Source organism: Phytophthora cinnamomi (assembly GCF_018691715.1).
Source record: "Phytophthora cinnamomi strain GKB4 chromosome Unknown Contig0, whole genome shotgun sequence".
NCBI classification, from domain to species: Eukaryota; Oomycota; class Peronosporomycetes; order Peronosporales; family Peronosporaceae; genus Phytophthora; species Phytophthora cinnamomi.
Window position 1 is genome coordinate 2,155,120 of NW_027150933.1, and position 71,670 is coordinate 2,226,789.

Consider the following 71,670-nt stretch of genomic DNA (forward strand, 5'->3'; position numbering starts at 1 on the left):
CCATCCCTGCGGTCGAGGCTCGACCCCCAAGTGGGCACCGCAGTTAAATAGTGGGCTCATAGTAGATATCTCCAGGCTTTCTGGTCTACGTGAGCCACCAACCGATCCCCGTGGGCCAGTGGTCAAACCCTGACGCGGAGACCGGGAGGTACCGGGATCGATCCCCGCCGAGTGCGGGACTTTCCACGGAGGCCGGGGATAGGCAATATCTTGGACGAGCAGCCACTCCGTGGAGTGGTCCGCCCTGCCAACCCGCACCCCGGTGTAGGATAGTTGGGTGGGCTGGAGGCCCCAAGTGCCGAAAATGCCCCAATAGTGTAATGAGGGGTATCAGAACCCGGTCCCGAAATGAGTCGGATAGCCACAGGCATCCCCACCAGAGCAAGCCTCAAGCCTGGTGTGTGGGTTCTGGTGGCTTAAATCTCTACGTGAGCCACCGCCGCTAAGAGCGCGAGATTTTCACGAACATTTCAAACGTGTTTCTAAATTATTGTTCACATTTGTACAAAACTCTCGCGAGCTTCGGCGGTGTCTTGGCGCTTGGGCAGAGCCACCTCCAGGAACCGCCTCTGGGCGCCCCAGACCTCTTTGGTCACCGCGCGTCTGTGGCGGCGCGCACCACACGGCCAGGAAGCCCAGAATGGAAGCTAGACAAAGCTAGATTCAGATATCAACCTAGATCAGAATTTAGGATACGGAGGGATTTGGAATTGATGATGGCGCTCAAACCTACCAGCTGGGATACTGTATGGGGATGATATCGTAGTACTCGGGATACAGCCGCTGCAAACTGTCCCATCAGGTCCTTCCTTGTTCGTTCTGCACTTGAAGAAGTCTGAGACTCCGATGAGTCTTACAAGCGGTACATAATAGTGACAACTGCAGCCACCTCACCCACTTCGAAGAATGGTGATCCTGCTGCGAGGGGCATTCGATACGAAGGACAGGACTGGGCGAGGACAGTACACTATTGACCCCTCGCGACTATTTTGTGAGGTAGTAAGATAAGGACTCTTCTTAGGTATTCTGGAAAACACATCTGCAAGTTATATTCGTCCCCAGAATCCGTGTTCATGCTCCCTATCTTCTATTTATCATCATCATGTCCGGCTTTTTGGTTAATCTCGAAGGCCGACAAACGCACGAACTCATCATTTCCCAATTTCAGCTCAACCCGCCGCGCGGTGCGGCGGTGCTCCTCCTTTGAACGTATTGGGACTCCAGCTATGCAACTATATCGGCTCTTCCTGGTCGCTTCAACTTCGGTCCTCCTTAGTGGCGAAGCAATTGTTTCTGCTGCGGACTCGACCCAAGAGATCGTATCTGGAATAGTCACGTACGTGGAGCCTGTTGCGGCGCTGAACGGCGGTAAGCGGTCCTTGAGGGCTCGTGAGACCACAGCGGACAAGGATGATGAAGAAAGAGCAACTGCTACGAATGCTTACAGAACCTTTAGTAGTATGTTTGAACGTGTGGGGTGGACAACGGCTGCGGACAATATGCTGACCAGGGCGTGGAAGTTTGAGGGTAAATCCACAGCGGCAGCGGCGAAGGAGCTGAATCTCTTAACATCTCCTGGCAAGATGGACAAGCGCGCAATGACTCTCTACAATAAGTACGTCAGCATGACGAGCGGTCCGTAGGAGTAAATATAAGAATCTTCGGCTGATCTGCAAAACTATAGGGCTATACTATTGTGGTCATCTTTACCCTTTTGAGACGCCTGTGCTGTTGAGTGCAATCGGACAGCTGGCCTCACGTGCACCTCATTCACTTTCAGCACTACAGACTCGCATCCGTGATACACGCATTAAAATCATATTGCTGCGGGTAAGTCAGATTAAATCAAGCTGCACTAGAACAGTTCTAATGTTACTTCGGATAGCTGGCTAAATCCTCAAAATAATTGAACAAGAAAAATTAGCAACTCTTAGCAAGCTCGCTACATTTGTTCCACTGTCCGCATAAGAACCGCTGGCCACGAACAATTGTCGTTTTTAGCCAAAATCTAATCAAACGCAGGGTTCTATTTTGTTTTAACTTCAGTGCTATCAACTTAATATTTCTTCCTTAAGTCGCTCTGCCGTCTGACACAAGATTAATTAATTGTCACATGAAGTCGCGTTGCATATATTCATAAAATACCGAATCGTCATGAAAATAAACGAAATGTATCATTATCTGGTCGGTCTCTATCGATGAGGAAGCATCGATCGCATCCACTTTCCAGTCGAACAGCTCTCCTTGGCGACGAGTCGACACAGATAATATGTTCGGAAGGTCAATATCAAAGGCAGTAAAGTTGTTGGTGCGTGCGTCATTGCCATTAATCCTCTTAGCTAGTTTGCTTACCTAATGAAACATTATTCAGATATCAAGGAACTCATAGCGCGGGCGACGCTTCTAGGTCGCATGCGAAAGGTCTATAAAAATATGTGTGCTGGGATAGCAGATAATTCTAGCGGATGCGGGTGCCTTCGTGGGAACAATGGACATCTACTTGTACAAACTAAGCCTTTGTTAGCTAAACTTAAATGCGGTCTTGCAACACGAGTTACAAATATCCCAACCAGGGATTGGTAGTAATATCGATTTCGCCCCTAAAGTAATATAAATAATTCGGAAGACGATTTTGATTTACTTGGTATATTAATATTACTAATTTGGTGCGTTGAAAATATAATATTAATAAATACGGTTACTAATACTAAAATCAAACTACTAAAACGCCCTTACCACCGATTTCGCTCGCATTTCCTCATCTGCCCAATTTCTACGTCGTTGTGATGAAGCATTAGCTGGCGCTGGGCTTGTGCATTGCCCGTGCGTGTGCGGAGAGGGCTCATTACAAGCGAACCTGTCGAGAAGACTATTGAAAACCTGTCGAGGAGCAACGGGCGTCCCGAGCTCGGGAGGGTTTGTAATGGTCGATGTCAACCGGAATCCCAACACCAGATTTACGACTCGCTGTGGCTTGAGTACGGTTGTCAGATTCCATGAGAGCAGCTTCATCCACCTCCGTAGCTTGACTCGAATCAGATATCCCTTGCTTGCTTGCTGGGGAGCGCTCACGTCCGGTTGATCTATTCCTGAAGGTTAGAACGCACCCTGGACTGCAAAAGCTACGCATAGAGGTGAACGCGTTAGATTCCAACAAACTATGGACCAAAGTAGTGATAGTCGTACTGTTTGGAAAGCTCTGCCTCGCCCCAGACTTCATTGCTGTAGATATGATGAACAGGACGACCGCAGATGCAACACGGCGCCGTTTCCGTCACATCAGGCAAACAGTTTTCGGCCTTGGAGCACCGCATTGGACCCGGCTGCGATCTTCAAGGAGGAAAACGCAAAATGAGCGGGAGAATATGACAGAGCAGCTCGGCAACCACCCGTTTGCCACCCTTTGCGCGCGTGGCCTTGAACTTCAACCTGGACTTTAGTAGGATATTTAGTAGTTTTTTAGTACTAATATCGTGATTTTTGTTCCTATTTAATATATATTAGTACTAACTGCAATACTTGGTATTGTGATATTACTATTATGAATAGTATATCACGATTTTCAATGTTTTACTATTATCCATGTTTAGTACTAACCGTGATTTTACTACCAAATCCCTGATCCCAACCCCCCTAGTGATGTGTGTATTACACATTATAATCCCTTTGTTTATCCAATCCTCATGTATATTCAATGTCCCTCAACGGAACTTCTATCGTTTTAGCCTAACAATTGTGTTAAATTCTGCAGTAAGGCCCGTTGCAGGCAGCAACTAGATGACCACTTTAATGGTCCCTCGTTCCGGCCGCCCTCGCATGTGTGACGAAGATATACCTCGCGAAGCACAGGGCGGGAAGCAAACGCGAAGATCTGAGACACTATGTGGTGATCCAGTTTGCGGATCTCCGAGTGGCGTTGACGTGCCAAACGTTTCTGCACTTTGGCCGACTTTGGCGTGAATGAGAGCACGCTCAGAAATGCAACCTCACTCTCTATTGGGAGTTTCAGCGACCGATTGATTGGCTCCAGGTGATACCTCCTGAATTCACTCAAGTACCTGATATCGTGGTGGCCCACGGTATTCCAGGCTTCGGTTGGCTTTCAACATCTCGAGGAGCGCACTGAAATCGCCATCAACAATTGGAGGATAGTAGTTAGCAAGATGCACAGCCCACCCAGACCACGCGTCAACACGACGAACTCGAACCCGACGCACGCATTTAGAAAACGGATGGGCTTCGTCGCCAATGGCTGACGCAAGATCTCCAATGGAATACCAATAACGGTGTAATGGGGGTACAGCCTGACTGAATCCACGCAAATCGACAACGTTGAGTCGTATATCGACTAAAAGGGTGCACAATGACAACTCCACCAAGTTAGGACAATGTTGGAGAATCAAGTTCGCGTCCAGGTTCTCGATTGGACCGTCGATCGTAAGAAACAGCAGTGAATGACCAACCACTTTCAGAAAAGCAGTCAGACCATCCGAGTTTGATGAGTCTAGCCTGTCCAACCCAATCTTTAGTGGTGTCACACCCCTTGAACCACCGCCACGCGCTGCCCTTGCATCGCTGAATACCAGATCATCACGCGTCACCTAGCATCGACCGTAACCACCAATCAACACGTCCACCCACTCGCTCTCGCCACCACCACTAAAAGTTCGTACGAAAGCGATCTCGGAGTCAAATTGCAGAGCACGGAAACCCCTGCGTGGCCGACCTTGCTTGTTGAATCGCCACTAAACTAACGCTCCACGCTTCAACACTGCATCTCGCTCGTCAACAACACCACGTGGAGACCCAGAAAGGAGCTCTTCAGGGTGATCAGAAGCTAGAACTGCCGAAAACGCCTCCACGTCCGCAGCACTCATGCTGCCAATCGAGACCAGTGCAAGGACTCTAGAGCCGAATAAGGTCGGGCTCGACTCGAAAAGCACGCATACGCCAGCCATTCCCACCAGTGTGAGCTAGTGGTCGGGTCGTCCGCTTTGATTTCCAGGCTAATGGAGACCTTTCTAGCAGTTTGATTGAGTACCATTGCCGACCACATCGCCTCAAATTCCAACAGCAGGATCGAATTTTCGCATTACAAATGAGTGGTGCCTGGTTGAAGAGGCCTATCCCCTTGAAAAGCATTGCCCGGGTAGTGTCTGGTGTTGGCCAGCCTATCGGATCGACGGGTACTATCAAAAACTCGAGACGTGGGATCCCCTCATATCATCTTGGCAGTACGCTCGTCAATCATACGTTCCCGCTCCACAAACATCGACAGTGGCAAGTGCGAAAACCAGACATTATCCCGCAGAAGCTTCTCCACTAGCTCTGCCAGTTCGGTATGTGATGATAAAGCCGCCGAGGTCTGCCACCATCGGTTCCAGCACGAACGTGCATCTCACCCCTGCATGGACAAGCCGTCCATGAGTGGGTCATGACACTTCCAGCTTTCCCCAATCATTTTTCCAGCTTTTGCAATCGCCTCAGGTGGCTCCACCGCTCCCTCCATCAGCAGTGCCTCCGTGTCAAATTCCAGAAACCACACTCGCACCGGGATTTCACTGTCCATGCATCATCCACTATTGGGAGCAGCTAGCTTTGCGATCATCTTCAGTGCTTTATGAAACCCCGGACCAGAGTAATTGCGTTGATCGATCCCGCAAAACAGCAGTAAATCCTCAGCAAACTCCTCCGCGTGCTCCTTGCGATACTTTACGTCTCGAACTGCCACGAAAAACCGAAGTGGAATTTCCTCTTCAAAAATTTCTTCCCCCTCTTTGCCGAGCTTCACGTGACACTGTTTCTCCAACAAATACCTCAACGCCTTTTGGTCCACGTGGCCCACCGCGGCCAACAGCGCGAGCTCCTCGCGGATTTTCCGGAAATGCATTTTGAAATTTTGAATATCGAGATGTAGAGGTTCTTTTGCATCGGACTCTCTGTGTGGGCCAGTCGGCGGTGGGGCGAGGCCCAGACCTCCTCATCGCGGACGGACCAGCTGTAGGCGAGGCGGCCCTTCACGCAGGCGCATCACGGGACGAGGAACCCCCACCGAATCTCCAGGCACGTCATTGTCCTAAAAACAATGAGATGATCATATATTAATACTTTACGGAAAATGTAATCAGCACTTGTTTTTAGGCATTAACAAAACTAAACCAATGTTCTTATAATAATTGGTCTTTGATTAACGTTAATTTAAAAACATAAAAAAGTAAAGTTTCCCAAGAAAATAAAAAGCGCGATCAAGTTTCACGAAAAATGAAGAATTTTCCCGTTTGGGCGAGAGAAACGCCCAGTTTTTTTTTTTTTTGGGGGGGGGGGGGGGGGCAGGGATCAATTTTGATTTTTCCTCTGAAAGCGAGGAAGCAATGTCGGACCAAACGGAAGAAGATCCTTTCGTTACGGCGACGAAGCAGTGCTAACGGTTCCTAGCTAAGGTAGACGGTGCTAAAGCCCTGCATTGAATACACTGACCCGGAGACTGAGAGCGCATACCCGAAATTGCTCTCAAAGTTGTCATGCCAACCCGTCGAGACTCGGGCAACGATGAAACAGCTTTTCGGAAAGAATTCCGAGAAGTGCAAGAGCTGGTGACTGCAGTCGAACATGCAGACTACCACGCGTACGATTGCATTCTAACGGATTGCTGTGGAATTCGACGAGGAAGGCTGGCGGAGGAGCTCAACGCAGTTCCGTTTTTGCATTGAGGTTCTTGCTGGATTTGGACGTGAAGCTGCAATTGTCGAGGCACATGAAGGGAATGACAGAGTGTAATTATCCGAAGGTACTCGCAGGTATCGTGAAGGCCGAGAAGGAAAACGAGGAGCAGCGGTCGGGATACCCTCGGAATGCAGAAGAAGACAAACTAAGGCCTGGAACACTTCGATGTCGTTTTGTTCTTGAGCCGATGGCGGCAAATTGTTCCGGATTACATTCGGGAACGCGGTTCAGCAGCGCGATGTCGCTACGAGTTGTTAAAGCGGTTGGGCGTCTAGCAGTGTGGTTTTCATTTCTAGACATTACTTTACCTATCAAGCCTGCGGAAGAGCTCGAGGCTCGGAAAACATTCGGACATCTTCTCAGACGCTTACTGCTAACTAAGTGTCGGAAGCAGAATGGCCACATTACTTACCACTTGGAGCGTCCTGGGCCAAGCAAACTTCACGGTTTTTCCCACTGCAATTTCTGAAGTTTAACCGTGAAGCGACGATGCCAGCTCACGCCTTTGAAGCCATGTGCTCGGCACTGGTGGTAACCCGAACGACGAAGAAGCTCGCACTCAAGTTGGAGATTGCCGAACGAGACCCCATAAACCGAGAGCATTGGTGGAAATGGCTTGCGTATGTAATGTTCTTGAAACGAGCTCGAGCGTGCTCCCCACTCCGAACTCTCATTATTCTTGACCTGGGCCGATTGACTGATTTTGATGTGCGTGCCTTTGGGTCGGTTTTAATATCGGAGCACCCAGAGTAGAAGTTATTCGGTTTTCGTCATGGGTCGATTGAGGAGAGAGATGCAGAGTTAGCACGAGGTTCTCCGATCCGGTGGGATTTTGACGACGAAGGCCAGCCCATTTTGGACTCTCGTCTCCTCACACTGGATGCTCCTATCAGATTTGTGCGAACGTTCAGTGGCGACGGAGCAAGCGACTGGGGTGAACGTTCTTATTCCCGAATTCGGTCGGTGCCAAGTCCAGCGCTGCGACTTGCATTTCAGTGTTGGATCGCCTGCAAAAAGTAGTCGACCTGGTATCTCCTCGCTCACAATTCGTTTCCAAGCAGACAATGCAACGTATTTGGCGATACTCCCGTTGATCAAGTCGATCGGATCTTCGTTGCGAGCGTTGACACTGGATATTCCGAGTAGAGCTCCTTCAGGAGATATCGACGAGAACGAGATTATTGAAAGTTGTCCCAATTTGCTGGAGCTAACACTTGTTAGAGAGCTTATTGAGGTGCAACTTGACTTCCGTGAATATCGAGCGGCGAAGAAATCCATCCCGAAGCTCAGCTTTCCTTGATCCAGCGTGCCGAAATTCGCTGGCTACTTACGTGATCCGCAGAATCCTCTGACGCAGTGTGTTCGACGCCTGAGGGTGTCTCTCCTGAAGTGTATTGTTGATTCTCGCGTGTATTCTCGCCGATTTTATCTCTGGTAATGCGCCAAGCTTTCCATATTATGTGAATGCCGTTCTCAGTATGCTCAAGAGGAATGAACGCCTGGAGTACCTTTCAGTGGATAGTCCCTATATCAAATTCTCCAACAATTTCCAGGCCTTTAGCCACAAGCCGATTGATCGGCAACTTCGACCGCTGCCAAGGAAGTACATGTTCGCGTTCTTGAGTGTGCTCGAGTCGAGAATGTCAGCAGAACCAAAGGCGAAGAGGAGTGTCAGATCTGAGGCTATTGCTCGGAAAATCGACCACCATGTGGTGGCGAACATTTTCTCGTTGGCGGCCTTGCCCGTTATCCGTCAAGTGCACTTGGCGTCTCCACAGGAGGTTCTGTTTGTTAACGAGCAAGGACAACGAATGAAACAAGGACGACGCGGACAAATGTTCCCATTCCAGGAAGTTCAGTAAGCTCAATGACAGCAACGTGGTCCACGGGGGCAAAGAAACTAACTGCACAGTGCTGTCTGCACTCAGATGAGGTGCAATCCCAGATATCACCGGGAATCGAGTGCTGAGCGTTCATATCTTTTGCATATCGGAATGTTGGACATATTGGCGCTGCTTCGGTGTTTTCCTATTTACGGAGGGGTGAAGTATTGATGAACTTGCGCAAGCCTGCCACGAATCGGGAAAAAAAGACAATTGCAGCAATTGCAAGATTCGACCCCGTGACAAAACGAAAGTTGGATTGATAACACGACGTCATTGATCTCACCAATCCATCCTAGTGACTCGAATCGTCGGTCTTCATATCCATTTAACCAACACCTCTACGACAGCAGTCAACGATGTATCATATTGACGCGGTTAGCTACTTACAGACAACTACTGCTGCTGCAACAAACACGCGGCAGTCCGGACTTGCAGCGATGTCCTTACTTCTCGCGACGCGAGTCGTACTCGGCGAGGATCTCCTCGGCGGACTTGCCCGTCGTCTCCGGCACGAGCTTAAGTCCCAGCAGGAAGAAGATGGCGAGCAGCACCACGAACGGCACGTAGGCGTAGTCGTTCAGCGCGTCCGAGATGTACGGGTAGGCGACGCCCACGATGAGGTTGCAGAGCCAGTTGATGCCGATGCAGAGTGACGAGGCGCTCGCGCGGATGGAGTCCGGGAAGATGTCGGCCGTCATGACCCACACGAGCGGGCCGAGTGTCACGCCGAACGCGATCACGTACAGAGCGGTGAAGACGATGGAGAGCGCCGATACGTCCACGACAAACGCCACCGTCATGAGCACCGACATGACGAACATGCCGGCCAGACCCCAGAGGATCATGTTGCGCGCGCCGAAGCGGTTGGCCAGCACGCCCGTGAAGAAGGCCGGCCAGATGTTGATGAAGTCGATGATAAGCGTGCCGATGCGCGAGTCCGAGATGCCGGCCGACTTGAAGATGGAGCCCGAGTAGTAGAACACGGTGTTGATACCCGAGAGCTGCTGCGCGCACGAGAGCAGGATGCCGCACGCCATCTGCATGCGGTATCGTGGCGCGAACATGGACTCCTTCTTGGGGGCGGCATTGCCCTCCTCGATATTGTCGGTGTTCTTGGTGACCTATGAGGATTAGATTGAGCATTGTTCGTCGTGTAGTCAGATTCGAGGCCAGCAAGGATGTAGTTAGCAGAAGCCGAGGAAGAGCGAATGTTTCAGATGCCTGACGGTGCGCGTTAAGCGAGGAAAAAACAAGGTCATCGATGAAGTTAAAGGCCAAGACGGGGGTAGCGGCAAACACTGTTTTTATTGGCGGCCGTGTCCGTTTTCCGGAAAGTTGACTCGAGTCGCCACAATACTTCGGCGAGATTTAGCGACACTGATTCCTGCATGTTCAGCTAACATAAACATATCTTCAGGCACAAAACGGCTAAGCAGACTAAAGGGCGATTGATTCAAGTGCAGAAAGCTATTTGACCAATTTGAGACATTGCCAGTGTTCAACTAATTCACTCGATGATTGTTAATTGCCACTGTCGAGCCATCAGCTCGCAGTTGTGCCACCACGACCTTGAAAGTGTACCTCATCAGGTACTGTATAGCACACATCGTGGCGCCAAACAAATCCACTGTAGCAATACCTACATAGTCGACATTTCTGCGGAAGGTGGCGTTGAAGGCTTTAAAGTTGAAGAATTGTAAGGAGGCGTGGTGGAGCTCTTTCCTCCTCCACGATGGAGGAGGAAAGGGCTTCCGTCACTTGATTTCTACGTTGAGCAGCGATCTGCCAGTCCGGCGAACTGAGTCCGCGCAGTCTGCTTTGCAGTGCCTGCCGATGGAGGTCGATCCGGCAAGTCATTAGACCGACCAAGCCTTGGGCCAAGGTGCGAGGCCGTATCCCCAGACAGCTGCCGTCTGCAACTATGAAGCTGCGACAGCTATCACACTTCAAGCTAGAAGAGGCGTTTCGTCAATGAACCAGTCGTGGGAGCACATCGTGAATGCACTCCGATCCAAGCGCGAAAGGTATGCGGCCTGTTTCTAGACCAACCGAATTGATCATCCATCAGCCCGTGACACGACGCACAATAGAGCAGCAGCGGCTCTGCTGAAGCGAGTTGAGACTACAATCATTATCTGACCTCTTACAGATTGCAGTGGTGTTGCCGCGCCGCGCTGAACTTACTGGCTTGTAGCGCTCGTGGGGCTTGCCGGTGCTGTGGTGCTTGGTGCTTGGAGCGCTGAAATGGCTCTTGTGGACAGAGACGGGTGAACTTCAGAAAACTCATCACAAGTCAACAGCTAGGTGTACGTTGAAGTGGGCAGGGATCAGGCTGGGAATTGAGCGGTCTCACGCAAATCGGCCGAGCTGCAGGCCGCGCGTGTGCCGCGAATTACCACGAGTTGATCGCTGCTTGTCGTGGCAATCGGGTAGCGCATGCAGAGGCCCCAATTTACTCTTCATGCTGCATGGAAACAGGTTGCTCGAATGCGCGGCATAGATTTAGTTACTTCAGTCTACGTGTATTATTATCTGCTTGGTCAGTTTACAGAATCTCGGTGTTTTTGTTGAAGTGTACAGCGAATAGAGTCGTCGTTAGGTCCCGGGCGACGCAACGAGCGACTGTCGCAATGCGGCCCAACTCCGCGCTTCAGTCACAAGTCCAATGTACAGTCGCGGCCAGGTCTCGTAACGAAGCAGAAGATCATTTCTTTCCTGGATTCCTGTGCCTTTCCAGCAGCACGAACATGTACACGTATCGTGGACCAGCGTACATGCACTTCACTTTACCGGCCTCTCGCGTCAATGCTTTCGAGTCCTCGGCGCTCACTTTCCAATTCGCTGACATCGAGTCAAGCGCGTTTCAAGCAAGTGAAGTAAAGCAGACATGGCTGACAGCTACAAGGAGGCCACGACGCCCAAGGCGACGACGGCGTTCGACGAGGCCAACAAGGCTGCTGCGCGTCTGATCAAGCCCAAGGCGATCCTGTACACGACCGCGTTCCTGTCGTGGCTGCAGCCGTTCCAGAGCGGTTGGTCGACGTCGCAGACCAACCTCTCGCAGTACAACGACGAAGACCAGTGCAATGCTCGCCCCGTGGCTGAAGACACGTGCCTCATGTTCCCGGGACACAAGAAGGTCGAGTGGACGTTCGCCGTGAACGCGTGGATCTTCGGTGCCATGATCGGTTCGCTTTGCTGCGGCCACTTCAGTGACAAGTACGGCCGCAAGAAAGCTCTCATGGGCAACTGCGTCTTCATGTTCGTGGGCGGCGTGATCCAGGCGTCAGTGTCCAACATTTGGGCGTTCGCGGCCGGCCGTCTCATTGCCGGCCTGGCCTCGGGCACCGCCACCGGTACCATTGGCGCCTACGTGAACGAGTTGTCCCCGCCGCACCTGCGTAACACGCTGGGCCTGGGTCTGCAGATCTTCACGACGATCGGCATCTTGTTCCCGGCCATTTGCTTCTTCTTCGCCAACACGAGCTCCGGCTGGCGCTACCTGGCCGCGTTCCCGAGTATTTTGGCGCTGATCTACCTGCTCCTCGCCCCCAAGTACTGCATTGAAAGTCCGGCGTGGCTCCTGACCAAGGGCCGAACGGAGGAGGCCAAGCAGGTGATCGCTCGCCTGTACGGCGAGGAGCACGTGCAGACGGCTCTGTCGTGGCTCGAAGTCAACAAGAACCCGGACAATGTCGAGGAGGGCAGTGCCGCCCCCAAGAAGGAGTCCATGTTCGCGCCACGATACCGCATGCAGATGGCGTGCGGCATCCTGCTCTCGTGCGCGCAGCAGCTCTCGGGTATCAACGCCGTGTTCTACTACTCGGGCTCCATCTTCAAGTCGGCCGGCATCTCGGACTCGCGCATCGGCACGCTTATCATCGACTTCATCAACATCTGGCCGGCCTTCTTCACGGGCGTGCTGGCCAACCGCTTCGGCGCGCGCAACATGATCCTCTGGGGTCTGGCCGGCATGTTCGTCATGTCGGTGCTCATGACGGTGGCGTTTGTCGTGGACGTATCGGCGCTCTCCATCGTCTTCACCGCTCTGTACGTGATCGCGTTCGGCGTGACACTCGGCCCGCTCGTGTGGGTCATGACGGCCGACATCTTCCCGGACTCCATCCGCGCGAGCGCCTCGTCACTCTGCATCGGCATCAACTGGCTCTGCAACCTCATCGTGGGCGTCGCCTACCCGTACATCTCGGACGCGCTGAACGACTACGCCTACGTGCCGTTCGTGGTGCTGCTCGCCATCTTCTTCCTGCTGGGACTTAAGCTCGTGCCGGAGACGACGGGCAAGTCCGCCGAGGAGATCCTCGCCGAGTACGACTCGCGTCGCGAGAAGTAAGGACATCGCTGCAAGTCCGGACTGCCGCGTGTTTGTTGCAGCAGCAGTAGTTGTCTGTAAGTAGCTAACCGCGTCAATATGATACATCGTTGACTGCTGTCGTAGAGGTGTTGGTTAAATGGATATGAAGACCGACGATTCGAGTCACTAGGATGGATTGGTGAGATCAATGACGTCGTGTTATCAATCCAACTTTCGTTTTGTCACGGGGTCGAATCTTGCAATTGCTGCAATTGTCTTTTTTTCCCGATTCGTGGCAGGCTTGCGCAAGTTCATCAATACTTCACCCCTCCGTAAATAGGAAAACACCGAAGCAGCTCTCCACTATGCCCACCATTCCGATATGCAAAAGATTTGAACGCTCAGCACTCGATTCCCGGTGATATCTGGGATTGCACCTCATCTGAGTGCAGACGGCACTGTGCAGTTAGTTTCTTTGCCCCCGTGGACCAGGGATGGCAAAAAAAATATGGAAGGATTTTTTCAAAATAAAAATATCGAAAAAATATTTTTATTTCCATTTTTATGATATTTTTACCATTTTTATACATCAAACCCCGCTGAAACGGATCGCCTGGAGCACCGTATAACACAGTAACTACCTGAATACTGGCCTCAACGCATACTGACGAGTGGGCTGCCACCGCAGGGCTACTTCAGCTTCATAGGTGGCGGAGCCGACCATGCCGATCGAGGTCAAGACACCTGAGGACTTCAGCGGCGCCATCGGCGAGAAGCAGCCGGCCACCGTGCAGTTCTCGGCGCCGCGGTGCGGTGGCTGCAAGATGGTGACCCCCCAAGGTGACGCAACTGACGGAGAACGAGTTCCTGGCCGTCAAGTTCCTAAAGGTGAACACCGAGGAGCTGGAGAGCGTCTGCAAGGAGATTGGCGTGGACTGCTTCCCCACCTTCCGCGTGTGCAAGGACGGCGAGATGACCGCGTCGCACGTCAGCAAATATAGGGCCCCACCTAATAGAGCGCGGTTGTCAGATTGTGTCCGATACAAAACCGAAGTGTTTTATTTTCGTACTTACACGAATAAAAATGAAAAAATATTTTTATTATATTTTTATCGCGGATAAAAATATTTAAATATTTTTTTTGCCATCCCTGCGTGGACCACGTTGCTGTCATTGAGCTTACTGAACTTCGTGGAATGGGAACATTTGTCCGCGTCGTCCTTGTTTCATTCGTTGTCCTTGCTCGTTAACAAACAGAACCTCCTGTGGAGACGCCAAGTGCACTTGACGGATAACGGGCAAGGCCGCCAACGAGAAAATGTTCGCCACCACATGGTGGTCGATTTTCCGAGCAATAGCCTCAGATCTGACACTCCTCTTCGCCTTTGGTTCTGCTGACATTCTCGACTCGAGCACACTCAAGAACGCGAACATGTACTTCCTTGGCAGCGGTCGAAGTTGCCGATCAATCGGCTTGTGGCTAAAGGCCTGGAAATTGTTGGAGAATTTGATATAGGGACTATCCACTGAAAGGTACTCCAGGCGTTCATTCCTCTTGAGCATACTGAGAACGGCATTCACATAATATGGAAAGCTTGGCGCATTACCAGAGATAAAATCGGCGAGAATACACGCGAGAATCAACAATACACTTCAGGAGAGACACCCTCAGGCGTCGAACACACTGCGTCAGAGGATTCTGCGGATCACGTAAGTAGCCAGCGAATTTCGGCACGCTGGATCAAGGAAAGCTGAGCTTCGGGATGGATTTCTTCGCCGCTCGATATTCACGGAAGTCAAGTTGCACCTCAATAAGCTCTCTAACAAGTGTTAGCTCCAGCAAATTGGGACAACTTTCAATAATCTCGTTCTCGTCGATATCTCCTGAAGGAGCTCTACTCGGAATATCCAGTGTCAACGCTCGCAACGAAGATCCGATCGACTTGATCAACGGGAGTATCGCCAAATACGTTGCATTGTCTGCTTGGAAACGAATTGTGAGCGAGGAGATACCAGGTCGACTACTTTTTGCAGGCGATCCAACACTGAAATGCAAGTCGCAGCGCTGGACTTGGCACCGACCGAATTCGGGAATAAGAACGTTCACCCCAGTCGCTTGCTCCGTCGCCACTGAACGTTCGCACAAATCTGATAGGAGCATCCAGTGTGAGGAGACGAGAGTCCAAAATGGGCTGGCCTTCGTCGTCAAAATCCCACCGGATCGGAGAACCTCGTGCTAACTCTGCATCTCTCTCCTCAATCGACCCATGACGAAAACCGAATAACTTCTACTCTGGGTGCTCCGATATTAAAACCGACCCAAAGGCACGCACATCAAAAATCAGTCAATCGGCCCAGGTCAAGAGTAATGAGAGTTCGGAGTGGGGAGCACGCTCGAGCTCGTTTCAAGAACATTACATACGCAAGCCATTTCCACCAATGCTCTCGGTTTATGGGGTCTCGTTCGGCAATCTCCAACTTGAGTGCGAGCTTCTTCGTCGTTCGGGTTACCACCAGTGCCGAGCACATGGCTTCAAAGGCGTGAGCTGGCATCGTCGCTTCACGGTTAAACTTCAGAAATTGCAGTGGGAAAAACCGTGAAGTTTGCTTGGCCCAGGACGCTCCAAGTGGTAAGTAATGTGGCCATTCTGCTTCCGACACTTAGTTAGCAGTAAGCGTCTGAGAAGATGTCCGAATGTTTTCCGAGCCTCGAGCTCTTCCGCAGGCTTGATAGGTAAAGTAATGTCTAGAAATGAAAACCACACTGCTAGACGCCCAACCGCTTTAACAACTCGTAGCGACATCGCGCTGCTGAACCGCGTTCCCGAATGTAATCCGGAACAATTTGCCGCCATCGGCTCAAGAACAAAACGACATCGAAGTGTTCCAGGCCTTAGTTTGTCTTCTTCTGCATTCCGAGGGTATCCCGACCGCTGCTCCTCGTTTTCCTTCTCGGCCTTCACGATACCTGCGAGTACCTTCGGATAATTACACTCTGTCATTCCCTTCATGTGCCTCGACAATTGCAGCTTCACGTCCAAATTCAGCAAAAAATCTCATGGCAAACGGAACTGCGTTGAGCTCCTCCGCCAGCCCCCCTCGTCAAATTCCATAGCAATCCGTTAGAATGCAATCGTACGCGTGGTAGTCTGCATGTTCGACTGCAGTCACCAGCTCTTGCACTTCTCGGAATTCTTTCCGAAAAGCTGTTTCATCGTTGCCCGAGTCTCGACGGGTTGGCATGACAACTTTGAGAGCAATTTCGGGTATGCGCTCTCAGTCTCCGGGTCAGTGTATTCAATGCAGGGCTTTAGCACCGTCTACCTTAGCTAGGAACCGTTAGCACTGCTTCGTCGCCGTAACGAAAGGATCTTCTTCCGTTTGGTCCGACATTGCTTCCTCGCTTTCAGAGGAAAAATCAAAATTGATCCCTGCCCCCCCCCCCCCCCCCCCCAAAAAAAAAAAAAAAACTGGGCGTTTCTCTCGCCCAAACGGGAAAATTCTTCATTTTTCGTGAAACTTGATCGCGCTTTTTATTTTCTTGGGAAACTTTACTTTTTTATGTTTTTAAATTAACGTTAATCAAAGACCAATTATTATAAGAACATTGGTTTAGTTTTGTTAATGCCTAAAAACAAGTGCTGATTACATTTTCCGTAAAGTATTAATATATGATCATCTCATTGTTTTTAGGACAATGACGTGCCTGGAGATTCGGTGGGGGTTCCTCGTCCCGTGATGCGCCTGCGTGAAGGGCCGCCTCGCCTACAGCTGGTCCGTCCGCGATGAGGAGGTCTGGGCCTCGCCCCACCGCCGACTGGCCCACACAGAGAGTCCGATGCAAAAGAACCTCTACATCTCGATATTCAAAATTTCAAAATGCATTTCCGGAAAATCCGCGAGGAGCTCGCGCTGTTGGCCGCGGTGGGCCACGTGGACCAAAAGGCGTTGAGGTATTTGTTGGAGAAACAGTGTCACGTGAAGCTCGGCAAAGAGGGGGAAGAAATTTTTGAAGAGGAAATTCCACTTCGGTTTTTCGTGGCAGTTCGAGACGTAAAGTATCGCAAGGAGCACGCGGAGGAGTTTGCTGAGGATTTACTGCTGTTTTGCGGGATCGATCAACGCAATTACTCTGGTCCGGGGTTTCATAAAGCACTGAAGATGATCGCAAAGCTAGCTGCTCCCAATAGTGGATGATGCATGGACAGTGAAATCCCGGTGCGAGTGTGGTTTCTGGAATTTGACACGGAGGCACTGCTGATGGAGGGAGCGGTGGAGCCACCTGAGGCGATTGCAAAAGCTGGAAAAATGATTGGGGAAAGCTGGAAGTGTCATGACCCACTCATGGACGGCTTGTCCATGCAGGGGTGAGATGCACGTTCGTGCTGGAACCGATGGTGGCAGACCTCGGCGGCTTTATCATCACATACCGAACTGGCAGAGCTAGTGGAGAAGCTTCTGCGGGATAATGTCTGGTTTTCGCACTTGCCACTGTCGATGTTTGTGGAGCGGGAACGTATGATTGACGAGCGTACTGCCAAGATGATATGAGGGGATCCCACGTCTCGAGTTTTTGATAGTACCCGTCGATCCGATAGGCTGGTCAACACCAGACACTACCCGGGCAATGCTTTTCAAGGGGATAGGCCTCTTCAACCAGGCACCACTCATTTGTAATGCGAAAATTCGATCCTGCTGTTGGAATTTGAGGCGATGTGGTCGGCAATGGTACTCAATCAAACTGCTAGAAAGGTCTCCATTAGCCTGGAAATCAAAGCGGACGACCCGACCACTAGCTCACACTGGTGGGAATGGCTGGCGTATGCGTGCTTTTCGAGTCGAGCCCGACCTTATTCGGCTCTAGAGTCCTTGCACTGGTCTCGATTGGCAGCATGAGTGCTGCGGACGTGGAGGCGTTTTCGGCAGTTCTAGCTTCTGATCACCCTGAAGAGCTCCTTTCTGGGTCTCCACGTGGTGTTGTTGACGAGCGAGATGCAGTGTTGAAGCGTGGAGCGTTAGTTTAGTGGCGATTCAACAAGCAAGGTCGGCCACGCAGGGGTTTCGGTGCTCTGCAATTTGACTCCGAGATCGCTTTCGTACGAACTTTTAGTGGTGGTGGCGAGAGCGAGTGGGTGGACGTGTTGATTGGTGGTTACGGTCGATGCTAGGTGACGCGTGATGATCTGGTATTCAGCGATGCAAGGGCAGCGCGTGGCGGTGGTTCAAGGGGTGTGACACCACTAAAGATTGGGTTGGACAGGCTAGACTCATCAAACTCGGATGGTCTGACTGCTTTTCTGAAAGTGGTTGGTCATTCACTGCTGTTTCTTACGATCGACGGTCCAATCGAGAACCTGGACGCGAACTTGATTCTCCAACATTGTCCTAACTTGGTGGAGTTGTCATTGTGCACCCTTTTAGTCGATATACGACTCAACGTTGTCGATTTGCGTGGATTCAGTCAGGCTGTACCCCCATTACACCGTTATTGGTATTCCATTGGAGATCTTGCGTCAGCCATTGGCGACGAAGCCCATCCGTTTTCTAAATGCGTGCGTCGGGTTCGAGTTCGTCGTGTTGACGCGTGGTCTGGGTGGGCTGTGCATCTTGCTAACTACTATCCTCCAATTGTTGATGGCGATTTCAGTGCGCTCCTCGAGATGTTGAAAGCCAACCGAAGCCTGGAATACCGTGGGCCACCACGATATCAGGTACTTGAGTGAATTCAGGAGGTATCACCTGGAGCCAATCAATCGGTCGCTGAAACTCCCAATAGAGAGTGAGGTTGCATTTCTGAGCGTGCTCTCATTCACGCCAAAGTCGGCCAAAGTGCAGAAACGTTTGGCACGTCAACGCCACTCGGAGATCCGCAAACTGGATCACCACATAGTGTCTCAGATCTTCGCGTTTGCTTCCCGCCCTGTGCTTCGCGAGGTATATCTTCGTCACACATGCGAGGGCGGCCGGAACGAGGGACCATTAAAGTGGTCATCTAGTTGCTGCCTGCAACGGGCCTTACTGCAGAATTTAACACAATTGTTAGGCTAAAACGATAGAAGTTCCGTTGAGGGACATTGAATATACATGAGGATTGGATAAACAAAGGGATTATAATGTGTAATACACACATCACTAGGGGGGTTGGGATCAGGGATTTGGTAGTAAAATCACGGTTAGTACTAAACATGGATAATAGTAAAACATTGAAAATCGTGATATACTATTCATAATAGTAATATCACAATACCAAGTATTGCAGTTAGTACTAATATATATTAAATAGGAACAAAAATCACGATATTAGTACTAAAAAACTACTAAATATCCTACTAAAGTCCAGGTTGAAGTTCAAGGCCACGCGCGCAAAGGGTGGCAAACGGGTGGTTGCCGAGCTGCTCTGTCATATTCTCCCGCTCATTTTGCGTTTTCCTCCTTGAAGATCGCAGCCGGGTCCAATGCGGTGCTCCAAGGCCGAAACCTGTTTGCCTGATGTGACGGAAACGGCGCTGTGTTGCATCTGCGGTCGTCCTGTTCATCATATCTACAGCAATGAAGTCTGGGGCGAGGCAGAGCTTTCCAAACAGTACGACTATCACTACTTTGGTCCATAGTTTGTTGGAATCTAAAGCGTTCACCTCTATGCGTAGCTTTTGCAGTCCAGGGTGCGTTCTAACCTTCAGGAATAGATCAACCGGACGTGAGCGCTCCCCAGCAAGCAATCAAGGGATATCTGATTCGAGTCAAGCTACGGAGGTGGATGAAGCTGCTCTCATGGAATCTGACAACCGTACTCAAGCCACAGCGAGTCGTAAATCTGGTGTTGGGATTCCGGTTGACATCGACCATTACAAACCCTCCCGAGCTCGGGACGCCCGTTGCTCCTCGACAGGTTTTCAATAGTCTTCTCGACAGGTTCGCTTGTAATGAGCCCTCTCCGCACACGCACGGGCAATGCACAAGCCCAGCGCCAGCTAATGCTTCATCACAACGACGTAGAAATTGGGCAGATGAGGAAATGCGAGCGAAATCGGTGGTAAGGGCGTTTTAGTAGTTTGATTTTAGTATTAGTAACCGTATTTATTAATATTATATTTTCAACGCACCAAATTAGTAATATTAATATACCAAGTAAATCAAAATCGTCTTCCGAATTATTTATATTACTTTAGGGGCGAAATCGATATTACTACCAATCCCTGGTTGGGATATTTGTAACTCGTGTTGCAAGACCGCATTTAAGTTTAGCTAACAAAGGCTTAGTTTGTACAAGTAGATGTCCATTGTTCCCACGAAGGCACCCGCATCCGCTAGAATTATCTGCTATCCCAGCACACATATTTTTATAGACCTTTCGCATGCGACCTAGAAGCGTCGCCCGCGCTATGAGTTCCTTGATATCTGAATAATGTTTCATTAGGTAAGCAAACTAGCTAAGAGGATTAATGGCAATGACGCACGCACCAACAACTTTACTGCCTTTGATATTGACCTTCCGAACATATTATCTGTGTCGACTCGTCGCCAAGGAGAGCTGTTCGACTGGAAAGTGGATGCGATCGATGCTTCCTCATCGATAGAGACCGACCAGATAATGATACATTTCGTTTATTTTCATGACGATTCGGTATTTTATGAATATATGCAACGCGACTTCATGTGACAATTAATTAATCTTGTGTCAGACGGCAGAGCGACTTAAGGAAGAAATATTAAGTTGATAGCACTGAAGTTAAAACAAAATAGAACCCTGCGTTTGATTAGATTTTGGCTAAAAACGACAATTGTTCGTGGCCAGCGGTTCTTATGCGGACAGTGGAACAAATGTAGCGAGCTTGCAAAGAGTTGCTAATTTTTCTTGTTCAATTATTTTGAGGATTTAGCCAGCTATCCGAAGTAACATTAGAACTGTTCTAGTGCAGCTTGATTTAATCTGACTTACCCGCAGCAATATGATTTTAATGCGTGTATCACGGATGCGAGTCTGTAGTGCTGAAAGTGAATGAGGTGCACGTGAGGCCAGCTGTCCGATTGCACTCAACAGCACAGGCGTCTCAAAAGGGTAAAGATGACCACAATAGTATAGCCCTATAGTTTTGCAGATCAGCCGAAGATTCTTATATTTACTCCTACGGACCGCTCGTCATGCTGACGTACTTATTGTAGAGAGTCATTGCGCGCTTGTCCATCTTGCCAGGAGATGTTAAGAGATTCAGCTCCTTCGCCGCTGCCGCTGTGGATTTACCCTCAAACTTCCACGCCCTGGTCAGCATATTGTCCGCAGCCGTTGTCCACCCCACACGTTCAAACATACTACTAAAGGTTCTGTAAGCATTCGTAGCAGTTGCTCTTTCTTCATCATCCTTGTCCGCTGTGGTCTCACGAGCCCTCAAGGACCGCTTACCGCCGTTCAGCGCCGCAACAGGCTCCACGTACGTGACTATTCCAGATACGATCTCTTGGGTCGAGTCCGCAGCAGAAACAATTGCTTCGCCACTAAGGAGGACCGAAGTTGAAGCGACCAGGAAGAGCCGATATAGTTGCATAGCTGGAGTCCCAATACGTTCAAAGGAGGAGCACCGCCGCACCGCGCGGCGGGTTGAGCTGAAATTGGGAAATGATGAGTTCGTGCGTTTGTCGGCCTTCGAGATTAACCAAAAAGCCGGACATGATGATGATAAATAGAAGATAGGGAGCATGAACACGGATTCTGGGGACGAATATAACTTGCAGATGTGTTTTCCAGAATACCTAAGAAGAGTCCTTATCTTACTACCTCACAAAATAGTCGCGAGGGGTCAATAGTGTACTGTCCTCGCCCAGTCCTGTCCTTCGTATCGAATGCCCCTCGCAGCAGGATCACCATTCTTCGAAGTGGGTGAGGTGGCTGCAGTTGTCACTATTATGTACCGCTTGTAAGACTCATCGGAGTCTCAGACTTCTTCAAGTGCAGAACGAACAAGGAAGGACCTGATGGGACAGTTTGCAGCGGCTGTATCCCGAGTACTACGATATCATCCCCATACAGTATCCCAGTGAGTGCCATCATCAATTCCAAATCCCTCCCTATCCTAAATTCTGATCTAGGTTGATATCTGAATCTAGCTTTGTCTAGCTTCCATTCTGGGCTTCCTGGCCGTGTGGTGCGCGCCGCCACAGACGCGCGGTGACCATCGCGTAAAGAAGAGGTCTGGGGCGCCCAGAGGCGGTTCCTGGAGGTGGCGCTGCCCACGCGCCAAGACACCGCCGAAGCTCGCAAGAGTTTTGTACAAATCAGAACAATAATTTAGAAACACGTTTGAAATGTTCGTGAAAATCTCGCGCTCTTAGCGGCGGTGGCTCACGTGGACCAGACAGCCTGGAGATATCTACTATGAGCCCACTATTTAACTGCGGTGCCCACTTGGGGGTCGAGGGGGTGGAAAGCCTGGAAGAAGAAATCCCAAATTCTCAGTTGAAGAATGGAACGACCGGAAGGCCCACAATTTTCAGTGCGTCGAGACGCTGGAGAGGGATTTCACCTAGTTCTGTGGAGTGAACCAGCGTCTTCAGCCGAGTGCGGAATATCTGCGAGATTTGGAGAAAATCGCAGCTTTGGATGCAAATTTACGGGAAAGTAAGCCTGGAGTGGAGGCGTTGGGGTTATTGTGTCCTAATGCGCCTGCTGGTAAACCGATGAAGGCAATCGAAGGCTATTAATACTGCAATGCTGGCAAGAAAATACGAGACGAATGGGGGGACTGAGGAGATGACTGAGGAGAAAAAGAGGTGGCGAATAGAACGTGCGGTGCACTTTTGTATTGCAGTCGATGAGTGCGGATTTTGGCTACTATGAAGCGATGTTGGAGATGGAGGAGGGGATGGAGGCCTTAGTTCGCAAGAATGCTTGGTTCTTTCAAGTCGCGTCGAGGCCTCTCCTGGAGAATAAGTTACGAAGTAGCGAGCGTGCTGCGAAGTATGCTCTGGATCAGCTGATGCAGTACTTCTTCGACAGCGCTCGTCGCATTCGTGAACATGGCGCCCAAGCTGTAAAATGCGTGAAGAAGAGCGACATCCGTTTCAGTTGGGGACTGTGCATGTGGTTTGCGTTTCTGTTCTCTAAGCGTCCGAGTTCGAGGCGATTTTTTCGGTAATTATACTCGCCCAAACGACCAGAACGCTGCCGATCCGTCCCCAGCTAATACCGGTCGACGACGAAGCCTTAACTAGGGGTGGTGGAAGTAGCTAGCTTACGGGGTTTTCTCGAAACGAGTGCGTGCCACTCTTCGGTGGAGTCGCTGGCACTCGCTTCAATTAGCATGAGCACGACCGACGTCGAGGCCTCCACAGCCGTTCTAGCTTCTAACCACCCCGATGAGTATTTGTGTGGTCGTCCACGTGGTCAACTCGACGGGAGAGACGCAACGTTAAAAGCCCGAGCTCGCGTTCAGTGGCTGTTTGTCGACCTAAGCCAACCTCTTGCAGGCTCTCGTGCCTTGATTTTCACACCAACAGCACATGTGCGAGCTTTCAGTGACGATGGATGAAGTGCCTGGGTGGACGTAATATGACAGATGCCAAGTGCAGCGCCGCGACCTGAGTTTTAGTGACGTCGATGACATGCCTCAATTTCGTGAAGCGGTTGAGCCCTCTCTAAAATCTCTGACACTAGAGGGATTTGTGGAGATGCTGAACGACGATGAGATCCAGAAACGTTGTCCGAATCTGAAAGAGATTTCAATCTTGGGTTACTTTTACGACTTTCGCCTTGACTTGAGCGAGTATCACGAGAAAAGTGAGTCACTCCCTGCGATGAGTTGAATTGGCATGCTGTCCCCGAGCTAGCAGCAGCCATGTGTGATGCTAACTGCCCCATCTCAAAAAGCGCTCGCCGGCTTCGCGTTCGCCGAATTGAAGTTTGGTGGGGTGGTTGGGCTCGATTACCAGTGGGGCACCATCGATCGGTCGTTTCGACTGATGTGGCAGAGCTACTCCAAATGCTGGCATTGAACAAGACGCTGGAGTATATTGAGATTGTTCGTCCAAAGCCGTATCATCTGCATGTCTATGACATCAGAAAGCACCACCTCACTCCGATTAACCGGACGCTATGAATGTCAAGATTGCTGTTCTAAGTGTGCTGTCACCCCTGATACCATTCATTGACGCTAGTAAGAAGAGAAATGGCGGGGAGCAAGCCGGAATTGAGCGCCTCAGCCTCGATCAGCATGTTCTCGCGAAGATATTCGCATTTTTTTATCCTCCAGTTCTTCGCCAAGTGCCTGAAAGCAATCATGATGCGGAGAGCCGTATAACTTTTGGAGGTAAGGCGCCCCTGAATCACACGTATTTCTCTTACGCATTCAAGCACTGATCGTACCCTGACATTGAATGCTTAGACGATCTGCTAGATGCAGCGGGTGTTAAACCGATCATGAACCAGCGCACGCCGAGCTGCGAAGCTTATCCGTCCGGCAGCTGTGAGTTATGAATTGGCTCGCCTGCACTTGACATTCGACTCAATACGTTTTAAAAAACGAATCAAAATATTTCTGCACCAGGCCACATCCAAAAGCCAACATATCTAGATGTATGCATTGACTTGATTGTCCTTTCGTCCGGCCATTTGGTAAACAAAATTGGATAAACATCGTTCCCCTGGTGTTTTGTTTGTAGCGCGGAAAACACGTCGAGTTTGCAAAATTCAAATGTTTGTTTCAAGTTGTCAAGCTCCCTACTAGAGGCATCACCTACTTTCGTATCAGCTACCGGTCCGACTCGTACCTAAAGTTACTTACCACGCCAGGAGCATTAGCAGCGTAAAATGCCAAGCCGTCATCGCCACACGTTACTTTCAGTTTTAAGAAAACATCTAATACTGATCTTCGTTTGTGAGCCTGGCGTAGGACACCCAAGTGTTCAATGCCGCTTCCTCCAAAATCGGACCCTCTGCTTCGTCCAATTTCAGTAGTTTGAAAACGTCATTCGCAGATCTTTTCTTCGTGATCCAAGTAGATAGCTCTTCATGTTCTAGCATGCGAGCAATTATTTTCGTCTCGTGCGACCCCGCTGCATACGCCGTTGCTATCGTGTTCGTCGCAGCTTCATCTCCATAGCGAGCTGTTAGCGTAGACACCGTCGCAGTCCCGGTGGATTCAGACCCCCCCCCCCCCCCCTCCTGAATTCGTTTCGACACTGCTTGGCTCCGCTTCACCAACACCTTATCAAGCTGGAACTTCGTGAAGAGCTTGTCAGCAGCAGTTTTCTTGCGTGTCAGTAGCGCTTTCGCCGTCATGTTATCGCTTCGAACGTTCTCATTGCTGGATTCGGTCGGTGCCAAGTCCAGCGCTGCGACTTGGATTTCCATGATGAATCGTCTGCAAACAGGGTTCAACCTGGTATCTTCTCACTTACAACGATCTAACGATTAGCCGAATGCGGCAATAGTTCCGTTTATTAAGTCGATTCGTTCTTCGTTGAGAGTGTTGACACTGGACGGCCCGAGAATTGCTCACTCAGGACATATCGACGTAAACGCGATTACTACATAATACCTCAATCTGCTGGAGCTAACACTCGTTAGGGAAATCATTGAGGTGCAGGTCGACTTCCGCGAATACTGTGAGGCGTAGAAGCCTGTACCGAAGCTGACTTTCGATTGGATGGACGCACCGAAATTCTCTACGTACCTGAGTGACCCCAAGAACCCACTGACGAACTGCGTCCGACACCTGAGGGTTTCTCTGCTCCGATGTTTTGTTCCTGTCGCTGATCTCGAATCTGACACTGCACCAGATTTTCCGTACTACGTGGACGGAGTTGTGAACATGTCGGAGTCGAATTAAAGGCTGGAATACGTGGCGGTGCGGTCACCCTATTACAGATTTGTTTCCGCTGTCAAAAAGTTTCACTTGAAGCCTATTCATCGACAGCGTAAGCCAGTGTCAATGAAATGCACGTTCGCGTTGTTGAGAGTGCTAGAGCCCAGAAAATCAGCGGAGTCGACGATGAAGAAGAAGAAGACCGAAACATCCGAGGGTACAGTGGCGAAAATCGACCACCACGTGGTGGTGCGTCTTTCTCGTTTGCGGCTCCTCCGTTATCCGAGAAGTGTACTTCTAGTCTCTGCACCAACTTACCTTTGTTGATCAACAAGGCCAGCAAATGGTACTAGGACGACACGGACAAATGTCTTCGAGACAGTCTGAGAGATCACCGAGAGCCAGCGACCTAGTTGCTCATGCCCTATTTGCCCAGGTCGCTGTAGGTCTTGACACTTCTCGGTGCGATGAGCAGCACGCGACAGCGATCCACAGAGGCGTAGACGTTGGCGAAGGCCATGGAGGCCATGCCGATGAGAGTTAATACTGGACCCGCACGAAAGAAGTTGCCAGGCATTCCAAGCCAACAGATCCCGTAAATACAGCAGATTCAGCGCAATCTTGATGTCCTCAGAGGTGAAGAGCTTCTTGTCGGAAGTCATGGTCGGTAATTACCACAAAATTTGGCTGAATTGAGTTGGTGACGTGTGGATAGAGGCGAACCCAACAATGTGAAAAGCAGCCAACGCGCTTCAAGCAGAACACCAAGGACTGCAAAGTGGTGTAGCCACTCAATCCTCCTCACCCGCTGCGGGCGAATCTCTCTTTTACCAAGAATACCTCCTTCCGACAGGAGTGCCTGGGCGCCTCCAAATTTCGAAGACCGAATCTTGACGAGCTCGCGGTTGATTGTGCCAATGCTGTCTCTAAGGTTCTCGTTGCTGCTGAGGGGGCACGACGAGGCAAGTAGGAGAGGAAGTTGGTCGGTTGCTTGTGAGGCAAATTGGAAAGTGAATTGATTCTTGGCTCGGAAACTAACTGATCGCTGGAATGCGAGCACCGTAGCGGGAAGCTACACTCGAACCTGGCCTCGCATACAATATTCTTCATACAACTGGCACGCAAAAATCCACAAGTGGGCCTGACAACAGTCAGATGATCAACTCAACACAAAGTGAGAGTACACCAAATACCTGAGTCTCCCAAACGCCGCAGCAAAGGCTTGTTAAACTATCAAATGGGCATTTTGAAGCAATGATGCAGGCACTATTATCGATACATGGCATTGGCGAAGTGTCACCAAGTGCTGAAGATGACTGTACTCGGTTCCAATTCTCTGTTCCGACGTGCAGTGAACTGTAACAGTGAGTCCGGCCGCTACATTCAGGTGGATCGGATCTCCACTATGATTTTAAACTTTAGACAGGGATCTTGATGCACTCTCCAGTTCGTTCGCCTGCTGGAACTCTTGTATTCAGAGATGCAATTCTCGATAAGCAGGCCAGATAAGCGTTACTGACCCGATCCCGTTGCGACAGACACCAAACCAACACTAAACTCGCACCAAATGATAGTCGACCTCAAAGCTTCTGGAGTCTGAACACGCCTGTCAAGAACCAGTCCAAAGCGAACTGGAAGTTTTTCTTCGTAAATCTCGCATCCTTCACGCTTGAATGACACCCTACAATATTTCTCCTGTAAATATCTCGATGCGATGTAGTCGACGTACTCCACGGCAGCCCGTAGCGCGATTGCTTCACGAATCAGTTGAATCCCTTTAAAAGTCGTCCACGGGTTAGAAAAACCGCCAGGTTGGTCTGACACGTACACGTGAAACACCCTGGTCTTCGTAGTACACTACAATCTCTCCACCGGTAGAGTCCTAAACGCTTTAACGCGTCGTACCAAAGGCGCAAGAAGCTCCTCCAACCGACTCATGCACTCCCCAGATGCTGCACTCAATTGTGCAGTAAGAACATCTCTTTCTTGCAGCACGGAAATTTTATTAAGGTTTCGATTGGCCAGAAAATTGTTACGCTCGCTGGTTTCGGACAGTCCAGCGCAATGCATCTACGTCTTACCATGCTTGTTGGCCATGCCAGGGTAAATTGACAGGAATGAGAACCAAACGTTGTCCACCATCAATTTCCTTAACAAGTCCACCATTCCATGCGCAATATGAGGTTACTCGAGGCCTGGTCTATTAATACTCTCATCGGCTCCAGTGTATAAGTACTTCGCAGCAACCCAGAAGCAACACAGTCGGCCCTCATTGTTACTCGCATTCCCTCCGAACAACTATGTCTGCATTCGAATATCTCCCAACGGTGTCAAGTCTCCGCTGATCAGTGTCTTCCCCAGGAATGGCCGCGAAAGATACCTTAGCGGGGGTCTGTCTTATCAGCGCTGGTACGCCGAGTCTTAAAAACGTGATGTTGGCGTGCCATACATGCTCGACAAAGTCAGTATTACTGGCTCAGTTAGACCGCTACTTAAAAAGACAGCGGCCTAACCGAAACGGATGGCAAGGATTTCGATTGAAACTACTCTACAACGATTCTAAGTGACTACAATATACCACACGTCGTAAAAAAAAAGAAAGTCTACAATGATAGACGCTGCATCTGAAAAAGCTGCCACGAGCGGAAAAAGGTGCATATGCGTCTGTGTGTTTGTTCTTTATTCCTCAGGAAAACGATCGGAATTAAAATGGTTATGACATACGCCGATGCACGTACCTTTCTCGTCGTTGATGTTGGAAGTGGTCAGTGGTTTGCCCCATACCTCTGCTTCGTTGTCAAATACTCGAAGTACTCCTTCCTAATGGCTTCGTCGATTTCGGTCGGCCGATGCTGCAGATTGAGCACGTCGTAAACGTTTCTTGGCATTCCCTTTAGCTCTTCGTCCCAATACTTGAACTGTGCAAGTTGCATGCTCCGGGCAGTCTCGCTAATGTGGGTACTGTCCTTAAATTTTCCGCGTTCAATCATTTTTGCCAACTGGTGATGTCCGTACCCTTCCCTCAATACCTGGAGCACTGACATCTCGTTTCCTCGGTATTTCTGGTTGAAATAGGCCAAGTAGCGAAGCCCAGCTTCATACGCATCACCTCTCAATACGCCAAACGCAGTACTGCCCACAGCTTCTTCACCGTTCTTCACGAAGTTTAGTCGCTGGAAAATATCAAGAGGAGAATTCCTCTCTCCATTAAACCAGAGTCGAATTTGCTCAGCCGCTAGCTTCTCCGCCAAAACCTTCATCGCCGTATCACTAGACTTCATTTCAGCTTGAATCATCCTAGCGACCCCCTCATCATTATAGGCTCGCGTGAGGGCCCCGACCATGGTCTCTTGAGCATTGAACCTCTCATTGTACTTGGAAATCTACTTGGCCAACCTCTCGATCGCCGGGCCGCTCAGGCTATTGTGCATTCCTCCATTTTGGTTTAACCTCGTGAGCACACTGTCCGCGGTGTCTCCGCTCCTTAGCCAATCCTTCATCTCATCGTCCGTTCTCGATACCACCCTGCCCAAGATCCCCAAAACTCTGACTTCGCCTTCGTCCTCCGGGTTGACAGTCCTCAGCATTCTCTGCATTCTCAGCAGCGCGTGGATTAGGTGTACCGACGCTTGGAACATTGGGCGTGACCATGTCGGCGATAGCAGTCGCGTGGCCATTGACACTTGAGAGGAGGACGGTGGCAGGTAGTAACAAGGCGCTACGACAACGCATCGTGGCGGTGGACTTCTTGCGGACGGACTTGTGGGCTGGACGGACAAATACGTTGTGTCTTTGCTTGATCTGAGGTTAGCAAGGTTGGTCACCAATCCCAACCGGAGTACCTACAGAGGCACCTCAAGTCAAACTACTGAAGGGAGCTCACTTGATCCTGAACAAGGTTGCTCCTTGTAGTGGTGCCTCGCACCAGGTATATTTCGGAATGAATTAGTTTGGATGTTTGCTAGAAAAGCTGGGCTAGCCTAGTATGCATGAGTAGCTTCGTCTTTTGTAGCTGGAGGGGTCGCTGTAGTCGTCGCGGGTCGTTATCGTCGCCACTACACTCATCGCAGGTGGCGCCGGCACTTGCGATGTAGTGGGTCTAACTTGACTCACTACTTTAGCTTACACGTTGCGCAACGTGTATGAGGAAGCGTAAGTACTTAGTAATTACTTAGGTTAATTATATTTGAATACATAAATATAAGTTAAGTAAGAAAGGATTCCAAGTGACTTAGAATAGGTAAAATGAGAACTGTATTGCTTGTAAATTGATCTTCCTCTAAAATCTGCTAAAAACTGTTTATCATCTATGAAAGGGTTGACAGCGGCTGGCTGTCAGAGCCCCGCTAATATGCATGTCTCTGATTGGTAGAAAGATGCTGCTTTCTACCAATAGGATCTTTGGGTATGTGTGGACCACTCATTGTGGTGGTCCACTTCAATGTATCCATTGGTTTGTCTTACACCAAGGTGAGGAAGTATCCAAAAAACTTTTAACAGATATTTATCTGTTAAATTCACAAGTGGCTTGCAGCCACTTGTGCGTGTAACCCCGTTACACCATCCCCCCCCCCTTAAGGTTAGACGCGCGGGGTCTCCGCACGTCAATCTTCGGAATTGACCATTCGTCAATTCTCCGCGTTTGGAGAAGAAACCCGCGCTCATTCAACGATGAGCGCGCCTCAAGAAAAGAAGACTCCGAAGTCGGTGGAGAGTCATCTCTCCATCGATGACTACTTCGAACGCCAGAAGGCGAAGTATGGCGACGTCGTCGACTTCGACGACGACGATGAAGACATGGAGGACGAGGAGGACTCGCCCTCAAAGCGCAAAGACTCAGTGTCGAGCGAATCGCTCGACCCTCATGCCAAGAACATCCGCCCGCGTGAAGGGGACGAATCGGACGCTTCGAGTTCGAAGCGTTCGCGAACTGAGAGCGATACCCCACTCGCTTCCGCTGGGGCTATCAGTACTCCGCGCGCTGCTGCTGCAGCGCGTGATGTCAAAGCTCAAGGCTCTCCGCGCGCTGCACCTGCGGCGCGCGATCCATGGATGCCGTCCGCGTCCGAGATCGCGGACCGGTTTGGGAACTCGGTACCTCCAAATGAGGTGCCGCTGTACGTATGCAGCGCCATCAAAGATGACGCTGTGGCTGCCGAGCTGCACTTTGATGCGGAAACGCATCAAAGGCGCGATTACTACATCGGACTCTTTCATGAGCTCCGATGGTTTCAAAGCAAGAAGACCTCTTCTCGCAGCAAAGTGCCCGAATGGCAGGCACTTTGTCAAAGCTGGAACGCCTTTGTTGAAAACTTCAACAAGAGGCCGAGTGCTTACCGTGATCGGATTAAGCAAGCGCGTGATCGCTTCGAGACGTACTCGAAGCGTGGAAAGCTGGAGCAACTTCATGTTGCTGCTGAGGAGGCAAATGTGCCGTGCGCTGTGCCCGAGGGCTTTCAGTGCACGAAGTGCTTTCCAGGCGCGGTCCGCTTGAGCGACCGCGACCTGAACGGGTACACGTCGTTCCGTGTGCCCGAGAGTCTCAAAGAGCTCCGTGCTAAGTTCTTAGCACGTGAGGGTTCGGGCGCTGGCGATGATCGCAGCGCTCGTGTTACTTCCGCTGTGCCAGCGCGTACTGCTCCTCGTACGCCCTCACAATTTCCGGAACGTCCTCCAGCAAGACGTTCCGCGGCTCCCATGTATCTCGATGGGGTGGAAATCCTATCCAACGAATACGAAAACGAGCCCCTTGAGGGTTCGTTTTCGGGATACTATGGTCAACAATCCGCTCAACAATCCAGCGGGTTGAGCCGCGAGCGTCACGGATCGGCGGTGGCGGGGGTGGGAACACGCCCCGGGTATGATCAGCCCCGGGCTGATCAGTATGCGCCTCTCCACGACCGGGTGACCGCCGTGGAGCGTCTGCAGGGCGCTGAGTTCGCCGCCCTGAAACAAGAGCTGGCGAACCAGAAGACCCAAGTCGCGGCGGTCTCGCAGACCGCCTCGAATATCCAGGTCGAGTTGCGGACCCGGGTGAAGGAGTTGCTCCAGCGCGTCCGCGCGCTGGAGGAGAGGCTGCCCGTCGCCGAGGCCAAGGCTTCCGCTTTTGCCTCGGCTCTTGCCGAGGCTTCGGGTCAGCCGAGCTAGATGGCTCGTGCTACCGGTATGGCTTCAGCCGTCCGACGTAAAAGGTCGGATGGAGGCGCATGCTAGACGGTATGTCTAGTGTGTAAGCGTTGCCGTGCCGTGCCAACACAGTGAACAGCCCGATGAAGCGCGGAGCAAGCTTGCTTGCTCCGAAATCCGAAACTACATGTCTAGGCAGGTTTTGTGTAGCTAACAAAACTAATGAACCAACTTTAAATTCATTTGTGTTGCCTCTGCCCGCATTGTCTGCGTTCAGCTTCTGTTGATCAACAGAAGCTGCTATTGTGTCTTGGACAAACCGAATCACGGTTTGTCTTTTGGTGATGAAACTGATTGCATCCGAGCTGAAGTCATTCAGCTCGCTCTCCGCTAGAGGCCCGGCCTCTGCGTGGTTCTTCGCGTTGTCTGCGCCCTGCGCAGACCCGTGGTCGTTGGCCTTGTTGTTGGGGGAGTCTGCGCCCTGCGCAGACTCATGTGGTTTGTCCATTGTTGCAGCTGACACAGTGCAAGTGTCAGCGGTTTTCTGCGGCTGCTGTATTGCAGTCGTAGATCCTCCCCCACTTAAAGTGGGAGCCATCACTCCGAGTAAACTCGGTAGGCGTGGATGCCGCATGGCATTCACGTAGAACGGTGTATGCCCGGTCGAGGCATGCACTGAGTTGTTGATGGCAAACGCTGCCATCGATAAGCACTCGCTCCAGTATTGGAACGAGTGAGCGTAGCTCTTCAACATATCGACGAGCACGCGATTCACGCGCTCGGTTTGACCGTCCGTCTGCGGATGATCCGCAGTCGACATGGGAAGCTGGCTCCCAAAAAGTGTAAACACTTCTTGCCACAGGTGCGCTGTGAAGCGCGGGTCTCTGTCCGACACGATGTCGGACGGCATGCCATGGTGTTTGAACACCATGTCGACGAGCAGACGGGCCGTCCACTTCGCGGTCACTTCTGCCACACCGCAGCAAGATGTACCATCTTGCTGAAGCGGTCTACAAAGACCACAACACCGGTGTTCCCTCCGCTATCCGGGGGAAGACCAAAGATGAAGTCCAAAGACATGGACTTCCAACACTCCGACGGAGTCGGTAGTGATTGCTGTAACGGGGTTACACACACAAGTGACAACAGTCACTTGTGCACGATAACGGTCACAAGTGACAACTGTCACTTGTGCATGACATTTTTCACTTATGGTTTAACAGATAAATATCTGTTAAAGGTTTTAGATACTTCCTCACATTGGTGTAAGACACACCAATGGATACATTGAAGTGGACCACCACAATGAGTGGTCCACACATACCCAAAGATCCTATTGGTAGAAAGCAGCATCTTTCTACCAATCAGAGACATGCATATTAGCGGGGCTCTGACAGCCAGCCGCTGCCAACCCTTTCATAGATGATAAACAGTTTTAGCAGATTTTAGAGGAAGATCAATTTACAAACAATACAGTTCTCATTTTACCTTAAACTAGCTACTTGGTGTTTTGTTTGATTTATATTATACTTGTGGACTCAAGTATAATTAATTCAAATTATTAATAAACTCCTACGCTTCCTCATACACGCAGCGCGACGTGTAAGCTAAAGTAGTGAGCCAAGTAGGCCCACTACACCTGGTAGCACTTTGTAGTCCGTCCAACGACCGACTACTTGACGTTCGTACGAGGTGTACGAACGCGGAGCCGAGAACCACATGAGCACGGAGGTGCCCATGGAGAGCTCCAATACGCCTGCAACTCATGTTGCACGCGCGGACTGCCCCCACCTGTCGGATCCAGAGTGGGAGGCCCTCCAACGACTGTCAACAGTCATTGGGGAGGCGGCGATAGCCACAATGTTGCGTACGCTATCGCCGACAGAGCAACATGGTGTTGCTCTGGGGTTCATCATGAAGGAGCAGCGTGACGCTGCTTCCTCAACAACGGCGTCGTCAGGGACGACACCGCGTGCTCAACCATTAAAGTTGAGCGTAAGCAATTACGTGGGAAGAGAGGGCGAGCCTCTCCTCCGATGGCTTGTCGAACTCGACACAGCCATAGCGGCTCGACGCATCGTCGACCCGTTGTCAAAGGTTGCGTTCGCCATGTCATGTCTTGGCGGACGAGCGAAGAGTTGGGCGTACGGACGCCGACTCTCAGATCCTACGTGCTTTAGCACGTACGAGATAATCAAAGAGGAGCTCAAACAAGCGTTTGATCCCCCGCAAAATGAGTTCCGGTCGAGGGCGGAATTCCTCGACCTGCAGCAGGGTAAGCATGACGTCCATGCTTACGCGCAGCGTGCACGGTACTTGGTCTCGAACATCGTGACCAACCCGATAGACGAGGCGACTAAAGTCGTCACGTTCATGAAGGGACTGAGAGATGGGCCTGTGAAGACCTATCTCTTCCGAGAGTACCCGAGTACTCCCGAAGCTGCAATCACTCTTGCCATGCAAGAAGAGTTTAGCCTGCGGCAGGCTAAACTCCATGTAAACGTACCGAGGCCGCAACCGCGCCCGGTAGCGCGGACGGGAGGTCCGGAGCCAATGGACCTCTCGAACGCAACAACTGCTGGTCACCAGCAGCACGGAAATAATGTGCGATGCTTCCGTTGCGGAAGGATCGGTCACTTTGCCAGAGAGTGCACGGCTCCCGTGCACTACAATGGTGGCCGTCGTGGCAATGCTGGGCATCGCCGCGAACAAACAAAAAACGTGAACATCCAGTAGGCGCGGGGCGCCCTACTGGTAATGCAGTCGCGCGTGCCGACATCGGGCACGCGACACTGAGGACTGCAGCCCCCAGTGAGACCGGCTCTCACTGCAAGAAATAAGATGACAGGCCAAACCTAGTCATCTTGAAGGTTTACTCGAAGAGAGCGAGTGACTCTCTTCGAGCTTTGGTGGATTCAGGCGCGTCGAACAACTTTGTTCGACTACGAAGCCTGCCGAGACTTGACTTCGAGGAGGTAGATACACCTCGAAGTCTTCTGGAGGTACGCCTGGCAACAGGTGCCATCGTGAAGACCGAGAAGCGCGTCGTGAACGTGCGCTTCTCGTACAAACAACGAGTGTTTGTCGAACACTTTATCGTCCTGGACCTGGACGATAAATTCGACGTGGTAATGGGCATGCCGTGGCTTGCACGGCATGAACCGGTGATAGACTGGAAGAAGCGCACGCTCGTGCGCTTCGGTCGCGACTGCGGAACAGGGAGCGATGGCCCTGTTACCGCAGCGCACGCACCAGCAGGTGCGCGCGACTCGCCAGTCGAGACAGCGCTTAATGCTGCTGTCCCGGGGTGCCCAAGGGGTGCGCGTGGATGCGCACAAGAGAAATCCACGTCGGCAATGCTGCCGACGTCGGAAGGAAAAGATGTGTCGGTTCCGGGAACCAACACTCGCGTTCAAGTACGCACGGGACAGTCCCTGACCCGAAGAGGTCAGGTCGACAACGACGCGTCGACTCCGGGAGTCGACGCACCCTCGGTGATGAGGGGCTCCGCCAATAACTGGTGTCGAGGTGACAAAGGCGTGTCAACTCCGGGAGTTGACGCTGCAAACAGTACGGACGGTTGCAAACGTCCCGTACTGACGCAATTTATGCTGTCGTGCAGCCGGGCTGCACGACGAAGCGCTATGCGATCAAGCCGGGCTTGATATCGCGCGCCCGCAGACAGGGTCTGCCGGCGAAGAGACACATTACCGTGCAGCCGGGCTGCACGAAGGAAAATGCGGTCAAGCTGGGCTTGATACCGCGCGCCCACGGACAGGGTCCGCCGGCGAACGACTGTCCACGGCCGGGCCTGGACCAGAAGAACAACTGTGCGGAGCCGGGCTCCGCACAACAAGAAGACGGCGCAAGCGGAAAACGCTGCGCAAGTCTCGGTCCGGGACCGAGACGCAACAAGAACAGTCTGCTGGGCAGACTGGGGCGGTGACGCCGGACGTCGAGACGCTAAGCGTCCTGACGCGCACCGATACTGGATTCCAGTATCGTGAGATGGAACTCGCTAGTCCTCCGACGACGGCGTCGGAGTTGACTTCGCTTCCAGCCATGAGCTGGAAGCGCTTCACGCGCGACTTGCACGATGGACGTATCGAACAAGTCTGCGTTCATTCGGACAGCGAAAGAACGGAGAGCGAGAGCGAAGAGCTGAGGCAGCTCTTCATGGGGAGTACCACTGAGAGTGAAGACACTCTCAGTGCGAAGACGAAGCGAGAGCGCTTCGAGGAATAAGGTTGGGACTCGCTGAAGTCGAGTCCCTATTACGAATTGTTGAGGGAGTACAAAGACGTACTCCCGGAAGAGATTCCTGCGGAGCTTCCGCAGGATAAGGGTATTCAGCACGAGATTGATCTCGTGCCGGGCACGAAGTACTGTGTCACGCGGCAGTGGCCACTGCCGCGAGAACAAGTAAAAGCGATCGACGACTTCTTTGAAAGTCGTCGTAAAGCAGGACAAGTGCGGGAATCGAAGTCCCCGCACAGTGCTCCGACGTTCTGTGTCAAAACGCCACAGGGCGGATGGCGCATCGTTCATGCCTACAACAAGCTGAACGATGCGACGGTACCGGCGCAGACGCCGATACCGCGAAAAGATGTTATCATCGATTCAATGGCCGGGAGCACCGTTTACAGTGCTCTCGACTTGCGAGATGGATTTTATCAAATCCTAATGCGTGAGAGCGATATCCCTCTCACGGCAGTGAGCACGCCAAGCGGCATGCTCTGGGAATGGCTAGTAATGCCACAGGGGCTTAAGAATGCCCCTGCGACTTTCAACAGGTGCGTGACGCACTTGTTGCGCTCGGTGCGCGACTTCGCACCGAGCTACTTCGACGATGTGTTCATCTACAGCCGGGCTGTGGACGGGAAGACCGACGTAGAGATGCACAGGGTGCATCTCCGGAAGCTACTCGAGCTTATGCGAAAGCATAAGCTCTACGCGAACCTGAAGAAGTGTATCTTCGGGGCGAGCGAGATACCCGTCCTCGGGTGTCTCGTCGGAAAGAATGGCGTTCGCCCTGACCCGGAAAAGGTCAGAGTGATCAATGAATGGCCAACGCCTTCAAGTGTCAAGGAACTGAGGCAGTTCCTTGGCTTGGCCACGTACTTGTGCAAGTACGTGGAGGATTATGCGGGCAAGATCCGCCCGCTGTCACAACTTCTTAAGAAAGAAGCTGTGTGGAATTGGACACCCGATTGCCAAAAGGCATTCGATGCAGTCAAGCGGGGCTTGACTGAGGCACCGATCTTGGCAGTAGCCGACCAAGATCGTCCATTTCACATCGTATGTGACGCATCCGACTTTGCAATCGGATGCGCATTGATGCAGCACGATCACGAGGGCCGTGATCGTGTCGTCTACTACCAATCGCGTCAGCTGAAGCCAGTTGAGCGCAACTATCCGGTGCATGACAAGGAACTCCTTGCCATGAAGTACGCACTCGCAAAGTTCCGAGTATATTTGCTTGGAAGTAGACCATTTGTGGTCTACACCGACCACGCATCACTGCGCACCGCAGTGAAGTCGCCACACATATCACAAAGAATGGCGAGATGGCTCTCATTCTTTGCGGAGTATAACTTCCGGGTCGAATACAAACCCGGAAGATTGAATGTAGTGGCCGACGCGTTATCACGTCGGCCGGACTATGCAGAAGCTGTTGACGTCAATGCCATTGACGACATGCGATCGAGCAAACCCACATCACCTCTGTTGGATGATGTGAAGGCCGCGTACGCGCACGACGCGGACGCGAAGCTCTTGCTGGCCTATGGCACAGCGCCTTCTGACAAGTCCCGTCAGAAGCTGCCCAAGCACCTTCGTGCGCGTGCACACCGATATCGGGTGCACGACGGACTGCTTCTTTATAATGCAGTCGACGACAACGCGGATCGCGTTGTCGTGCCGATTGGTCATGACCTGCGACTCAGGATCATGTACGAATATCATGATGCCCCGACTGCGGGACATCTCGGATGTGAGAAGACATACGTCCTTCTCACGCGCGACTTCTACTGGCACCACCGGTATAAGTGGGTACGCAAGTACATCCGTGCTTGCTATGTATGCCAACGCGTAAAGCCTGCGCCATTCGCGCAGGCTCCACTGCAATTGTAGTGGGCCTACTTTGGCTCACTACTTTAGCTTACACGTCGCGCTGCGTGTATGAGGAAGCGTTGGAGTTTATTAATAATTTGAATTAATTATACTTGAGTCCACAAGTATAATATAAATCAAACAAAACACCAAGTAGCTAGTTTAAGGTAAAATGAGAACTGTATTGTTTGTAAATTGATCTTCCTCTAAAATCTGCTAAAACTGTTTATCATCTATGAAAGGGTTGACAGCGGCTGGCTGTCAGAGCCCCGCTAATATGCATGTCTCTGATTGGTAGAAAGATGCTGCTTTCTACCAATAGGATCTTTGGGTATGTGTGGACCACTCATTGTGGTGGCCCACTTCAATGTATCCATTGGTGTGTCTTACACCAATGTGAGGAAGTATCTAAAACCTTTAACAGATATTTATCTGTTAAACCATAAGTGACAAATGTCATGCACAAGTGACTGTTGTCACTTGTGTGTGTAACCCAGTTACACCATCCCCCCGTTAAGCTTAGACGTGTCGGTCTCGACACGTCAATTAATATTGACTGCTTGTCAATTGTTTGTGCTGGGGTTTCCGTGCTCATCCGCAATGAGCACGATCAAGCTGAAGACCACCATTGCAACAGAGTGTAAACTCTCTGTTGCTGTGTACAATGCGCGGTAGGGCGAGGTGCGCCGCTACCACGGGGACATCGTACACAGTGTCTGTGTACGATTCTCCGATGTCGACCGCGTCTATGCGTCGACATCTCTAAGCGAATTTCTGTTGCTCACCGTGATCGGGTAAGCAAGCGCCAAAGCACTTCGAGTCCTTCTCGAAGTGGCAAGTATTAGCAACTCCACGCTGTTGCGGTGGAGGCTGGTGTCCGTGCGCCGTGCGCACTGTCCGTCCAGGTGGCGGTGCATATTAGCAACCGCGACCACAACAGGTATACTATATGTATACCTGAGAGCTTCAATGATCTCCGTGCTAATTATCTAGCACGCGAGTCGTCAGGCGTTGTAGATTACTACAGCGCTCGCACTACCTTCTTGCTGGTAGTGCGTGTTGGGTTTCGTACTCCTTCACCATGTCCGGAACGTCTTCCATAAGGACGTTCCGTGGTTCCCACGTGTCGCGTTGGGAAGGGAAACCTCTCCAACGAATGCGAAAACAATCCGGACCTCGGATTGTTTTCCTATGATCACCAATTCGCTGGACGATCCAGCGAATTTCTCCGCGTGCGTCTCGCAGCGGTGGCGGAGGTGGTGGAAACACGCTCCGATGGTCAACGCCGTGTTGACCTTCATCTCGTGTTGCTCCACGACCAAGTCACGGTCGTGGAGTACTTTCAGAGCGCGGCGGTTGCCGCTCTGTTCCTTCGTGTCCCGGCTCTGGCGGTCTCCCAGACCGCCTTGAACGTGCCGGTGGGGCTGTAGGCCCGACTGTATTAACTGCTCCAGCGCGTAGTCGCGCTGGAGGGGAGGGTTTCCCCTGTCGAGTTTGTCTCTTCGGGTCAGACGAGCCACTCGGCTCGTGCTGGAGGTATGGCTTTAACCGCCCGACATAAAATGTCGGGTGGAGCCGCATGCTAGACGGTATGTCTAGTGTGTATGCGTTACCGTGCCGTGCCATCACCGTGAATGGCCCGATGAAGCGCGGAGCAAGCTTGCTTGCTCCGAAATCCGAAACTGCATGTCTAGGCAGGTTTTGTGTAGCTAACAAAACTAATGAACCAACTTTAAATTCATTTGTGTTGCCTCTGCCCGCATTGTCTGCGTTCAGCTTCTGTTGATCAACAGAAGCTGCTATTGTGTCTTGGACAAACCGAATTACGGCTTGTCTTTTGGTGATGAAATTGATTGCATCCGAGCTGAAGTCATTCAGCTCGCTCTCCGCTATAGGCCCGGCCTCTGCGTGGTTCTTCGCGGTGTCTTCGCCCTGCGCAGACCCGTGGTCGTTGGCCTTGTTGTTGGGGGAGTCTGCGCCCTGCGCAGACTCATGTGGTTTGTCCATTGTTGCAGCTGACACTGTGCAAGTGTCAGCGGTTTTCTGCGGCTGCTGTATTGCAGTCGTAGATCCTCCCCCACTTAAAGTGGGAGCCATCACTCCGAGTAAACTCGGTAGGCGTGGATGCCGCATGACATTCACGTAGAACGGTGTATGCCCGGTCGAGGCATGCACTGAGTTGTTGATGGCAAACGCTGCCATCGATAAGCACTCGCTCCAGTATTGGAACGAGTGAGCGTAGCTCTTCAACATATCGACGAGCACGCGATTCACGCGCTCGGTTTGACCGTCCGTCTGCGGATGATCCGCAGTCGACATGGGAAGCTGGCTCCCAAGAAGTGTAAACACTTCTTGCCACAGGTGCGCTGTGAAGCGCGGGTCTCTGTCCGACACGATGTCGGACGGCATGCCATGGTGTTTGAACACCATGTCGACGAGCAGACGGGCCGTCCACTTCGCGGTCACTTCTGCCACACCGCAGCAAGATGTACCATCTTGCTGAAGCGGTCGACGAAGACCACAACACCGGTATTCCCTCCGCTATCCGGGGGAAGACCAAAGATGAAGTCCAAAGACATGGACTTCCAACACTCCGACGGGGTCGATAGTGATCGCAGTGGAGCCTGCGCGAATGGCGCAGGCTTTACGCGTTGGCATACCTCGCAAGCACGGATGTACTTGCGCACCCACTTATACCGGTGGTGCCAGTAGAAGTCGCGCGTGAGAAGGACGTAAGTCTTCTCACGTCCGAGATGTCCCGCAGTCGGGGCATCATGATATTCGTACATGATCCTGAGTCGCAGGTCATGACCAATCGGCACGACAACGCGATCCGCGTTGTCGTCGACTGCATTATAAAGAAGCAGTCCGTCGTGCACCCGATATCGGTGTGCACGCGCACGAAGGTGCTTGGGCAGCTTCTGACGGGACTTGTCAGAAGGCGCTGTGCCATAGGCCAGCAAGAGCTTCGCGTCCGCGTCGTGCGCGTACGCGGCCTTCACATCATCCAACAGAGGTGATGTGGGTTTGCTCGATCGCATGTCGTCAATGGCATTGACGTCAACAGCTTCTGCATAGTCCGGCCGACGTGATAACGCGTCGGCCACTACATTCAATCTTCCGGGTTTGTATTCGACCCGGAAGTTATACTCCGCAAAGAATGAGAGCCATCTCGCTATTCTTTGTGATATGTGTGGCGACTTCACTGCGGTGCGCAGTGATGCGTGGTCGGTGTAGACCACAAATGGTCTACTTCCAAGCAAATACACTCGGAACTTTGCGAGTGCGTACTTCATGGCAAGGAGTTCCTTGTCATGCACCGGATAGTTGCGCTCAACTGGCTTCAGCTGACGCGATTGGTAGTAGACGACACGATCACGGCCCTCGTGATCGTGCTGCATCAATGCGCATCCGATTGCAAAGTCGGATGCGTCACATACGACGTGAAATGGACGATCTTGGTCGGCTACTGCCAAGATCGGTGCCTCAGTCAAGCCCCGCTTGACTGCATCGAATGCCTTTTGGCAATCGGGTGTCCAATTCCACACAGCTTCTTTCTTAAGAAGTTGTGACAGCGGGCGGATCTTGCCCGCATAATCCTCCACGTACTTGCACAAGTACGTGGCCAAGCCAAGCCAAGGAACTGCCTCAGTTCCTTGACACTTGAAGGCGTTGACCATTCATTGATCACTCTGACCTTTTCCGGGTCAGGGCGAACGCCATTCTTTCCGACGAGACACCCGAGGACGGGTATCTCGCTCGCCCCGAAGATACACTTCTTCAGGTTCGCGTAGAGCTTATGCTTTCGCATAAGCTCGAGTAGCTTCCGGAGATGCACCCTGTGCATCTCTACGTCGGTCTTCCCGTCCACAGCCCGGCTGTAGATGAACACATCGTCGAAGTAGCTCGGTGCGAAGTCGCGCACCGAGCGCAACAAGTGCGTCACGCACCTGTTGAAAGTCGCAGGGGCATTCTTAAGCCCCTGTGGCATTACTAGCCATTCCCAGAGCATGCCGCTTGGCGTGCTCACTGCCGTGAGAGGGATATCGCTCTCACGCATTAGGATTTGATAAAATCCATCTCGCAAGTCGAGAGCACTGTAAACGGTGCTCCCGGCCATTGAATCGATGATAACATCTTTTCGCGGTATCGGCGTCTGCGCCGGTACCGTCGCATCGTTCAGCTTGTTGTAGGCATGAACGATGCGCCATCCGCCCTGTGGCGTTTTGACACAGAACGTCGGAGCACTGTGCGGGGACTTCGATTCCCGCACTTGTCCTGCTTTACGACGACTTTCAAAGAAGTCGTCGATCGCTTTTACTTGTTCTCGCGGCAGTGGCCACTGCCGCGTGACACAGTACTTCGTGCCCGGCACGAGATCAATCTCGTGCTGAATACCCTTATCCTGCGGAAGCTCCGCAGGAATCTCTTCCGGGAGTACGTCTTTGTACTCCCTCAACAATTCGTAATAGGGACTCGACTTCAGCGAGTCCCAACCTTGTTCCTCGAAGCGCTCTCGCTTCGTCTTCGCACTGAGAGTGTCTTCACTCTCAGTGGTACTCCCCATGAAGAGCTGCCTCAGCTCTTCGCTCTCGCTCTCCGTTCTTTCGCTGTCCGAATGAACGCAGACTTGTTCGATACGTCCATCGTGCAAGTCGCGCGTGAAGCGCTTCCAGCTCATGGCTGGAAGCGAAGTCAACTCCGACGCCGTCGTCGGAGGACTAGCGAGTTCCATCTCACGATACTGGAATCCAGTATCGGTGCGCGTCAGGACGCTTAGCGTCTCGACGTCCGGCGTCACCGCCCCAGTCTGCCCAGCAGACTGTTCTTGTTGCGTCTCGGTCCCGGACCGAGACTTGCGCAGCGTTTTCCGCTTGCGCCGTCTTCTTGTTGTGCGGAGCCCGGCTCCGCACAGTTGTTCTTCTGGTCCAGGCCCGGCCGTGGACAGTCGTTCGCCGGCGGACCCTGTCCGTGGGCGCGCGGTATCAAGCCCAGCTTGACCGCATTTTCCTTCGTGCAGCCCGGCTGCACGGTAATGTGTCTCTTCGCCGGCAGACCCTGTCTGCGGGCGCGCGATATCAAGCCCGGCTTGATCGCATGGCGCTTCGTCGTGCAGCCCGGCTGCACGACAGCATACAAATTGCGTCAGTACGGGACGTTTGCAACCGTCCGTACTGTTTGCAGCGTCAACTCCCGGAGTTGACACGCCTTTGTCACCTCGACACCAGTTATTGGCGGAGCCCCTCATCACCGAGGGTGCGTCGACTCCCGGAGTCGACGCGTCGTTGTCGACCTGACCTCTTCGGGTCAGGGACTGTCCCGTGCGTACTTGAACGCGAGTGTTGGTTCCCGGAACCGACACATCTTTTCCTTCCGACGTCGGCAGCATTGCCGACGTGGATTTCTCTTGTGCGCATCCACGCGCACCCCTTGGGCACCCCGGGACAGCAGCATTAAGCGCTGTCTCGACTGGCGAGTCGCGCGCACCTGCTGGTGCGTGCGCTGCGGTAACAGGGCCATCGCTCCCTGTTCCGCAGTCGCGACCGAAGCGCACGAGCGTGCGCTTCTTCCAGTCTATCACCGGTTCATGCCGTGCAAGCCACGGCATGCCCATTACCACGTCGAATTTATCGTCCAGGTCCAGGACGATAAAGTGTTCGACAAACACTCGTTGTTTGTACGAGAAGCGCACGTTCACGACGCGCTTCTCGGTCTTCACGATGGCACCTGTTGCCAGGCGTACCTCCAGAAGACTTCGAGGTGTATCTACCTCCTCGAAGTCAAGTCTCGGCAGGCTTCGTAGTCGAACAAAGTTGTTCGACGCGCCTGAATCCACCAAAGCTCGAAGAGAGTCACTCGCTCTCTTCGAGTAAACCTTCAAGATGACTAGGTTTGGCCTGTCATCTTATTTCTTGCAGTGAGAGCCGGTCTCACTGGGGGCTGCAGTCCTCAGTGTCGCGTGCCCGATGTCGGCACGCGCGACTGCATTACCAGTAGGGCGCCCCGCGCCTACTGGATGTTCACGTTTTTGTTTGTTCGCGGCGATGCCCAGCATCGCCACGACGGCCACTATTGTAGTGCACGGGAGCCGTGCACTCTCTGGTAAGTGACCGATCCTTCCGCAACGGAAGCATCGCACATTATTTCCGTGCTGCTGGTGACCAGCAGTTGTTGCGTTCGAGAGGTCCATTGGCTCCGGACCTCCCGTCCGCGCTACCGGGCGCGGTTGCGGCCTCGGTACGTTTACATGGAGTTTAGCCTGCCGCAGGCTAAACTCTTCTTGCATGGCAAGAGTGATTGCAGCTTCGGGAGTACTCGGGTACTCTCGGAAGAGATAGGTCTTCACAGGCCCATCTCTCAGTCCCTTCATGAACGTGACGACTTTAGTCGCCTCGTCTATCGGGTTGGTCACGATGTTCGAGACCAAGTACCGTGCACGCTGCGCGTAAGCATGGACGTCATGCTTACCCTGCTGCAGGTCGAGGAATTCCGCCCTCGACCGGAACTCATTTTGCGGGGGATCAAACGCTTGTTTGAGCTCCTCTTTGATTATCTCGTACGTGCTAAAGCACGTAGGATCTGAGAGTCGGCGTCCGTACGCCCAACTCTTCGCTCGTCCGCCAAGACATGACATGGCGAACGCAACCTTTGACAACGGGTCGACGATGCGTCGAGCCGCTATGGCTGTGTCGAGTTCGACAAGCCATCGGAGGAGAGGCTCGCCCTCTCTTCCCACGTAATTGCTTACGCTCAACTTTAATGGTTGAGCACGCGGTGTCGTCCCTGACGACGCCGTTGTTGAGGAAGCAGCGTCACGCTGCTCCTTCATGACGAACCCCAGAGCAACACCATGTTGCTCCGTCGGCGATAGCGTACGCAGCATTGTAGCTATCGCCGCTTCTCCAATGACTGTTGACAGTCGTTGGAGGGCCTCCCACTCTGGGTCAGACAGGTGGGGGCAGTCCGCGCGTGCAACATGAGTTGCAGGCGTATTGGAGCTCTCCATGGGCACCTCCGTGCTCATGTGGTTCTCGGCTCCGCGTTCGTACACCTCGTACGAACGTCAAGTAGTCGGTCGTTGGACGGACTACAAAGTGCTACCAGGTGTAGTGGGCCTACTTGGCTCACTACTTTAGCTTACACGTCGCGCTGCGTGTATGAGGAAGCGTTGGAGTTTATTAATAATTTGAATTAATTATACTTGAGTCCACAAGTATAATATAAATCAAACAAAACACCAAGTAGCTAGTTTAAGGTAAAATGAGAACTGTATTGTTTGTAAATTGATCTTCCTCTAAAATCTGCTAAAACTGTTTATCATCTATGAAAGGGTTGACAGCGGCTGGCTGTCAGAGCCCCGCTAATATGCATGACTCTGATTGGTAGAAAGATGCTGCTTTCTACCAATAGGATCTTTGGGTATGTGTGGACCACTCATTGTGGTGGTCCACTTCAATGTATCCATTGGTGTGTCTTACACCAAGGTGAGGAAGTATCCAAAAAACTTTTAACAGATAACCTATCTGTTAAATTCACAAGTGGCTGCAAGCCACTTGTGCGTGTAACCCCGTTACATGCGATGTCCAACAGTGTTCCTCGGCCGAGATGATCCGTGTCTACAGCTTGTTCGTATGCGGGTTGACTACCTTCAGCATGACCAGGCTGCGTTCATGCAGCGTTTTGCGGAGTGGCTTCGTGAATATGTCGGCCTTCGTCAATGTGGCAGGGCAGTAGGTCACCGTTATCTGCTTCTTGCGGATGGCGTCACGAATGAAGTGAAATTTTATGCTGATGTGCTTCATGCGTGCAGTCGTCACATCGTTCTCCATGTTCTTGATCGCCCTCTGATTGTCGATGTACAAGCTGATATTATTATCTTTGCCGTGTAAATCAAGCTCATCCAGAAGCTGCTTCACCCACAAGCAGTCTTGTACTGCCGTTGCCCCAGCGATGTACTCAGCTTCGGCTGTAGAGAGTGCGACGGTAGACTGTTTCTTGCTGTGCCACGCAATGGGCATGGCGTTGATGGTGAGCAATCCTCCTGAAGTAGATTTTGCGTCCTTGCCCCCGGCCCAGTCAGCATCGCTGAAGATGGCTGCATCAATAGTGTATCGTGGTGCTTGTGGTCGGGGAAAGTACAACTTCAACTCCCGTGATCCTCGCAAGTGGCGCAGGATACGTTTGACCGCAGTCCAATGAGCCGCCGTGAGCCTCGCTACGAAGCGTGCCCGGTAGTTCACTGGCATGGTAATATCGGGTCTAGTGCAGTTGCTAATCCATAGTAGAGACCCGATCGTCTCCCGCATGCTGCTTGTGTCGTAGAAGGGCTCACTGTCTTCTCCGTTCAGGTCCTTAGTCGACTCCATCGGCGTAGGCACGGGGCGGCTGTTCTTCATGCCACACTTGGCCAGCAAAACGTCAATATTAGTTGCCTGGTGGAGGTAGATGCCTCGGTCGCTTTGCTCAATGTTAATTCCCAAACATTTCTTCGCTGGACCCATGTCCTTGATCTGTAATTGGTCGGCGAGCTTGTGCATTGTCCAGTCGGAACCGTTTTCACGCTGGCGGACAACCACCACATCATCGACATAGAGACATAGTACCGTTAGTTTGCCCTCATGCCACCTAAAGTACAAGCACGGGTCAAGTTGGCTCCTTCTGAAGCCAAGTTCTAGCAAGTAGTGGTGAATAGTATCGTTCCACAGCTTGACGCTTTGTTTTAGACCGTAGAGGCTTTTTCGCAGCAGTAGACATGTGCCTTTGGAAATTTGAAGTCCGGCGGGGGCTTGCATGTAAATGGGTCGGTCGAGGTCTGCTCGTAGGTATGCATTAGGGACATCACCTTGTCGAATGGCGGCATGCCACTGAGATGCGAGGGCCACAATGAATCGTAGACTTGCGATCTTAAGTACGGGTGCAAAGGTTTCGGCGAAATCAATGCCAAACTTTTGAGTGAAGCTGCGAGCCACAAGCCGCGCTTTAAACCGTTCCAATTCAACTTTGTTGTCGAACTTGATTTTAAATACCCATTTTGCACTAATCAGGTTTCCATCAGTAGGGATGTCCACTATTTCCCAGGTAGCGTTCTCTGATATCGCCCGGAGCTCTTCGTCTATTGCCTGCCGCCACTCGTGCCAATACGGGCTGTTCATGGCCTCCTCCATGGTTACCGGTTCTTTAATCTCGTCACGCTCCAGTTGAATTGCAAACGCTGTACTTCCGTTGAGTACGATAGTAAGCAGAGCGGAGGCTGACGTGGCAAATTCATCAAGGAAAGATTGAGGAAGACGAAAGTCATCGCGGGGCAGTGCTCACGCACCTCGACTCAGGCCAAAGATGCGCTGAATTGCACGAGAGGTCGGTTGGTCCTGCTCCTCAGGGCTGCCGGATCGTGTGATCCCACCATTACCATCCGGTGCGCTGGTATTTTCGTTCTGCAAACCATCAGCTTCCTCCTCCGCGCCATTGTTTTCTGCGTCGACAGTGCCCATGTATCGCCCCACAGCGCGCGAGTCCATACGACCAATGTTCCGGATATGTGTTGTCGAGATAACCCGTTTGGTTCGCGGGATGAGAACACGGCACGCTTTCTTGTTGATGTCGACACCGATAACAACTCCTTTTACAGCACGTTTCTGCGCTGATCGCTTCGTTGCATGAGCAAAATGGCTCGTACACTTTGAGCCAAATTTTAGGATGTGCGAAACACTAGGTCTTTTTGCTGAGAGTGCCTCAATGGGAGACGCGTGGTCGGCGATCGTTCGAGTCGGCACATAATTGCGATTGTAGCTCGCATAAAGAACAGCATCGCCCCAAAATCGCTGGGGTAGTGCCGAAGCCCATAGCATTGCTCGAGCTGAATCCATAACTGTCCTATGAAATCGTTCTGCCTTTCCATTAGACGACGACATACCCGCTTCAGTTTCTTGGTGGAGGATACCTCGATTACGCAGGAACCGACCGAGTCTGGTGCTACCAAATTCACCACCACCGTCTGAGCGAATCACTTTTACTTTGATATCGTGTTGACGCTCAAAATCACTTACGAAATCCTCTAGATGTTCTTCAGCGTCGTTCTTTTTACGGAGACGCGGTTGTAGTAGCGTGATCCACAATTGTCAAGATGTGCTTGTGACCGAGACGATCAAGGGCCATGTCTGTCTTCAAGTCTACGCACAATGTTGCACCAAGTTCATCCGTTGGAGCAGATGTAGACGTATCGTGCTTGTTCTTCGCACGTCGAGCTTGCTTCGCTTCAGCACAGTTCATGCACAAATCCACCTTGCAAATTAGAAGCAACCATGCCTTCAACAAGGTTCTTGTCAATCATGCGTACTAGGTCCTGGTAGTTCACGTGACCCGACCGTTCATGCCACTGCTGGAGCGTAGAGGTCGTCATTGTTGCAAAAGAGGCCGAACCTTGCTCGATTCCTACCGACCAGAGACCAGTTGCGGGAGATTTTCCCACTTCAGTTGCAATTTTGCCCGTCTTAGTCGTAATTGTGCACTGCACTTTTCCAAAAGTGCAAGTGAACCCTCGCATGGTAAGTTGGGCCACTGAAATTAGGTTGCGATCTATGCCTTTTGCGTAGTACACGTTTTCCAGTAGGACTGTACGTGGCACTCCTTTCGCCATCGTCGTGGTGACAGTCTTTCCCTTCTCAGTGGCGGCGACAAGATCTCCATTTGCAACTCGCACCGAAAAGAAATATGGCTTGATCGCGAATAGTTGTTTACGGTCAATGCAAAGGTGGTGAGTAGTTCCAGAGTCCACAGTCCAAACATTTCTTGTCGAGGTAGCGGTGCTTCGCTCATCGTCGCGGGCTGCGACCCAAACGTGGGCTTCGTTATCAGAATCACTGGATGCGCTGTTTTCGCTATCGTCGGTGGCAGCGATGTTCACACTTCCACTTGCGACTAATTTCTTTGCTTGTTCGACGAGTGGACACGTGAAGATCTTGTGTCCAGGCTGGCCGCACACATGGCAGCGAATTTCACCTCGATTCCCAGTGGCAGCGTCAGCTTGACCATTATTTTGCTGTTGCGGACGTCGATCCGACGTGCTATTGTTTTTCTGCAGGTTGCGCCGATGGAGGTCATTATTTTGGCGGTTGCCACGTTCGTGACTGCGATTACTATGTGAGCTCGGGTTTCGGTGGTCCCCATGGCGAGGTTTGCGCTCATCTCTCTTCGCCCCACATCTACGACCGTCACCTTTGAGCTTGTACTGTAAGGACTGTGAGTGGTGACTTGAGCTCACGGATGCCTATTATCATGTTCTCTTGCGGAAACCTCGAGTCGTCAGCATCCGGAATGGGTGTTTTATCGGGAGCAGCTATAACTTCACATCCCAATTCCAGTAGGAGCCGTCATTGTGGGATGCCATGAAATCACTGCCCATTTCGTCGTCATCGAAGACTTCGTCAAGGTATTGCTCCAGCAGGTGGGATAGCAGCTCTACGGGGCGATCGGTGCATTGCGGTCTCGCGCTGGTCTTCAACTTCTCTATCTACCAGCGGACGTTTTCTGGCATCTAATATTTTAAATACTGTGCTTCCACTTTGAGTATTTTTTTGTCACATTCCCGCATGTATTCTTGGATACACTGCGTGTCCTGAACTTTGGCTGATAAAGCCTCGTTACGCCTCGCGGTGTGAATCATAACAAGTTCACTGAATAGTCTTTCTGTCGTTGCCGTATTTACAGCTATAGAGAGCAAGCGGATCGCCTAATCAGGTAAAAGACTTGATGGCCTTTCTAGTTTTACATGTTTCCAAACCTTAATATTATTGAGATGAAATTCTCTAGTATGAGCAGAAGTCAACGTGTTTGCAATCCAATCCATCATATCACCCCGAATACATCCATAATCATCTCCAATTTGGTGACGGTAGTAATATACAACAAATTTCCCGAGCTGTGTCGACGATGCAATTTTACCAGCATCTTTGCACTGCTGTATGAACTTTTGCGATTCATATCCCCTCCGATCATCTATAATCCCATCCACGAGCCGTTCCTCCACCTCTGCCAGTCGCTTTAGCTCATCGGTTTTTTAAACTAGTTTTCGGGCTTTATCTATGGTTGGTGGGTTTAATAAAAATGCCACCATAAATAATGGTTGTTCACATTGTTGTCAACGCACTTCTCAACAATTTAGTAATCCATCTCGGTAATCTGGATGCGACTCATTAAATCTCAAAAATATTTCTTGAAACGACACGACGACATCCGCCAAAGTATTTTCGTCGCGCTGCAATCGATAAGAAACTTCAGAAACTTCAGATAGCGGTGCAATTACTTGTTCAGCTTTTGATAATTTTCCCCAAAACGTAGCATCGATAAATATTTTTAAATAAGTGGGAAAATCGTTATGGCCACGGTACTTACTGCTGAGCATCTCCAGTGCTGTTCGAATTCAAGGATGCAAAACAAAATCGCATGCTGTTCCGCCGTGTTTCACAGAGTGTAAATAATGCAAGTTGCTTGCCATAGCAAATCTTCGTGAGTTCCCTAGCCCGCACGAACCACTTCGACGAGGCTGCGTTGAGGCATTTAACAGCTTTCGTAGCCGCTTTTACAACAGTGGCGAACGTTGATTTAAGTACTTATTTGACAATATTGATAATACAACGCGCAAAGCAAAATAGAGATGTGATCTTAGGCCAACAAAGCGCCAAAATTCGGCGAGCTCTCCCCACTGCCCTGCGTTATCCGTAATTATTGCCCCGATATTCCACCCTTCATTTAACGCCCGAACCAAAATAGTATCCCTCTCTTGGGCTCAGCCACACCATCGTGCTTGAGCCTGCTTTCAGGAACGCGTAGGTTAGCGGTCGTCCAAAGCGTAGACGTTGGTAACCCAATAAATGCTCCCGAGAAATATTTCGCCATACATCCGACAAAAAGTTGACAAATCCTTATGTGATAATTTGCTCCTGCATCAAATTACGTGTTTGTATTTCACGACAGTGTGTAGCATGACTTTTCACAATTCGTCCACCTAACACTCGTCTGGATGGTAAGTAATATGTGATACCAGGACGCAAGTACTCTAGCAGGGCTACTGTGCACGATCGCTCGATGAATAGATCCGGAAGGAAATTCCCAGCTTGAAATTCCAACGGCAGGCGATCCAACTCCTGCTTTTGCCGCTTTGTAAAAATGCAGCGTCCTTTCTTAGGTTTCGGGGGGGGGGGGGGTATTGTTACTCGGCGCGGGGGTGCCCTTGAACCTCCGCTTGAAAATACCAAACGGGTTTGAACACGACGCTTACGCCGCTGACCAGATCCAGCACTGGAATCGCTACCACTAGACACACTAATAACGAACTACCAGCACGATAGGCAGAACATGTCTTCAAATGATTCACGTATTTGTAGGAACGACCGAGAATCAGCTCAGGTACGTCAAGATCAGGATTCAAATTGTAAGCGCGCGTGCAGTGTTTGCAAGTGTAGTAAGAATACCCGCCTTTACGTTTTGGAACATCCTCTTCCAAAGTAAAGTTATCGCGTACTGGAACATGAGGGTGTACTATTTCGCTAACTATCACCCTACGTGCTCGATTCAGACGCAACCAAACAGTTACTCCACGCGCGACAAGGCCGCAGGGACGGCAGCAGCAGCGACACTACACACAGAAAAACCGACATGGGCAGCAACGATAGCGACTCAACGCGCGACAAGTCCTTCACCAACAGTGACTTCAAACCTACTCCGACAGGACCAGCAGCGATCTCACGCAAAGGAAGTCGCACTTCAGGAGGAAGAGGGATTTGTTTTATTAGACACAGAGAGCCCGAATTAGTTTGACTCAAATAATGTACAGTTTATGAAGTAGTTCTGAATCGGCACCAGATGGAAAAGGCGAATCGGCGCGAATCGGCCGCCTCGTCGTCTACCCCCCCCCCCCCCCGCCTAAACTAGTTTAAGCGCCTTTTCAAAAGGCTACAAAGGCGGGATGTGCCACCACTGCTCGGAGTGGTTAGAAGCTGGAACGTATTTGAAGTCCTCGACGTCGATCGTAGTCATGTTAATTGAAGTGAGCTGATCTGCCTGTGTACCAATGTACCACAAGCCCAAACTCTTATAGCTGGTGGCAGGTCCAGGGGCTGCCACGCGTTCATTTTAGCGTAGATTTACAAAGGTAATAGCTCAATATACTCAGTTTGGTTTTCGCTCAGCGACGAGGGCGCTCCAGTACGAGACAGAGCAAAGCTAGCTTTAGTCCTGTCCTGGTGCACGGTCTAAACTCCGCGTGGGGAGGTGTCTACGCGTGACAAGATGGCGGATTCTCGAAGCTCCGTTGATGAATTGGCGGCGCGGATCGCCGCGACGCTACTCTCCCCAGCGCGTTCTCCAGGATTGCGACTTCAGATTCCGAATCCCTTCGACGCGACTGGCGCTGGTAATGAGGGACCAGGCGCTGGGGACGAAGATATGCCCTCTCGCGTTGACTACGCAGTGGTTGACGAGGCGATGAAACAACTCCGCATGCAGACGAAGCGGTCAGAACGTGAGAGTCGCATGGTGAATCTACAGGCGGATATGGAGGCTGTCCTCGATCGCTTTAATTTGGCTGAGCTCGCGTTTGAGCATGAACAACGACGGCTTGTTTGATATCTCACAATGCGCTGGAGCCTGCAAGCTTTCGCAGCGTAGTGGCCACCCACCTCACACTGGAGGAGAACAAGAAGTTTAAGATCGAAGTCATCCCCTTTTGCACGTGGGTCAAGGTGCTCTTAAAGGAGTTTATGACGTGGGAATAGGCCGCTCATGCCGTGAGCAACAGCTACGCTCTGCAAAGCAGTACCACATCTTCAATGGTTGCCGTAGATGCCGAGGTGGAACCAGCAACAGTGCTAACGGAGGGGAACGCAGTGGTAATAATGGGAGTGGACGCGTCCATGGGGCCAAGGCGGTGGTATTGGCCGAAACGGCACTGCTCCTGCTAATATCGTACCCGACCGAGATGGTGGTGCCGGAGGGACGCCTGCCCCGCGGTGGCGTGGTACTTGCCTCAGGTGCCAATCGACTCAGCATCAAGTACTAGAGTGCTGAATGTCAGGCCTGGTGAAGCATCTGATCTTCTCAGAGCGCTGCGTACACGACGGGAGTCCGCCCCGTCGACGAGCATGCATCGTCTGCAAGTGGCGGCTGATGTTCCTCAAGACCTGAGGCTTTATAGGTCCAAAGATGCTGGTACTGTCGATGCAACAGTCGACGGTCTGGGGGTAATGGCGCCCATACTAGTTTCGGATGCTAACAAGTCGTTGGTGGCCAGGGGCGTCATTGAAGCCCTCCAAGCTGACGGAATTTCGGTACAGCTCCACCGTGTTGATGACCAAGAGCTGACGCCCGTCGGTAGCGGTCAGCTAGTAGCGTTCCGGGTGGCCCAAATCAAGGAGGTCATGCTGATGACATCAACCGGTCCGCTAATGCTGCGGAACCTGGAGCGCTTGGTCGATGATCGCATGGCCTCATTGTAGGTCGCCCGATCATGAAGATCTACAGGGGGCAGCGATGGAAATACCGGCACCAAGTAGTGCCGTAAGGGAAGATGTTGAGCGCTATGAGACGCGTACGGCATTTCCAACGATGGCCGCCGAAGTGCTGGCAGACCTGATTCGAACGCTTGAACTCCGATTCAAGGTTACCACGAAGATGGGTTTGGTGCTAGAGGCGCGAGCTCGGCTCAAAGTAATCTCGAGGACTCGGCAGGGTGTGTTCCGGCTCCAGTTTGGTCATGACCCGCAGGAGCGTGTCGCACCTCTCCAGGTCCGGCTGAAGCCAGGTGTGACACCGACAAAATTCCAGCTCCGGCGATATGCTCCTGACGACCGCGCATTCCTCGAGCGGCATGTCGAAACACTGATGAAGCATGCCGTGGTGTTTAGGATCCCGCGGTGCCGCTGGGCATCGGCGCCTCCAATTTTCAGGAAGAAGGAGCAGGAGCATGACCCACACGCCGATCCCAGAATGACCGTCGATACACGCGCTGTGAACGAGCGCACGGAAGCGATGCCGTGGTCGATGCCCGTTCTCGAGGTTGTTATAGGAGAGCTGAAAGGTGCGCATGTCTTTTTGTGCTAGATGGGTTCAGGGGCTATTGGCAGTTGCCCCTGCACCCCGGCTCTTCACCTTCGTCACACATCGCGGTGTGTATACACCGACAAGAGTCCCCATGGGAGCCACCAATGCAGTCGCCTACAGCCAAGGCGTGGTAGAGGAAATATGTGGTGATCTGCTAGGGAACGGTATTTTGGGCTGGCTCGACGACATTTTAGGCTACGCTGAGGACGCTACCGCGCTTATGGAGGTGCTCGACAACGTTCTCGCCAGGTGCGAGAAGTATGGATTAAAGCTCCACGCCAAGAAGCGTCAGTTCTTCGCGACTGAGGTTAAGTGCTGCGGAAAGCTTAACTCTGACCAAGGAGTGAGGCATTGCCCAGAACGGGTGCAAGGTTTGATCGACATGCCGTTACCGAGGACGGACGGCGAGTTGCAGCAGTTTCTCTGCGCGATCAACTGGGTGAGGCAAGGAATCCCCGAAGATAGTCGACTGACGGACCATCTGTATGCATTTGTTGAGCTCTCAATAGCCTTGTCCGGTTCCCGCAATAAGCTGAAGCTGCATAGATCTCTACTGGTGGACGCAGGGTTGTCCGAGAAAGACACGACATGTCTGAACGCCGTGTGCGACGCGCTACTGAATATGATACTCCTGGCCCATCCCAGCCCAGTGACTGTGGTTTGTTTGTACGCGGACGCTAGTCAAGATTTCCGGGGCGCGGTGGTGACTCAGATCGACCCTAACGAGCTTCAGTTGCCACTCGAGAAGCAGAACCATCGTCCCCTGGCTTTCCTGAGCGGGCGATTCGCAGATGCGTCTGGTCGGTGACCTACTATTGAGAAAGAAGTTTTTGCTATTGTGGAATCGACACGCAGACTCGAATATTTGCTGCTACGACCGCGGGGATTCCATTTGTACACCGACCACCGGAACCTCGTGTATATGTTCGACTCGTATGGATACGATGGTACGATGGCAAGATATCGGGCGGATAAATGGCAGTGTTGGGCATTGTCACTGATGTCTTTCAAGTACGTGATTGAGCATGTCCTAGGGGATGCTAATGCCTGGGGTGATCTGTCAAGCCGCTGGGGGGCTGTTGCGATCCTACCAACGGATTTGGCTGCTCGACGCGTGGCCCGACTGGCAGTTGTCGAGCGGGTCTCACCACCGAGTTTGTATAGACGTCAGAAGCCGAGATCCGCACTCTCCATCAAGATCAAGATCCCCGCTACCAAGGGCAAGCGAGAGCTGCCGGTGCGCACTGGGATAACGAGCGTGCACTGATACTGAGTCTTACCGGCCAAGTGTGGATTCCCGCTGACGCTACAGATCTGCAACAACGCTTGTGTCGTAGTTCACGCAGGTGCGGGTGGTCATCGCAGTTGAACGACCATCGCGCCAGCACTGTCGGAAATTTTCGTGTGGGCGACCATACCGGCGGATATTAGAACCTTGGTGCAGGGGTGTTTATTGTGGTTTGCAGATATTTTATCGCTCGGATTTAGGGCTTAGACCGATCTCTGAGATAAAACAATTCGAAGACATAAAAATGCGAGACGGTAGTAAATCGACCTCCAGGCGTAGGTAAGTCGCACCACCAATTCCTACTTAACATAACGGGCGCATCGTTGGTTCTCAGGATACCGAGATAACGTCGCCGACCACTGCTACTCCGGTACGGCTCTGTTGGACGTGTTTAACGGCTCGTTAGCTTCATCTGTGAGTGCACTAGCGGCTCCTGTACCGCTGGGCTTTCCGCTTGTCTGTCGCGTCCGCCATGTAAGACCGCATGTCGATACTACGCTACCATTTTACTTTAGGAAAAGCGTTTCGTATGAACTGCTGTAGCTCCTCTAAATAAAATGTAGGGTGGGCTTTCACGTACGTTCGAACACGGGTTACCACGTCGTTCGGCCAACGCTACGAGCGGTTAGTTCGATCTCCTTCATCAACCACACCATCGGTCAAAAACAACTTGTGCCAATGTTGCAGTGTTCGCACGTTAGGACAAAATATATCGCTAACATACTGCATACAGATTCCACACACATGCATAAGAAAAACAGCTCGTCAACGGTAGTCGAGAGAGTGCATGCTGCACTTGTGCACGATGAAGGTTTTCGGAAACTGCGGTGCTTCGACAGATCGGCAGCGCCATCTGCCGACCAGTCGTCAAGTGTCCAGATGTAAGTGTCCAATTGCTAATATATATTTAAAGCACGGCATTATAATCCGTGCGCAGCCGTCGTGATTTAAAATAAATCGGCCCGAATTGCGTTTTTGGATCGGCAATTCGACCACAGATAGCGTAAATCGAGATCGAGATCGAGGCTGGTGAAAATAACTTGGTCGAGTTAGTGGCCATTTTTTTATATCGGGCGCCAGATATTTTAACTCGGGCAAAACACTAGGTGAAAACGACAAACGCATTGCAAAGCATAATACACTGTATAGCCACAACCGGGGGTAAGGTGCCGCGACCGCACGGTGAACGCAGGCTACGACCAAGGCTAACGAACTTCTTCATTTTGACTTTCTGTCTATGCTGAAACGAGAGGATGGCTCTAAGTACGTGTTCGTCTTGAAGGATGGCATGAGCTGATATGTGGAACTCGTCCCGTGTATTGATGCTATAAGTGATCAGGTGTATGTCATTATTTTGGACTGGTTCAAGAGATTCGGTGTCGTCCGCGGATGGGTGTCTGACCAAGGCGCACACTTCGAGAATAAAGTAATAGCGCGCCTCCAATCGGTGCTTGGCGCCCACCCACATTACGTTGGCCTACACATTGTGGTGGAGCGGGGAATTAAATTATGCCGCGATCTTAACCCATCGATCAAGGGCAAGGGATGTAATACCTCGGAAGAGTGTCAAGGTCATAAGAGAGATGCCACGGAAGCCGGAAACCAATACCTGGCATATTTGATCAGAATCGACGATCTCGATCTCGAAAGGGATGACGCTGATCTTGAAGATAGACACCGAATCTCAGTCCCACTGATGACGCAAACACCATAGAGAGAGTCAGCGAGGTCCAAGGAGCCAGTAATAACGCGCCAAGATTAGTGGTGTAGGAGAACAAGCAGGGTCAGTACTAGGACATGGTATCACATTAAACAGAGTTGATTTTTCCTTCTTCACCACAAGTGGTCTTCGCCTTCGCGCTACCGGGCACGGGATATACTTTGGCCCACCCGACGTTCCGCCAAGTCAGCGACGCCACCAAGATCGAATCACCCCGAACGCCAGGATTGCTTGGCCCAGCGTCCGTCAACCCTCGTTTCAACCCACCGCTAGAGGAAGCGGCAAGCACGGAAAGGCAAGACAAGGTCGCACATCGACCACAAGGCAACCGCAGGCCACGATCAACATCGGCCTACGAGTCTCGATCCAGGTAACCCAAGATCAACGACTCGAACCTATACCGGCGCAGCGCGTAGAAGTATCCCCGCTGCTGCCACAAGTTCCCGCTATCCGCCAGACAGTCCAAGTCTCGACCGCAAGCGCGTCTTCCGAGATCACCCGAAGAGCGATCCAGCCCACCGACGGGTACACAAGGTGAGGATCAGCAACTTCACGGAAGATCGGAGTACCCCCTCCGTTAGTCGGCAGTTCGGGCGCCGTGTGCAAGAGGAACCCCGCGATCTGCAAATTTCGCGGAGCCACTTCGCCACAATGGTGCGCGTGCCCGGATCTTTGGGTGACTCGGGATATCACCGTGAGTTCCCTCAAGAGGATGTGCAAGGCGAATTTGGACAAGGGAATGAGGTGTCGACGGAGATCGGATCACCGACGACACCGCTGAATCAAGATCGATCCGCGGAGCGGCAGCGTTTTGGGAGGTGCTCTACCGACGGAACAGAGGGAGGACCCGCTACGGACCTCGAAGACAAACCTCAACCTCCTCCCCAGGTCCCCTCGGGGACCCCTGCGGGCCTAGACTCACATCTAGACCCGCCGGACGAAAGTCCACCGGCGAAAGCCGGAGTACGATCGTCCACCCAACCACCTAGTGCGAAATCGACAGCAAAGAAGAAGACCGCAAGTCCGAAGTCCTCGCGGAAGAAGATCAAGGCACCAGACTCGGAACCAGAAGACCGTGGTGATCTCACGTCGATCGTGTCCGAGGATTAGTTGGCAGCCGCGTACTACAAGAAGGAACTGCATGGTTTCTTGATCCAGGACACCGTGATGCGTGTCCTTCGACCGAAGATTCTTGGCGAGCTCCGAGGACCCGTGTCGCTACCAGTGCCTGGATCGAACAAGCTTACTGCAGCCAAGGCACTGATGCATCTCCTAAAAAAAGGTGGAATAGTTGCCGGTTCATTCGCAGCAGAAAATCTATTCGATTTGGAACTCAGCGAGATCGAACACACCATGCAGAGCCTGTTCACCCTGCTGACACCTCTAGTGGGAGAAGCAAAGCGACCGCAGGAGCAATCGGCCCGGTCAAAGCAGATTACAACCGAAGTAGTGCTGACGCCTGCAAAATCGACCCCGGTTACACCCGGGGAACGGACCGCAACGTCATCGCCTTACGTTTCCGCCACCGAAGATATCGAGTCAGACAATTCGGAAGACTCGCCGCGCATGACACTAGGACCTTCTGGTGCAGCCATGCTACGAGATCTGGCTGACCGTGCAGACCGAGCGACGCCTACTCCCAACAGAACACTCAGGAAGGCATCGACAAATTCAGATCGTCACTCGCCAGAGAAACAGGAGTCGTTCTTCCAGGCAGCAATGGAAAGGTTCCTGAAGGAACAGCGTGTGTCCCACGTGCAGCCGAAGTCAAGATCGACAGGGGATCAAGATGTCGAAATGGAGTCGGTTGGGTCACCAAACCAACCCGCCTCGTACGGGGAATACGACCCCGACGACCTTGATCTCAGCCAACCAGCCCGAGCGGCAGTCGCTACTGCGACGACCACTACAAGCGGACAGACACTGTCCACACCACGTATTCGAGTGTCAGCGATGTCCGAACTGAAGGATTTTTCTGGGAAAGACGGCGATGAAGATCGAGCCTGATCGTGGATAAGCAAGGTAAAATCGGCATTTGTCCGCGACCAAGCACCAGATGAAGAAATATGGCTGGTAATCGGAAATCTTCTCACAGGGCCAGCACGAAACTGGTACCGCCAGCTGAGCCGCACTACCCGTAGCTCGTGGAAGGATCTACATCAAAGCTTTCAGATCCAATATTGTGGTCGAGGAGTCTCGGTGGCACGACAATACTACCATGCCCGAAAACGATCCGACGAGTCGCCCCTGGAGTATCTGCACCGCCTTAACGTCGCTGGCCTTCGTGCTCGTCTGCAAGTCAAGGATGGTTCGCCCGATGTCAGGCGCGAGCACGTCGAGCATTTTATCGAAACGCTCGACGACCGCGACCTGGCCGACCAGTTAGCCCTGCTGCGAATCCCTGACGCTGACACGCTGGAAGAAGTCTTGCGATCTCGCCAGCGCGCGAAAGCCAGGCAGAGTAAGACCGTGTATGGATCGATCAAGCCCCGCCAGAAGACCGCAGCTGCAGCCGCTGGTACGCGGGCGGTACGAGCGATCCACGTACCCAGTGACAGCAGCGATTCTGACGAAGAGTCAGGTGAATCGGCGGACGAGAACTTGCACCGAGTATATCTAGCGGCGACTACGCAACAAGAAAGATCACACGATCAACGTCTACGTGACCGAGCCCAAGATCCATTAAAGCAAGATCGTCGGACGGAACGGAACATTAGATCGACGGACGAGGGGACGCCGCCTCCGCGGTGTTCGCATTGTGGGTCAAGGAAACATGACGATCTCGGATATTGGAAACGACCGACCTGTGACAAGTGTGGGAAGAGAGGCCATCCATCAGATCGATGCCTATTCGTATGCAAGGCGTGTGGTGAGATTCACGAAGCCGGCGAATGCCCAATGGAAGAATTTTACAACTTGATCCGTCAATGGTATAATCCTACCAAACACGGGGGAATGCTGCCTGAGTCGGCGGAAAAGATGTTAAACTAGGACGCTCGCCGGGTTGGAATCCGGTACGAGCCGAGCGTTCTAAGTTCTGCATCTATGCATATGTCGAGAGACAGTCGGAAGCGACGGTAAATGAGGTGATCGACAATACATGTGAACTTCATGGGAAATCTACTGCTGCGATGGCAAGCCTTCACAAGATCGATGAATACTCCAGATCAAACGTGAAAATGGCGCAGGATATCGCGCACGGAGAGTCACGAGGATATTGGAAATACCATGTGCCTGACAAGAAGTTCAAGCAGGCCAAAGCTATGGGGAAGATCAACAATGAGAAAGCGACTTTGTTGTTTGATAGTGGTGCCGAGGTGTCTATTCTAGATGCCGTCTTTGCTCGTAAGGTGGGGTGCTACGTGGACAATAGTCGAACATTGGAATGTGAGGGAGTGGGAAAATCGCCGTGCATGGCTGAAGGACGTGCGTGTCTCAAGATCACGCTTGCTGGATCGTGAGTTTACTTTTTCGATGCGTGGGTGGGTCCCCCGACCGGCGGCCAAGACCTGATCTTAGGCATGGACTTCATGGTTCCGGCCGGTATCCGTCTCGATTTGGTGGATGGATCGGTTTGTCTGCCAAATGAAGTCCGAATTCAACTCGCTGGACGACGTCCTCTGTATGGGGACAAAGTGGAATAAGTAACCTTGGGTAGACACTGTGAGATCGCTGTTGGCGGATCAACAGAGGTGAAGCTACATACCGTGCCGTCGGATCGCCGGAAACTATGGGTCACTCGTGGAGATCGCTGGGTGCCTACTATCGCTGCTGGTCCCGGTAAGATCTGCTACCTGCAAATAGTTAATGTGAGTGACCGCAAGCTAGTGCTCCAGCGGGGTACAAGGATCGCAATGTGGCTAACTGGGGATCGCATACCCCGCATACCTGGATATATCTCGGTCGGGCCGCGACGTTACGCTGAGTGGCAGAACTTGGCCTACCAGGCGACTACCGACGCAAATGGCGCCACCCCAGATCTAGAAGTTGTGCACGGAACGGCCGTGGAGCGTCCACTGCACAAGTTACCAACCGCGATTTTGAAGCGCCCACCGAGTCGATCTGGAGAGGTGGCGATCGTTACCCCAGACGATATAATTAATGACTCCACCGCAAGCGATTTCCATGGCACCGACACGCGGAAAGGTGATTCCGCCACGCCGACGAACAAGAAGTGCGCTCGAGCACTGATATCGCAAGTGTGCGGTGCTGCCCATCCGGTATGTTACACCGCGTGTCGCGCAAAAAATTCGGCCGACGGTTCAGAGGGGCGTAAACGTGCACCCACCGATGATTACGATCTGAACAAACATTCAGCACCCACCGAACATGGGGACGAACAAGTCTGCATCAAGGAAGGCGGCGATCTCTACGCGGAAGATGTCGAAGGACACCTAGCGGTACTTCCGGAAGTCACACCCACAACAGAAGTTGTCAAGATTGAAGATCTTCAGGTGGGAGACTCAAGAGACAACACTCAGGAAGAGATCGACCAGCTACGGAGCATCATCTGGCGCCAGCGGCGTTTGCTGATAGGCAAAGCAACGCCTTACCACCAGCCGCAAAAGGGGCGATCTGCGACATAGATGTGGGGAACGCCAAGCCTATCGCTCAACGGGTCAGGAAAGTCGCACCGCAGTTTCGCGAGAAGCTCTTTCAATTGATCAAGGGTCTTTTGTCAGCCAAGATCATCAAGCATTCTACTTCACCATGGGCATCACCTATTGTGGTGATCATCAAGAAGAATGGGATCGACATCTGACTTTGCATCGATTATCGCGTGGTCAACAGCTTGACACGCCTGATGATCTATCCCATGCCATTGATCAATGACCTACTCGACGATCTCGACAAAGTACTATGGTATTGCTCACTGGATATGGCAAGCGGGTTCTGGGTCGTATCTATGACAGATCGAGCCCGTGCGATATCAGCATTTATCACACCATTTGGACTGTTCGAATGGAGCCATATTCCCTTTGTATTGAAGAATGCACCTCAAATCTATCACCGATGACTTGATAACGCGCTGTATGGCTTCTTGAAGATCACAAGCGGCACTATCAACAGGCCCGAGAAGAAGTCAATGGGCGCATACGTGACGCGATCCAAAGTCGCGCAGATAGACATAATGAGTCAGTTCGTCCCCATGAAATCGAAGCCGGTATGCAGATGTGGCTGTATCTCGACAGAGTCAAGGAGGGTTACGCGCGCAAGTTGGCACACATGTGGCATGGCCCGTTCAGAGTGGCTGAAGTGATCAATACCTACGCTGTGCGTCTCGAGATTGCTGGTACCGAGTATCGGCTGTTTCCCATTGTACATGTTGCCAAGCTAAAACCGGTCCGCAGCTTCCCAGACCGTCCAAGTATTCGCCACACGACTGAAGACCAAGATCGACTCGATTTCAACGAAGGATTACTCCCAGAAGATAGCTGGGATGCTGCTTTGGCTGATGACGAATATGAGGTGGAGCGTATAGCCGATATGCGATCTGGGCGGCAGACCCGCTATGGACGCACGTTGAGAGAATTTTTGGTGTACTGGAAAGGGTATGACGAACCTACCTGGATTGATGAAGCTGATTTGAATTGCGGAGCGTTGCTACATGACTACCTGCGAGAGCAGGTCAACCGGCATCGATTTGAGGTTATGCAGTCACATGAAGATCACTAGGCGTGAAATCGCGGATGAGTCGGTCATTGCGCGAATGTAGTTGGGATGAAGGGCTTGTAGGAGGGTTGCAAGTCAGTTGGACCGGTGGTGTATGTGTATGTTTGTATATGGTCAATCTGGGTGTCACCTAAGAGCGACGTGAAGACTACGGTCGCCTACGAAGGAAGTTGATGCAAAGAACATGTGTATTACTATGAGGAAGAACGCAAGTCGATCGCATCGGACTAGTGGAATGGAGATTGTTAATTAGAGATCGACGACAGCAGTGCCCTGAGCATGTCGAGGGTCGAGGAACTTGACACAAAGACGGGCGATTCTCATGGCTGGATGATTCTGCGGGCTCTGCCGGTAGTGGAGTCGCCATGGTTCGGCGAGATCTACGATCTTGAGCGCGTCAGCGAGCGTTGACACCCCATCAGCACATTGCGGGAACCAGTACTTCGGGACGCGCGACTTCGGGAAGTGCAAAAAGAGGGGATCGAGCAGAATGTCGAGGTCACACTGGCGCTGTCGCAAAGCTGGTATGACATGTTTCAAGAGAAATCTGCGCCAGGCAGCACAGGCCCTGCTTCGTCTCTGACGCCGCTGCTCGTGATAAGCTGCCAAAATCGAATCAGTCTCGCACATTGTGTCCGTGATCGGCAGGAAGTGTGTCGATTCCCAATATGACTGCAGATGCCGTTCTTCAAGCTCCAGATATGCTTGAGCGAAATCAGGAGGCAGCGGTCGACCAAAGAGATGGGGGATGAAAGTCAATGGAGCCTCGTTGTTGTCCAGGTCCGCCCACGGTGGGGAAGGAGTATCCATCAGCGCGGTCACAGTTGCTCCAGTTATCAGTGGTTCGTATGTACGTGGGGAAGGATGAGACTCAGGATCGATCTCTGGAAATAGCCACTCGGAAACGTTCACCAAAAGCGTATTCAAAACACGGAGGTCGATCTGGGCCACATGCAGGTGACTCACGAGATCAACATCCCAGGGCGTAACGTCTGATGCGCGGAACAGTCGCTCCCGACGAAACCCCGGAATCCACAATCTACGGTGCACCACAGTGGGTGGTAAGGTCGCATCATCAACTCCACCGATCTCGCGAGTAGCCTCCGTCAGATCACGCTCGGCACCTACATCAAACTCTGTCGCTTGATCTTGCCTGGGAGCTGGTTGTCTCGCTGCGCCAGGTCCATCTACGGTCTCGCCAGGAGCAGAAGCAGGAGGTACATCATCGCCGGGATCGGCGCTGCCGGAATTGCCCGAGGAGCTGCCCGAAGGACTGTCAGGCGTTCCACCAGCGCAGCCCACATCGATAGGTTGGCTGGCAGACCCCGGACCAAAGGACGATGAGCTACGGCGACGGTCGGAGGAGCGGGAGCGAGACAAGGCGGCCAAAACTTCATCATCAACATCTTCGGCAGGCTCTTCCTCCTCTCTGACACCCCCCGGGCCGACGGTGTCCGTGTCCTTCTGCTCGTCGCGGGCGGTGCTTCTCTCGCCCTCGATCTCCGGTATTACATCATCGTAGAATACGTCCGTGACCTCGATCTCTTCATCCTGGCTCGATCCCGAACGGTGCCGATCTTTGGGCCTTCGGCTCGCAGGTCCCGCAACTTCGGTGACGGCGCCATCACTTGCAGCGTCGAGATTAGCTCCTGTAGGAGATCTGACGCTGGTAGAAGTCTTCCGCGTAGGCGATCGAGATCGTGAAGTGGACACATTTCGAAGTGCCGCGGGGGACGCACCTGTGCGTGGAATTTTTCGGGCCCTCCCAATGTGCTTGTGCAAATCATGATGTGTGAATGAGGAAGGGTCTGGGATACCAGCATCCATGCCAATGACAGCCGCCACAGCTGAGAAGCGGTTATAGGCGTCGACGTAGTGGGTCTGGAGCGAATGGTAGTCGGCGACAACGGCATTGCGATCTTGGGTGGCAGCGTCACAATCCTGGACCGCGGCATCGCGATCCTGGCGATGTAGGTCGGCCTCCTGCTGCGAGACACCTTGAAGTCGCCCGTTTTCAATGCTGGTACTACGCCACTGCGCCATCTGCTGCTCCAGTCGGGCAATAGAAGCCCTCATTGAGGTGACATGCGCCTCTGAAGACGAAGACAACAGGAAGATCATGGTGAGCATGAATGCCGAGATAGATCAATGTACCGCTGGGCGAAAACGAACCTTTCGCCTGCAGATCAGCCCGTCGCCTGAGCACCCGCTCGGACTCCATCTTGCGCATGTCCTCCGCCCGATCACGCTGACGTAAAGCATCCGTCAGTCCATCTTGAAGGCTGTCCCTCTCCTCCCGAAGGCGAGATACTCGGCGGCTGAGAGACTCGGTTTGTGATCGACGCCTGGTGGCAGCCTCGACTAAGGCGATCTCGGACTCCTCGAGCGCCTGACAGCGTTGCCGCGCCGTGGTGAGGGCGGTAGCAAGGTCTTGCAGCTCTCGATCTTGGGCCTGCAGTCGGCGCGCCAGAGCTGGAGGTGGGACCGGACCTATGTCGGGGTGATTCGTCACTGCCGTGATCTGGGCTTCAAGATCACGGACATGGTCGCGCAGGTGCTGGATGGTATCATCAGATTCGGATTGCCGCTGCTCCAGCTCACCCCGGGGCTTGTCCACGCGTTCAATCTGCTCACCAAGGGCGTCTACATCCGCCGTGCGCGAAACCAATAACGAGTTCGCCAACTCGAGCTCTTGAATCAGCGCGTCATGGCGATCTTGGCAAAACCGAATGAATGAATGGGCGCTGGCTTCTGCTGAATCAAGGCGGCGGTGCAGCTCGGCTGAGTGACGAAGCGAGGTTGTGTGGTTACGCCGGAGATCGGCGTGTTCATCCTGAAGTTCGCGGGATAGCGCGTCTCGTGCCACGGCGTCTTCCATGCGCCGGATCGAAGCTTGGATAGCTTGGACGGAGATCCGGATTTTAGCGAGGTCAAGAGGGGGTCGGTCTACATGCACGGTCGGTCCGCAAGCAGCCTGGGCGCATACAGGACAGGTGGTGGGTCTTCCGGTGACGGGTGCTCGTCGGAAGTGCCGCCAGCAGCCTCGGAGCCCACAGCAGCTGCCACCACAAGCAAGCCCAAGCCTATCGACGACGATCTGGCTGGAAGGAGGCACGCGATCTGCGGAAGACGACGGAGGTTGATCCCCGGAGCCTTGATCTGGAATTCCTCGATCTGGAGTGCGCTGGCCGCCGGGCATGGTATCACTGCGATCCATCGCCAGCAAGGACACGAAGCGCGCGAATAGGAGAGGATACTGCGACTGAGAGACGATACAGCGAGCGAATACCGTTGCGCGGTGTTCTCTCGTGCAGGAGACGATTGTGGTGGAGCGGGGAATTAAATTATGCCGCGATCTCAACCCATCGATCAAGGGCAAGGGATGTAATACCTCGGAAGAGTGTCAAGGTCATAAGAGAGATGCCACGGAAGCCGGAAACCAATACCTGGCATATTTGATCAGAATCGACGATCTCGATCTCGAAAGGGATGACGCTGATCTTGAAGATAGACACCGAATCTCAGTCCCACTGATGACGCAAACACCATAGAGAGAGTCAGCGAGGTCCAAGGAGCCAGTAATAACGCGCCAAGATTAGTGGTGTAGGAGAACAAGCAGGGTCAGTACTAGGACATGGTATCACATTAAACAGAGTTGATTTTTCCTTCTTCACCACAAGTGGTCTTCGCCTTCGCGCTACCGGGCACGGGATATACTTTGGCCCACCCGACGTTCCGCCAAGTCAGCGACGCCACCAAGATCGAATCACCCCGGACGCCAGGATTGCTTGGCCCAGCGTCCGTCAACCCTCGTTTCAACCCACCGCTAGAGGAAGCGGCAAGCACGGAAAGGCAAGACAAGGTCGCACATCGACCACAAGGCAACCGCAGGCCACGATCAACATCGGCCTACGAGTCTCGATCCAGGTAACCCAAGATCAACGACTCGAACCTATACCGGCGCAGCGCGTAGAAGTATCCCCGCTGCTGCCACAAGTTCCCGCTATCCGCCAGACAGTCCAAGTCTCGACCGCAAGCGCGTCTTCCGAGATCACCCGAAGAGCGATCCAGCCCACCGACGGGTACACAAGGTGAGGATCAGCAACTTCACGGAAGATCGGAGTACCCCCTCCGTTAGTCGGCAGTTCGGGCGCCGTGTGCAAGAGGACCCCCGCGATCTGCAAATTTCGCGGAGCCACTTCGACACAACATCATGCGTCAATGGCACCGTGGAGGGCATTAACCGCGAGGTGCTCAAGGGCGTCAAGGCTGTGCTCAGCGAGCGCAAACTGCAGGCCACGTACTGGCCGCGCGTGTTGCCTGTTGTCCAAGCCGCACTCAATACCATTCCCTCGGATCGGTTGGGCAGTGCAACGTCATTGACAGGGTTTACGGCGTTACATGGGGAATCGCAGCTTCGAAGCATACTTAACCCGGAAGACCCGCTCGGGGCGAGCGTCACGTCGGATGAAGCCGAAATTAAGAATCACTCCAGACCGTGCGTGCAGCTCTGGACGGTATGAACGCCGAAATGACAAGTGCCAGCGAGAAGCGACGACGGGTTGGTCGCGACCGGCACGCTAAGAAGCAAGGTGTGACGCTGCCCAAGTTCAGTGAAGGCGACTTTGTCCTTGCGACCACCGCGACATGTCAAAGCGGCAACAAGCTTGGCCTAGTTTGGCGCGGACCGAAACGCATTGTCGGCGTCGTCAATGATTACATGTTCGAGATTCAAGATTTACTTGCGCCCTTCACTACATCACTACGCCACGCATCGCGACCTCAATTCTATCGAGACGCAAATCCCGGTTTCGAACAATCACTAGTCGAACAAGCTGTCCACGGCGAAGGAGTTACCTGGTCGAGACCCTCCGTTCCATCCGGCTGAGCCCTGACACCCATCGCTGGGAGATCCTGGTCAAGTGGTACGGCCTGGACGAGGTGGAGGCCTCGCAGGAACCCGTCGAAGACATTCGCGAGGACGTCCTATTGCTTTTCGACGTGTTATCGACGCCGAACCTGCTAGTCCCGAGCGCAAGAAAATGCTGGGCACGCTTGCCGCACTTGCAACACTGACCCGCCGCCGGGCTCTCGCACCCGCCCATCAACCTCGTGGCCGACCTCGTGCTCCAGTGGGCCACCGTCAATCCAGCGGCGCTACGTGCCTCTGTTGGAGGGGGAAGTGATCTGCCTGGGTACCTGTGTACCACAAGCCCTAACTCGTATATCTGGTGGCCAGGATTGATAGTAGCAGTACCTAAAGCCAATAATGCGGTAATAAGTAATAACCTTCTAGTATCTGGATAATAGTCAAACTATTAGTGTCGGGGAAGGCTCAATTGAACAGTAGTACGTAAGTATTAACTCAGATTGTGCTCAGGTATTAATATCTAATTACGGACCGATTTAGAACAACGGTTCAAGCTGCGGCAGGCTTCCCAGATCGAGTTTGCCATAGTTATGACAAGATATTCGCAGGGGTCGCTCGCTTTGGCAAACCGACGCTCGGAAACAGCAAGTCAAACGAGTACGCAGTTCGTCGCACGAGATGGCTTCGTGAACCGAACCTGGTGGTCACAAACTTCGGGTTTTGTGGAAGCTCAGAAGCCTCGTGAATGACCAAGTTCATCGCTGATTCTGCATCCCCCCCCCCCCCCCCCCCCCCGCCCCCTCCCCACCAACAAACCAACTACACTATGAAGTGTGCCAGCGTCGGTTGCTCGTGTGCCGAGGTTACTGTGACCGATCGCTGCGTGGTGTGTGGCCATGCTGTGCACAACATCTGCAGTAGCGAGTGTTACGACTGGGAAGCCTTTGGAGCGCTTTTGTAACGCGGTGTGTGTGTACCAGTGGAAGACTGTGGCATCTTCTCCGTTGGCAATGGGGTTTTTCCAAGGAGCCGAAGGCGAAGGGGAAAATCATTTTTCTGCTGAGTGGAGGTCGTCCCAGAACTTGAGGATCGAGCGTCAGTGCTTTGACCGGGGTCAGATCTTGTCCTCGCCGAGCGACTATGTGTTTGTATATGTAGGTGCCTCGGTTTCTTACCCAACACACGGGGCTATAGCACGCAGTCACCGGGCGGGTAGGTTTCCCAACGCTAGGCTGGATAGTGGGGACAACCACTCAGAGGTCACTTGCTCTTTGGCGGCACAAGGATCACCTTATCTGCGGCCACCTAGCCATTGGCAATGTGGTGTAGCAGAACGCACAAATTAGTCCTTGCACACAGACACAACAATCGTCGAGCTGGTCGGCGTTTACTGGCCTGAGCTAGGTTGTCCCCAGCGGCCCGGCCCTTCCGGGACAGCGGTGGCGGTCCTCGCCGAGACCAGGCAACCAAGCCAGTCGATCCTCCGGAAGTCACCTGAGCTCACTGACTTCCGTTCCTCACAAACCCGTACCGTCCACCAAAGGATGGATGTCGGCGCGTGAGCGCTTTTACGGGCCACCGAGAGCAAAGGCTTCTCGGCTAGAAGTGTCACGGCACCCGGGCTAACCGGCGTACCGGCCCGCAGACTCGGCGGGACTTGTCCTTGGCGCGCTCGGCGAGTCCCTTGCCCTACCCGGGCCGACTTGTCTCTTGGCGCTGCCTGTCAACACCCTACAAGTTATGCCTCTCGGGTGCTGACGGCAGACATAATCCAGTCCGCACAGGGACTCACCGGACAGTGTACGCTTGTCTTGGACTTGGAAAATTCTGCTCTGTTTTTTTGTTATCTCTCCGAAGAGCCGCTAGGGCTCTTAACTACTTGTCCCTATGCCCTATACAAATACTTAATAAAATGAAGGGGTTTCGAATCTCAACTGACCCCTCACTGAGTTCCTATATAACTATCTTGAGACCCCGCTGACTTCTTGATTCCGTGAGAATTACCGTATCTGCCCTCACTTTGCAACGCCGGACCGTACTGACTTTGAAACACTTTCACCGACTTCGGTACTCGGTGGGAATTACCGTGGCCGCTCTCACTCTGAGGCACCTGTCCGCTCTTACTCTGAGACACCTGACCTGTACCGTAGTCGCTCTGACGCTGCAACACCGGACCACTCTGACTTTGAAACGACTTCGCTTGTCCGGATTGCTGCCACTGGAAGTCGGTGTCGGGTCACATACTAGTCACCGAATTTTGGTGTGACACTACACCACACCAAGCAGTGCCCCTTTCCAAAGACGAAGCTTTTTTTTCAGCAGCGTGCACCACTGGAGCGTGCTCACCCGAGAGATCCGCAGCACGGAATCTACCTTCGCTATCGCGAGGACCGAAAGGGGCAATACCTGCACTTAAAACCTTACTGTAATGGTTTCAGTTGAAATCTGATCCCACGCTTAACTACCAAAACGTGATAGCAGCCCTCGTTTCTCGTCAGGCGTGGTACGAGAGGGACTGGGCTGGACTCGTGGTGTTCACAAAGTGGAGCGGTGTACTCGAGCGGCAGCTGCTGCAGCTTCGACCGTTAAGCCTGTCTGCGCTTGGAGGGTATTTAGCTTCCTCCTGTTCGTGGTTTTGGCAGCCTAGGCATGCCTCTCAGTTGGAAGCCCGGATGCGGCTCGGGGGGAGGGGGGAGGGATGTCAATTTGCCAAGTATGAGGGTCGAAAGCCGTGCCACACCAATAATACTTTCTACCGCGCAAAAACAATTTTGGGATTGCATTTTATAATAGAAGGTGATTTTGTTTTACCAGTATCTCACACCATCCGATTTTTACGGTAGGAGAAATCCCTCTCCAGCGTCTCGACGCATTGAGAAAAATGGGCCTCCCGGTCGTTTCGTTCCTAAACTGAAAATTTGGGATTTCTTCTTCCAGGCTTTCCACCCCCTCGACCCTCAAGTGGGCACCGCAGTTAAATAGTGGGCTCATAGTAGATATCTCCAGGCTGTCTGGCCACCGCCGCTAAGAGCGCGAAATTTTCACGAACATTTCAAACGTGTTTCTAAATTATTGTTCTGATTTGTACAAAACGCTCGCGAGCTTCGGCGGTGTCTTGGCGCGTGGGCAGCGCCACCTCCAGGAACCGCCTCTGGGCGCCCCAGACCTCTTCTTTACGCGATGGTCACCGCGCGTCTGTGGCGGCACGCACCACACGGCCAGGAAGACCAGAATGGAAGCTAGACAAAACTAGATTCAGATATCAACCTAGATCAGAATTTAGGATAGGGAGGGATTTGGAATGGATGATGGCACTCACTGGGATACTGTATGGGGATGATATCGTAGTACTCGGGATACAGCCGCTGCAAACTGTCCCATCAGGTCCTTCCTTGTTCGTTCTGCACTTGAAGAAGTCTGAGACTCCGATGAGTCTTACAAGCGGTACATAATAGTGACAACTGCAGCCACCTCACCCACTTCGAAGAATGGTGATCCTGCTGCGAGGGGCATTCGATACGAAGGACAGGACTGGGCGAGGACAGTACACTATTGACCCCTCGCGACTATTTTGTGAGGTAGTAAGATAAGGACTCTTCTTAGGTATTCTGGAAAACACCTCTGCAAGTTGTATTCCTCCCAGAATCTCAGCCTGTACAGCGTATATGGTATATAATTCGCAATCAAAGTCCCTGCTCGCGAGATAGGCGCATAAAGCGTGTTTGTTTTTGGCTGCGGAATCAGAGCTTGACTGTGTGTGGCATTAGGAATTATCTTACCTCGAGAGAAACTCCTGCCTGTGAACTCAATACATGTAGAGATCGCGGAATGAAGAGTGCCGTATTCCTTCTGTCTGCGCAAGCCCAGCCAATCAGGTTGCGAGATCTTCCCATCTTCAACCACAGACCCCGGTGGCACGTGCCAGCACGCGCAGGCCGTCTGCCTCGCGGTAGGGATCCAGTCGATCAGACAGCAAAATGTAACCTCAACACCCCCACTCAATTCGATGTCTCGAGCTTGGGTCCAACGTTGCTGCAAATCATCAAGTAGCAGAGCATCTTCGACCATA

General features: G+C 52.2%; 5 protein-coding genes across 5 annotated transcripts; 4 read left to right on the forward strand and 1 right to left on the reverse strand.

Moving 5' to 3' along the window:
• Positions 1-9,052: 9,052 nt before the first annotated feature.
• IUM83_02009 (putative glucose transporter) lies at positions 9,053-9,673 on the reverse strand (the record flags this gene model as incomplete). Its single annotated transcript, XM_067925904.1, has 1 exon — positions 9,053-9,673. The coding sequence occupies one exon, from the start codon at positions 9,671-9,673 to the stop codon at positions 9,053-9,055; it is 621 nt and encodes a 206-aa protein (XP_067800880.1).
• A 1,823-nt stretch (positions 9,674-11,496) lies between these two features.
• IUM83_02010 (Major Facilitator Superfamily (MFS)) lies at positions 11,497-12,960 on the forward strand (the record flags this gene model as incomplete). The annotated part of the gene is made up of 1 exon (XM_067925905.1): positions 11,497-12,960. The coding sequence occupies one exon, from the start codon at positions 11,497-11,499 to the stop codon at positions 12,958-12,960; it is 1,464 nt and encodes a 487-aa protein (XP_067800583.1).
• A 683-nt stretch (positions 12,961-13,643) lies between these two features.
• On the forward strand, positions 13,644-24,388 carry IUM83_02011 (putative thioredoxin; the record flags this gene model as incomplete). Its single annotated transcript, XM_067925906.1, has 3 exons — positions 13,644-13,761; positions 24,165-24,221; positions 24,297-24,388. 3 exons carry the CDS (start codon positions 13,644-13,646, stop codon positions 24,386-24,388), a joined length of 267 nt encoding a protein of 88 aa, XP_067800582.1.
• A 29,753-nt stretch (positions 24,389-54,141) lies between these two features.
• IUM83_02012 (CRN2-like protein) lies at positions 54,142-54,858 on the forward strand (the record flags this gene model as incomplete). Its single annotated transcript, XM_067925907.1, has 1 exon — positions 54,142-54,858. One exon carries the CDS (start codon positions 54,142-54,144, stop codon positions 54,856-54,858), a length of 717 nt encoding a protein of 238 aa, XP_067800581.1.
• Positions 54,859-54,985: 127 nt separating this feature from the next.
• IUM83_02013 (uncharacterized protein) lies at positions 54,986-55,317 on the forward strand (the record flags this gene model as incomplete). Its single annotated transcript, XM_067925908.1, has 2 exons — positions 54,986-54,997; positions 55,063-55,317. The coding sequence occupies 2 exons, from the start codon at positions 54,986-54,988 to the stop codon at positions 55,315-55,317; spliced, it is 267 nt and encodes an 88-aa protein (XP_067800580.1).
• Between the last annotated feature and the right edge of the window lie 16,353 nt (positions 55,318-71,670).